The sequence below is a fragment of the Melospiza georgiana genome, chromosome 23 (genome assembly GCF_028018845.1).
Source record: "Melospiza georgiana isolate bMelGeo1 chromosome 23, bMelGeo1.pri, whole genome shotgun sequence".
In the NCBI taxonomy this organism is placed as follows: domain Eukaryota; kingdom Metazoa; phylum Chordata; class Aves; order Passeriformes; family Passerellidae; genus Melospiza; species Melospiza georgiana.
This window is the reverse complement of record NC_080452.1, coordinates 10,592,639-10,664,727: the sequence shown is the minus strand read 5'-3', so window position 1 is coordinate 10,664,727 and position 72,089 is coordinate 10,592,639. Positions and strand designations below refer to the sequence as shown.

At 47.3% G+C, this 72,089-nt stretch overlaps 2 long non-coding RNA genes across 2 annotated transcripts; both read right to left on the bottom strand.

The window, feature by feature from the left end:
* Window positions 1–23,914: 23,914 nt before the first annotated feature.
* LOC131092917 (uncharacterized) lies at window positions 23,915–24,465 on the bottom strand. The gene is made up of 3 exons (XR_009115526.1): window positions 24,226–24,465; window positions 24,087–24,130; window positions 23,915–23,985 (listed from the first exon to the last, which is right to left on the bottom strand). It is a non-coding gene; the product is annotated as an uncharacterized LOC131092917 (long non-coding RNA).
* A 25,321-nt stretch (window positions 24,466–49,786) lies between these two features.
* LOC131092843 (uncharacterized) lies at window positions 49,787–51,064 on the bottom strand. The gene is made up of 3 exons (XR_009115524.1): window positions 50,828–51,064; window positions 50,154–50,217; window positions 49,787–49,861 (listed from the first exon to the last, which is right to left on the bottom strand). It is a non-coding gene; the product is annotated as an uncharacterized LOC131092843 (long non-coding RNA).
* Window positions 51,065–72,089: the final 21,025 nt, after the last annotated feature.

Below are 72,089 nucleotides of genomic sequence, written 5' to 3'. Positions count from 1 at the left end.
CAAAAGAAAATGCTAAACTTAATGATTCAGTCCAAGAACTGCAAAGATGAATGCCCAGGAGCCCTAGAGTCACAATGCTCTAACTCAGCTCACATGCTCACAAGTGCTAATCAGCCATAACGGAACCTTGCAGGGTGCAAGTGTCCATACAGCTGAGAACAAGACCTGAAAAGACCTCTGACAGACTGCTTCTAAAAAGAGATGCAATTCTGATGCCTGTCTGGGCTCCCGGGTGAAGAGTTCCGTGGCACGGCTACCAGGGCAAAGAACGCTGAGATCACGGATGCTAGGAAAGGTTACTGAGAGGCCCCTCATAGTGCTAAGATAAAGAGACATGACATATCCAGACAGACAACACACAAAAGACAAGGGACACAAGACACACCGGGACTGCTCTGCCCTGCTGCCCGCCTCAGCACCGTAACCAAAACTGAGGCTTTGCTTTTGTGAGGCCTAAGGGGCCACATGTTGGCTACCCTCATCTCCAGAGCCAATTCAAACCCCCCACCCTGGGAGTCTGACCTAGCACCCCACTTTCATCCCCTCTGTGGTTCATAGCCCTCTACTTATCTCACAGACATCTGGCGATACTGCTCTGTATCGGGTGCGAAGGAAGGCGGCCTCAGCAGCTGCGGAGTTCCTGCTGCCACCGGGCTGGTGTCTCTCAGACACCTAGATTAAAGAAAACCAACATCAGTGCCTGATCTTGGCACCGCATGGGCCAAAAGCCACAAGTCTGCTACTCACTGTTGTCCTACCAATGGCCGATCGCCTGGAGTCACACACATCACCATGCTGAGACACCGATGCCACCATCACAGAGTACACCTGCATGAAGAGGACAGGAGATGATGTGGGATTGCTCAAAACTGCATGGACCCACGCTCCTCATCCCTACTTGCCCGACTTACCGGAATTCCTCAGTGGATCCAGACACCTACCCAGAAGACAGGGCTGACAAAGTCAGCAAACCCAGTCCTTCATCTGGTGGGGGATGGCAGCTTGACGTGCTCAGAGCGGCTTGACTAAGGCACAAAAACAAGAATGGAGACTTAGACTGGCCCCGGAAAGTGAGACCTCAGCAACAAGGAAGGCTACTGGTCACTGCTCACCTTGCCTTCTTGAACTTGACTGCTGAGATCCAGCTTTGCATCCTAAAAATAAAGACAAAGAACAGACCTGTAACAGGGTCACACTTAGCACACACCCTGCACAGACAACTGTTGACTAACCTGATTTCAGGAACCCCCTCACCCAGAATGGGATGCGCAGCCATGGATGCAATGCACCGGCACCTGAAAGAAAGTAAGAACATAGGTCAAATACCAGGAGGATAACTCAAAATCTGCAAAAACCTTCTATCAACCTAGGAATATCATCTAGAGTCGAAGTACACCCAACATTACAAATTCCAAGTCCGCAGGATTACTCCAATTACACCAGGCTAGGCAACAGGGCAGAGCAGCTCTGGCACAAATGTGTGCAGACACCCGTGACACAGGACAGGCAGGACAGGACAGACAACGGGGACACAACAAGAACAGAAATCTCTTGGCAAGGAAAATGGCTGCAAGGACTGAGAGAATGCAAAAGGAGATGACTGAGTTCAAACTGACGGTCAGCTGATGAGGCTCAGAGAACCCTGGAGGAAGAAGATGCTAACTGAAGGATTTATTCCAAGAACAGCAAAGATCGATGCCTAGGAATCCTATGGTCAGAATCCTCTGCCTGCCCTCACATTCTTACAAGTCCTAATCCACCACAATGGATCCAGGTGGGGCATAGCTGTCCGGACAACTCAGAACAAGACCTGACAAGACACCTGACTGGATGCTTCCAAAGAGAGAACTTTTGACCGGGGAGCTCAGACAGGTATCAGAATTGCATCTATGGCCTGGGTGCCAGGCCAGGGAATGCAGAGATCACAGATGCTAACAAGGATGCCAAGGTTTCTGACAGGCCCCCCTAAGGTAAAAGACATGGCATACACAAACAACACATAATGCACAACAGACAAATGACACGAGACACACCGGGACTGCTCTGCCCTGCGCACTGCAGCACTGGGACCAAAAGTGAGACGTGGCTTTTATGGGGCCTAAGGGGCCACTTCATGAACACCCCCCACCTCCAAATTGGACTCAAATACCCCTCCCAGTAATTCCCAAACCAGCACCATGCCTTCATCCCCTCTGTGGGTCACAGCCCTCTACTTATGTCTCAGACATCCGGGGATGCCAGTCTGTCTCAGGTGCAGACAAAGGCCACCTCGCCAGCTGGGAAGGTCCTGCTGGCAACGGGCTGGTGTCTCTCAGACAGCTAGATTAAAGACAACCAAACATCAGTGCCTGACCTTAGCACGGCATCGGCCAAAACCCCACCGCTCTGCTACTCACCGCGCTCCTAAGAAGGCCCGGCACCTCCTAACCCTGACCCTCTGCCACACCCGGAATGCATCTGCACCTGGAAGAAAGTTAGAACATATGTCAAACACCACCAGGATAACTCAAAAGCAGGAAACACCTTATGTCAATCTAGGAAGAGCATCTAGAGCCCAAGTACAGGCCACATTACAAATTCCAACTCCCCATGGTTTCTCCTATTGCAGCAGGCCAGGCGGCAGGGCAAAAGAGCTCCGGCACAAATATGTGCAGACACCCGTGACACGGAACGTGACAAACAGGGGGACGTGAAACACGACACATCATGCTTGCGGTGAGGGCCTCGAGGGAAGAGGGCAAAAGGGACCCCAAAGACACACCAGGTAACAGGCACAGATGACAACACCAGACACACCGGAGCTGTTCTGCACTGCCCGCCTAAAAGCTGCCATCAAAAGTAGAGTCTCTCCCTTCACTTGTCCTAACATGCCCTTGGACATGATTGCTTCTGCGTCCGCTATTGGTTAAATCTGGCCCAAAAACTCCCAATCTCCTACACTCCCATCTCCAGGCAAAGGCCCCCAACTTATCTTTTGGATGATGAGTGATGGCAATCCACATTGGTCCTGAAATGAGTCTACCTCGGAGGGCCCCTGATAGCCTGTTAGCCTCTTGGTCAGCTACAAGAAAGAAAACCGAAACCAAAGTGTGAGTCCAGAATTATGGGGGACATACCCCAGCCACTCAGCTACTTGCCCATTCCTGAGTGTGCCTGGCTCGCTCAGGCTCCAGCTTCATCCTGATTCCAAGGCTGTGGCCTTCATTAGGGGTGGCACCTGGGTAAGAGAAAGGCAAAGTTAAAAGGCATTGCTGTGAGTGCAGTGGATGACCTTGTGTGCTGCGAGACATGGGAATGCCTCTGCTAGGCTTCTGAACAGCCTTGTGGGGGGGGGCCCTCAAATAAACACCCTTTCTCACCCTGCTGCCTGCAAACCCCCTCCCAAGAACTCCTAACTGGATACCTGATCATCCACCCTCTCCCAGTCACAATCCTCAACTCACCTGAAGCCTCAATCTCAAACATCATCCTTGACACTGGGCAGATCTCTCTTGCGACATGATCGATCCGCTGAAATATTGTTGTTCTTGAGAGCTGAGCAATAACAACCACTTCTCTCCTCTGCTCACCTAGGCTGCTGGTATCCAGATTTATTTCCTAAAAACAAAGACAAAGAACAGTGCTGTAACACAGTCACCATACACACTTCTGCTGCAGAGACAAACGGGGCCTCACCTGCTCGGGGCAACCCCTCAACGGGATGGGGCCCTCTGGCACAGATTTAATCCATCTCAATCTGAAAAAAAAGGTAGGACAAGAGTCAAACTGTTGCAGGATAACTGAGGAGCTCCAGATATCCTATGTCCATCTACAAATCCCACCTGGAGTCCAACTACAGCCCACATTACAAATTCCAAGTCCCCGGGCCCTCTCCTATGGCACCAGGCTGTGCGGCAGGGCAGAGCAGCTGCGGCACATATGTGTGCAGACACCCGTGACACAGGACAGGCAGGACAGGACAGGACAGACAACGGGGACACAACAGGAACAGACATCTCTTGGCAAGGAAAATGGCTGCAAGGACTGAGAGAATGCAAAAGGAGATGACTGAGTTCAAACTGACGGTCAGCTGATGAGGCTCACAGAACCCTGGACGAAGAAGATGCTGACTGAAGGATTTATTCCAAGAACAGCAAAGATCGATGCCTAGGAATCCTATGCTCGGAATCCTCTGCCTGCCCTCACATTCTTACAAGTCCTAATCCACCAAAATGGATCCAGGTGAGGCACAGCTGTCCCTACAGCTCCAAACATGACCTGGCAAGACACCTGACTGGATGCTTCCAAAGAGAGAAGAGAGTCTGATGCCTTTCTGAGCTCCCCAGTCAAAAGTTTTGTGGCCGGGCTGCCAGGCCAGGGAATGCAGTGATCACAGATGCTAACAAGGATGCCAAGGTTTCTGACAGGCCCCCCTAAGGTAAAAGACATGGCATACACAAACAACACATAATGCACAACAGACAAGTGACACGAGACACCCCGGGACTGCTCTGCCCTGCGCTCCTCAGCACTGGGATCAAAAGTGAGACGTGGCTTCTATGGGGCCTAAGGGGCCACTTCATGAACATCCCCACCTCCAAATCGGACTCAAATACCCCTCCCAGTAATTCCCAAACCAGCACCATGCCTTCATCCCCTCTGTGGGTCACAGCCCTCTACTTATCTCTCAGACATCTGGGGATGCCAGTCCGTCTCAGGTGCATAGAAAGGCCACCTCGTCAGGTGGGAAGGTCCTGCTGGCAACGGGCTGGTGTCTCTCAGACAGCTAGATTAAAGACAACCAAACATCAGTGCCTGACCTTGGCACCGCATCGGCCAAAACCCCACCGCTCGGCTACTCACCGCGCTCCTAAGAAGGCCCGGCACCTCCTAACCCTGACCCTCTGCCACACCCGGAATGCAGCTGCATCTGAAAGAAAGTTAGAACATATGTCAAACACCACCAGGATAACTCAAAAGCAGCAAACACCTTATGTAAATCTAGGAAGAGCATCTAGAGCTCAAGTACATCCCACATTACAAATTCCAACTCCCCAGGGTTTGTCCTATTGCAGCAGGCCTGGCGGCAGGGCAAAAGAGCTCCGGCACAAATATGGGCAGACACCCGTGACACGGAACGTGACCAACAGGGGGACGTGAAACACGACACATCATGCTTGCGGTGAGGGCCTCGAGCGGAGAAGGCAAAAGGGACCCCAAAGACACACCAGGTAACAGGCACACGGCACAACACCAGACAGACCGGAGCTGTTCTGCACTGCGCGCCTAAAAGATGCCATTAAAAGTAGAGTCTCTCCCTTCACTTGTCCTAACATGCCCTTGGACAAGATTGCTTTTCCCTCCACTAGTTGTTAAATCTGGCCCAAAAACTCCCAATCTCCTACACTCCCATCTCCAGGCAAAGGCTCCCAACTTATATTTTGGATGATGAGTGATGGCAATCCACGTTGGTCCTGAAATGAGTCTGCCTCGGAGGGCCCCTGATAGCCTGTTAGCCTCTTGGTCAGCTACAAGAAAGAAAACCAAAACAAAACTATGAGTCCAGAATTATGGGGGACATATCCCAGCCAGTCAGCTACTTGCCCTCTCCTGAGTGTGCCTGGCTCCCTCAGGCTCCAGCTTCATCCTGATTCCAAGGCTGTGGCCTGCATTAGGGGCGGTACCTGGGTAAGAGAAAGGCAAAGGTAAATGGCATTGCTGTAAGTACAGTGGATGACCTTGTGTGCTGCGAGACATGGGAATGCCTCTGCTAGGCTTCTGAACAGCCTTGTGTGGGGGGGCCCTCAAATAAACAAATAAACACCCTTTCTCACCCTGCTGCCTGCAAACCCCCTCCCAAGAACTCCTAACTGGATACCTGAGCACCCTCTCTCTCCCAGTCACAACCCTCAACTCACCTGAAGCTTCAATCTCAAACATCATCCTTGACACTGGGCAGATCTCTCTTGCGACATGATCCATCTGCTGAAAAATTGTTGTTCTTGAGAGCTGAGCAATAAGAACCACTTCTCTCCGCTGCTCACCTTGGCTGCTGGTATCCAGATTGACTTCCTAAAAAGAAAGACAAAGAACAGTGCTTTAACACAGTCACCATATACACTTCTGCTGCAGAGACAAATGGGGCCTCACCTGCTCGGGGCAACCCCCTCAACGGGATGGGGCCCTCTGACACATATTCAATCCATCTCAATCTGAAAAAAAAGATAGGACAAGAGTCAAACTGTTGCAGGATAACTGAGGAGCTCCAGATATCCTATGTCCATCTACAAATCCCACCTGGAGTCCAACTACACCCCACATTACACATTCCAAGTCCCCGGGCCCTCTCCTATCGCACCAGGCTATGCGGCAGGGCAGAGCAGCTCCGGCACAAATGTGTGCTGACACCCGTGACGCAGGACAGACAGGACATGACAAACAAAGCACACAACACACAGACAGAAATCTACCGGCAAAGAAAATGGGCGCAAGGACTGATAGAATGCAAAAGGACATGACCGAGTTGAAACTGATGGTGAGCTGATGAAGCTCAGAGAACCCTGGAGGAAGAAGGTAACTGAAGGATTTATTCCAAGAACAGCAAAGGATGCCTAAGAATCCTATGGTCGGAATCCTCTGCCTGCCCTCACATTCTTACAAGTCCTAATCCACCAAAATGGATCCAGGTGGGGCATAGCTGTCCGTACAGCTCAGAACAAGACCTGACAAGACACCTGACTAGATGCTTCCAAAGACAGAAGAGAGTCTGATGCCTGTCTGAGCTCCCCAGTGCAAAGTTCTGTGGCCAGGCTGGCAGGCCAGGGAATGCAGAGATCACAGATGCTAACAAGGATGCCAGGGTTTCTGACAGGCCCCCCTAAGGTAAAAGACATGGCATACACAAACAACACATAATGCACAACAGACAAGTGACATGAGACACACCGGGACTGCTCTGCCCTGCGCTCCTCAGCACTGGGATCAAAAGGTAGACGTGGCTTCTATGGGGCCTAAGGGGCCACTTCATGAACATCCCCACCTCCAAATCGGACTCAAATACCCCTCCCAGTAATTCCCAAACCAGCACCATGCCTTCATCCCCTCTGTGGGTCACAGCCCTCTACTTATCTCTCAGACATCTGGGGATGCCAGTCCGTCTCAGGTGCATAGAAAGGCCACCTCGTCAGGTGGGAAGGTCCTGCTGGCAACGGGCTGGTGTCTCTCAGACAGCTAGATTAAAGACAACCAAACATCAGTGCCTGACCTTGGCACCGCATCGGCCAAAACCCCACCGCTCTGCTACTCACCGCGCTCCTAAGAAGGCCCGGCACCTCCTAACCCTGACCCTCTGCCACACCTGGAATGGAGCTGCACCTGAAAGAAAGTTAGAACATATGTCAAACACCACCAGGGTAACTCACAAGCAGCAAACACCTTATGTAAATCTAGGAAGAGCATCTAGAGCCCAAGTACAGCCCACATGACAAATTCCAGCTCCCCAGGGTTTGTCCTATTGCAGCAGGCTATACGGCAGGGCAGAACAGCTCCGGCACAAATATGTGCAGACACCCGTGACACGGAACGTGACAAACAGGGGAACGGGAAACACGAGACATCATGCTTGTTTTGAGGGCCTCTAAGGGGAGAAGGCAAAAGGCATGCCAAAGACACACTAGGGAAGACGGCACAGTGGACAACATGACGCAGACCGGAGCTGTTCTGCGCTGCCCGCCGGAAAGCTGCCATCAAAAGTAGAGCCTCTCCCTTTAGCTGTCCTAAGAGGCCCTTGGACAAGATTGCTTTCCCCTCTGCTAATTTTTAAATCTGGCCCAAGAACTCCAAATGGGCTACTCTCCCATCTCCAGGTTGTGACCCCCGACTTATCTTTTCAATGATGGGTGATGGGAATCCACGTTGCACCTGAAATAAGTCTGCCTCCGAGGGCCTCGTAATGACCTGCGTGCCTCTCGGTCAGCTACAATAAAGAAAACCAAAACCAAAGTGTGAGTCCAGAGTTATGTGGGCCAAATCCCAGCAAGGCAGCTACTTGCCCTCTCCTGAGTGGGCCTGGCTCCCTCAGGCTCCAGCTTCATCCTGACTCCAAGGCTGCGGCCTTTATTCAGAATGGCAACTGGGTTAAACAAAGGGAATGTCAAATGGCATTCCTGTGACTGCAGTGCATGACCTTGTGTGAGAAAGACATGAAAATGCCCCTGCTATGCTTCTGAAAACCTTGGGTGGGGGAGCCCTCAAATAAACACCCTTTCACACCCTGCTGCCTACAAACCCCCCCCCAAGAACTCCCAACTGGATACCTACTCACCCTCACTTCACCTACTCTCAATTCTCAAATCCCCTGAAGCCCCAATCTCACGCATCTTCTTGGACACAGGGACAATCCCTCTTATGACAGGATTGATCTGCTGAAAAATGTACTGGAGTTGACACACCCTGGAATCTGTGAAAGCTGCCCTCCTACTAAAAACAATGGAAGAAAAAAAAAAAAAAAAAAACAAACACAAGAACAAAACCAGAAACTACAAACATACTTTACCCCCCCTAAACACAAAACTCAAAACCACAAACCTAAATACTCCCTGTATTCCATGGCGTTTTCTTCACTGTATTTCCCAAGCCTCTGTTACTTTAGATGCCCAGAAACACCTGCTGAAAATGAGCTGAGATAAGCTAAAAGAGACTCTTCACTGAAATGAGAGGAGAGCTCTTACCCCAGCAGTTCCCAGGGAGGGAATGAAGGCCCCCAGCCAAGGCTGGGGTTAATATACCCCTGATAGTGCCCGCCTCTTGTTCCCATGATGCCCTGGAAAAGGGAGGGGACTAATCCCACCGGGTATAAAAGCCCTCAGAAGAGCTGCAGCAGTTTGGCTCCTCTGACTCAGATTCAAGAGGAGCAAAGGGCTTGTTAAAGAAGAAAGCTCTTCATTGAAAAAAGAGTGCTTTCCATTTTCACAGCGGCTACTTGCAGCAGAAGAACAGAAAACTGGTAAGACATTAAACTTTTTCTTAAGGTTACATAGATAGATACATTGGGTGATAAGCTGCTGCCTTACATAATTAGTCTTTGGTAATTGCTAAGTAGAACATCATGTAGGACTGAGTAGGGTGGAGAAGAAGGATAATGACATAAATAGTCTAACTCCCATTGGGACTCCTAATTAGGCCTAACTGCATTAGAAATAAAAATGAGAAAAAAAACCTCCTGGGTGGCTTATGTGTTAAGTACACGCCGGGCTCGCTCTTCTCTAAGATACCGGCTCCAAAGGCACGGAAAAAAAGTGGCCAGAAATGAATACTTAAATCCTAAAAATGCTGAAAAAGACACAGCTTCCTTCAAGTGAACCCATAGAAATTAGACAGCGGGGCAGTTAGGTCCACTGAAACTGATAACATGACAAATAAACTGATTCTACCCTATAATTCGTTCTCCGAAAATATTGTGAAACGAAGGGTTCTCCTCAATTTAAATTCCTCAAGCAATGAAAAAACAGAATTTTTTCTGTCAATCAAAACCCTTAACAACGAGGGACAGCTGGGGAAGGTTTGCAGGAGGCACTTACGACTCACAAACTGACCTGACTTTCCGGTGGTGACGGCTTGTGTCTGTGAGACGTCTGGTGCGAGGCACGTTTTTCGGCAAGCGGCCGGCCGCTCTGGTCCGTAGACCTCTGAACGCCGGTGCTGGCCCTTATCCCTAGCAATGACAGCTAACTAACTCAGATTCAAGATGGCGATTTGCAAGAGGCACGTGGCACTACCAAAGTACCTTGAGGTGTCCCTGGTGCCAGCTGGAATCTGGAAGGCATACTTCACAAAACAGAATTTCAGGAGACACCGCACCGCTCCGGGCTACAGGCCCGTGAACGCGAACACCGGCCCTTTCCCCTGGCAAACGAAACTCACCTGCCCGGGTTGGTTCAGAGGAGGCGCTTGGGACTGACTACGCGGCCTGATTTTGCAGAGGTGCCGGTGTGGGCTTGAGAGGCATCCTGTGCCATACAAAATATGAGGAGCCGGCTGGGCACTCGTGGCAGCTGAGTCCTGACCAAAAATGCCACCCCGTTTCCTAGGTAAACAAAACTAACCGTTCCGGGTTCCTGGTGTCCCTTTGCAGAAGGCGCTTGTTATTGTTAATGCAGCCTGAGTGTTCACTGCTGCCGGCTTGGGTCTGCAAGGCATCTGACACAATGCAGAATTTTAGGAGCCAAACAGCCGCTCCAGGCCACGGGCACCCAAACACCAAAGCTGGGTCTTTTCCCTGGAAAGAAAATGCAATAGACTACGTTCCTGATGGCAGATTGCGGGAGCGCCTTAAGACACTCAAACCAGCCTGACCTGCAAGTTGTGCCAGCTTACGACCTGGAAGCATCCTGTGCAATAGGGAATTTCAACAGGCAGCGGAACACGCTGGGCCTGAGGCGCCTGAAAAAAAATGCTGACCCGTTGCCCTGGGAAACGACGCTCAACGGCGCAGGGTCCTGATGGCAGATTCCGGGAGACGCTGGGCGCTGTCAAAGTAGCCTGACTTTGCAGTGGTGGCAGCTAGAGTCCGGGAGGCATCCTCTGCAATGCAGAAGTTCAGCAGGCGATGGGCCTCTCCGGACAACTGGCCCCTCAACACAGAGACCGGCCTTTTCCCCAATCAATCCACACTCACCAGATCACATTCGAGATGGCAGATTACAGAAGCCACTTAGCACTGTGAAACCAGCTAGAGTTGGAACTGATTCCACCTGAGGTCTAGGAGGCACCTGCGCAAGGCAAAAGGTCAGTAGGCAGACAGCCCCTAGGACCTGAACACAATAGGCAGCCCTTTACACAGGGAAGTGTAACTCACCGGCCGAGGTTCCTGATGGCAGACGGCAGGAGACGCGTGCTGAGGAAAAAGCAGCTGGAGTTGGAACTCGTGCCACCTTGGCTCGAAGAGGCATATTTGGCAATACAGAACTTTCAGCAGGCAGCCAGCAACTCCGGGCAAGGCCTCCTGAACACCACTGCCGGCCCTTTCCCAGAAGAAGAAAACTCAGCATCCCAGGTTCCTGATGGAATATTGCTGGAGCCATTTGGGACCCTCAACCGAGACTGACTGTACGGTGGTGGCAGCTTGGGTCTGGGAGCCATCCTGCGCAATGCAGAATTTTAGCCGGCTGATGGCCACGAAGGGCCCCTGGGCCCTGAATGTGAACACCAGCCCTTTTCTCAGGTAAGCGTGACTCAGCTGCCAGGTTCCCGATGGGAGATAGGAGACACGTGCCGAGGCCAAAGCGGCTGGTATTGGGACAGGGGCCAACTGGGTCTGGGAGGCAGATTGGGAAATGCAGAAGTTCAGAAGGCAAACAGCCGGCCACTCCGGGCCAAACGCCCCTGAACACTAATGCTGACCCTTTTCCCAGGTAAAGAAAACCGAGCAACCCGGGTTCCTGATTTCAAATTGCTGGAGGCGCTTAGGAGTCTCAAATCGTCTCGACTCAGCACCTGTGACAACTTGGATCTGGGAGGCATCCTGCGCAATGTGGAATTTCAGGAGCTAGCCGTCCACTAAGGGCCCCCGGCCCCTGAACGGGAACGCCAGCCCATTTCTCAGGGAAGCGTTACTCAACCACCCGGGTTCCTGATGGCAGATGGCAGGAGACACGTGCCGAGGGAAAAGGAGCTGGACTTGGAACTGGTGCCGGCTTGGGTCTGGGAGGCACATTTGGCAATGCAGAATTTCAGCAGGCAGTCAGCCGCTCGAGGCAAGGCCTCCTGAACAACGCCAGCCCTGTCCCAGAAAATGAAAACTCAGCAGCCCAGGTTCCTGATGGAATATTGCTGGAGCTATTTGGGACCCTCAAACCAGCCTGACTTGGCGGCGGTGGCAGCTTGGGTCCGGGAGGGATCCTGTGCGATACAGAATTTCACCAGACAGCCGTCCACAAAGGGCCCCTGCGCCCTGGACACAAATGCCGCCCGTTACCCCAGGTAAGTGTAACTCACCAGCTCGGGTTCTTCATGGAAGATTGCTGGGGACATTCTGAACCTTCAAACCAGCCTGACTTTGCGGTGCAGGGAGCTAGGGTCTGGGAGGCATACTGTGCGTTGCAGAATTTCAGATGGCAGACAGCCAGCCCCTCTGGACCAGAGGCTCCTAAACACTAGTGCTGTCCCTTTTCCCAGGTAAGCAAAACTCAGCCCCCCAGGTTCCTTGTTGCAGATTAGTGGAGGCACTTGGGACTCTCAAATGAGCTCGACGCGAGTGAGGTGGCAACTTTGGTCGGGGAGGCATCCTGAGCGATGCAGAACTTCAGCAGGCAGACGGCCGGCCACTCCGGGCCACGGGATCCTTAAAATTAGTCCTGTCCCTTTTCCCAGATAAGGAAAACTCAGCCACCCAAGTTCCTGGTGGCATATTGTTCGAGGCGCTTGGGACTCTCAAAAAGATCAACTAGGCACAGGTGGCAGCTTGGGGCTGGGACGCATCCAGACCAATGCAGAATTTCAGGACGCAGCAGGCCACTACGGGCCACTAAGGGCCCGGGACACCAATGCTGCCCTTTACACAGGGAAGTGTAACTCAGCAGCTCAGGTTCCTGAAGGAAGATTGCTGGAGCCACTTGAGACTCCCAAACCAGCTTGACTTTGCGGTGGTGGCAGCTGGGGTGCGGGAGGCATCCTGCCCGATGCGGAATTTCACCGGGCGGCCGGCCGCTAAGGGCCCCTGGGCACTGGACAAAAATGCTGCCCATTACGCAGGGAAATGTAACCCAGCCACCCGGGTTCCTGATGGCAGGAGACACGTGCCGAGGACAAAGCAGCTGGAGTTGGAACTGGTGCCGGCTTCGGTCTGGGAGGCACGTTTGGCAAAGCAGAAATATCAGCAGGGAGCCAGCCAATCCAGTCAGGGCCTCCTGAACACAAATGCCAGCCCTGTCCCAGAAGAAGAAAACTCAGCACCCCAAGTTCCTGATGGGAGATTGCTGAAGCCATTTGGGAGCCTCAAAGCCTCCTCACTCTGCAGCGGTGGCAGCTTGGGTCAGGGTGGCATCCTGCGTAATGCAGAAATTTAGCACGCAGCAGGTCACTAAGGGCCCCTGGGCCCTGAAAAAAGATGCTGCCCTTTACACAGGGAAGTGTAACTCACCAGCTTAGGTTCTTGATGGCAGATTTCTGGGGCCATTTGGGACCCTCAAACCAGCCTGACTCTGCGGTGGAGGCACCTTGGTCCGGCAGGCATCCTGCGCAATGCGGAATTTCAGCAGGCAGACAGCCACTCCAGGCAAGACCTCCGGAACACCACTGCCAGCCCTTTCCCAGAAGAAGAAAACTCAACAGCCCAGGTTCCTGATGGCATATTGCTGTAGGAGCTTGGGAGTCTCAAACAAGTTCGACTCAGGTGAGGTGGCTGCCTGGGTCTGGGAGGGATCCTGCGCATTGCAGAATTTCAGAATGCAACCGGCCACTAAAGGCCCCTGGGCCCTGTATACCAATAATGCCCTTTACACAGGGAAGTGGAACTCACCAGCTCCGGTTCCTGATGTCAGATTGGTGGAGCCATTTGGGACCCTCAAACCAGCCTGACTTTTAGGTGGTGGCAGCTTGGGTCTGGGAGGCATCCTGTGCAATGTGAAATTTCAGCAGACATCCGGCCACTCCTGTCCCCAGCCTCCTGAAGACACATGCTGACCCTGTACCCAGGTGAGCAAAACTCAACCCCCAGGTTCCTTGTTGCAGATTGGTGGAGGCGCTTGGGACTCTCAAACCAGCTCGACTCGGCTGAGGTGGCAGTTTGGGTCTGGGAGGCATCCTGCGCAATGTGGAATTTCAGAAGTCAGCCGGCCACTAAGGGCCCCTGGGCCCTGAAAACCAAAGCCGCCCTTTACACAGGGAAGTGTAACTCGCCAGCACAGGTTCCTGATGGCAGATTGCTGGGCCCATTTGGGACCTTCAAACCAGCCTGACTTTGCGGTGGTGGCAGCTTTGGTCGGCGAGGCATCCTGCGCAATCTTAAATTTCAGAAGACAGCCGGCCCCTCCGGTCCCCAGGCTCCTGAACAGTCATGCTGACCCTTTCCCCACGTAAGCAAAAGTCAGCAGCCCAAGTTCCTGGTGGCAGATTGCTCAAGGCGCTTGAGACTCTCAATCGAGCTCAACTCGGCTGTGGCAGCAGCTTGGGTCTGGGAGGCATCCTGCGCAATGTGGAATTTCAGAAGTCAGCCGGCCACTAAGGGCCCCAGGACCCTGAAAATCAAAGCCGCCCTTTACACAGGGAAGTGTAACTCACCAGCTCAGGTTCCTGATGGCAGATTGCTGGGCCCATTTGGGACCTTCAAACCAGCCTGACTTTGCGGTGGCGGCAGCTGGGGTCGGGGAGGCATCCTGCGCACTGCAGAATATGAAGAGCCAGCCGGCCACTAAGGGCCCCTGGGCACTGGAACCAAATGCCGCCCATTACACAGGGAAGTGTAACTCACCAGCACAGGTTCCTGATGGCAGATTGCTGGAGTTACTTTGGACTCTCAAACCAGCCTGACTTTACGGTGGGGGCAGCTTGGGTCTGGGAGGCATCCTGCGCAATGTGGAATTTCAGAAGTCAGCTGGCCACTAAGGGCCCCTGGGCCCTGAAAACCAAAGCTGCCCTTTACACAGGGAAGTGTAACTCACCAGCTCAGGTTCTTGATGGCAGATTGCTGGAGGCACTTGGGACCCTCAAACCAGCCTGACTTTGCGGTGGTGGCAGCTTTGGTCGGGGAGGCATCCTGCGCAATCTTAAATTTCAGAAGACAGCCGGCCCCTCTGGTCCCCAGGCTCCTGAACACTAATGCTGACCCTTTCCCCAGGTAAGCAAAAGTCAGGTGCCCAAGTTCCTGGTGGCATATTCCTCGAGGCGCTTGGGACTCTCAATCGAGCTCAACTCGGCTGTGGCAGCAGCTTGGGTCTGGGAGGCATCCTGCGCAATGAAGAACTTCAGCAGGCTGACGGCCGGCCACTCCAGACCACAGGCCCCTGATCATTAGGGCTGACCCTTTCCCCACGTAAGCAAAAGTCAGCAGTCCAAGTTCCTGGTGGCAGATTGCTCAAGGCGCTTGGGACTCTCAAATGAGCTTGACTCAGGTGAGGTGGCAGCTTGGGTCTGGGAGGCATCCTGCATAATGTGGAATTTTAGAAGTCAGCCGGCCACTAAGGGCCCCTGGGCCCTGAAAACCAAAGCCGCCCTTTACACAGGGAAGTGTAACTCACCAGCTCAGGTTCCTGATGGCAGATTGCTGGGCCCATTTGGGACCTTCAAACCAGCCTGACTTTGCGGTGGTGGCAGCTGAGGTCGGGGAGGCATCCTGCGCACTGCAGAATATGAAGAGCCAGCCGGCCACTAAGGGCCCCTCGGCCCTGAAAACCAAAGCCGCCCATTACACAGGGAAGTGTAACTCACCAGCACAGGTTCCTGATGGCAGATTGCTGGAGTTACTTGGGACTCTCAAACCAGCCTGACTTTACAGTGGGGGAAGCTTGGGTCTGGGAGGCATCCTGCACAATCTTAAATTTCAGAAGACAGCCGGCCACTCTGGTCCCCAGGCTCCTGAACAGTAATGCTGACACTTCCCCCAGATAAGCAAAACTCAGATGCCCAGGTTCCTTGTTGCAGATTGCTGGTGGTGCTTGGACTCTCAAACGAGCTCGACTCGGCTTAGGTGGCAGCTTACGTCTGGGAGGCATCCTGCGCAATGCGGAATTTCAGAAGGCACACAGACAGCCACTCCGGGCCACAGGCTCCTGAAAACTAATGATGACCCTTTCCCCAGGAAAGCAAAAGTCAGCAGCCCAAGTTCCTGGTGGCATATTCCTCGAGGCGCTTGGGACTCTCAAACAAGCTCGACTCAGCTGAGGTGGCAGCTTGGATCCGGGAGGCATCCTGCGCACTGGAGAACTTCAGCAGGCAGACGGCCAGCCACTCAGACCACAGGCCCCTGATCATTAGGGCTGACCCTTTCCCCACGTAAGCAAAAGTCAGCAGCCCAAGTTCCTGGTGGCAGATTGCTCAAGGCGCTTGGGACCCTCAAATGAGCTTGACTCAGGTGAGGTGGCAGCTTGGCTCTGGGAGGAATCCTGCGCCATGTGAAATTTCAGCAGGCAGCCGGCCCCTCCAGGCCGCAGGTTCCTGAAAACTAATGCTGCCCCTTACCCAGGTAAGAAAATCTCAGCCCCCCATGTTCCTAGTTGCAGATTGGTGGAGGCGCTTGGGACTCTCAAACGAGCTCGACTCGGCTGAGGTGGCAGCTTGGCTCTGAGAGGCAGCCTGCGCAATGCAGAATTTCAGCAGACAGCCTGTCACTAAGGGCCCCTGAGTCCTCAACACCAATGCTGCCCTTTACACAGGTAAGTGTAACTCACCAGCTCAGGTTCCTGATGGCAGATTGCTGGACACATTTGGGGGCCCTCAAAGCAGCCTGACTCTCCAGTGCTGGCAGCTTGGGTCTGGGAGGCATACTGCGCAATGCAGAATTTCAGCAGGCAGACGGCTGGCCACTCCGGGCCACAGGCTCCTGAACACTAGTCCTGTCTCTTTTCTCAGGTAAGCCAAACTCAGCCGCCCAGGTTCCTTGTTGCAGATTGCTGGTGGTACTTGGGACTCTCAAATGAGCTCGATTTGGCTGAGGTGGCAGCTTACATCTAGGAGGCATCCTGTGCAAGGCAGAATATCAGAAGTCACACAGACAGCCACTCCGGGCCACCGGCTCTCTAAAACTAATGCTGACCCTTTGCCCAGGTAAGCAAAACTCAGCCCCCCAGGTTCCCTGTTGCAGATTGATGGAGCTGCTTGGGACTCTCAAACGAGCTCGTCTCAGGTGAGGTGGCAGCTTGGGTCTGGGAGGCATCCAGGTGTTCCCCCCGACCCTGTGAGAAGCTCTCGCAGTCCTTCCATGAGACAGTGCCGGGAGCGGCCCATAAACCCCTCCACTCAGCAGCTCCATGCAAAAGGGAGCTGAGGCAAAGCCTCCCCCTAAAACAGCCTCGCCCCGGCAGGAGCCACCCCCTCATCATCCTCACACTCACACCTGGGCTGCTCCCAGCCCCCATCATATATTTTTCATATTTATATTCACATGTATATTTAGAATTTATATTACTGTATAATAAAAATTATATTATATATTGCATCTCTTCATGTTACTTACATAGATTTCTATTTCTATTTCTATTCATAGTTTGCTATTATATAATAAATATATAGAGATATAAAGATATATTTCTGTATGTCGATTTACATTTCTATAGTACTTATATTATTTAAAATAAAACCCCTGCCTCTAACGACATAAAAAGCTAAGACACCCCTTTCTTTAAAACACATTTAAAATTTTAAAAATAATTTTGTTTGTCATAATTCTATTCACATCTATATTTGTAATTTTCATTTGTTATATTTATAGATATATATATTGGAGAGAATACCTTTTTATATAATAATAGATACATTCTTTTGACACAATATATTTCTTTTACTTATATAAATATATATTAAATATTTATTGATATCGACATATATCTGATATATTTGCATTTCTAGTTTTATATTTTTTATGAAATCTCCAGCCCATACCCCAATAAAAGCCAAACAATCCCCAATTCATTTAAACTGTATTTAGACATAAATCCTGTCACAGCTGCGTTGCTCAGCAGTGCCCCAAGCTAATCTGACACTTGTTCATCTCCTGGACCTGAATCTGAACCCGCTCACCTTGATCGCACCTGGCAGAACCATTTTCGTACGTTTTTCTGGCATGTCTTGTTTTTGTTTTTTTTTTGTCTTGAGTTTTTGTGCCCTTTATTGCCTCTCTTTCTTGCCTTGTTTCTTGGGGCTTTTACTCCCTTTTTCCTTGATTTTTTTCTGGCATTTCTTGGGGTTTTTTCTTCGTTTCTTCTTGCCCATTTTGGTGTTTATTCTGGTTTTTCCTTGCCCCCCTTGGGGGTTTTTTTTCAGTTTGTTTTTTTTTTTTTTCTTCCCCATCTTGGTTTTTTGTTGTGATTTTGTTTCTTGCCCCTCTTGGGGTTTTTCTCTGGTCTGTTTTCAGGGATTTTTCTTGCCCATCTTGGTTTTCTTCTGTGGGTTTGTTTTTTGTTGTTTTTTTTTTTCTTTTCTTTTTCTTTTTTTCCCCCCTAGGTTTCTCCTTGCCCTCCTTGTTTTTGGTTTTTTTTGTCTGTCTTCCTTCCTTCCTTCTTTCTTCCTTTCAGTTCCTTTCCTTATTTTCTTTTTTTCTTTCTCTTCCTTTCTTTCTTTCTTTCCCTGTATTTCTAATCTTGGTTTTCATTTCTAGCTTTAGAATAAAAAAGCAGCAGTAGAAACTTTCAGGCTATCTGGGATTAAAAAAACTCCAAAATGAAAATGATTTAAAGAAAACTATTTATTTCCTGGGAACCTGAAATTTTCTACTGCTGCACGTGACATAGAGCGTTTATTCCTTCTTATAGATAGTTGATATTTCATACTTACTTTATACAGCGCTCCCTGCTGTGTGCACCGGCGCGCTGCAGGCACAGCGCCCCCTGCTGTCTGCACAGGCGCACTGCAGGCACAGCGGTGCGGCGACGTTCAGTTCTGTTTAATGAAACTCGGCTAGGTTCAGCTTGGTTCGGCTCTTGGTCTAAACTCATTTAAGTTCGGCTCTTCGGAAAAATTTGCACAGTAACGCTTTACGGCGTCTTTACGACAGTCGCGCTTTACGGCACCTTTTACGACAGTCGCGCTTTACGGCATTCTTTACGACAGTCGTGCTTTACGGCGTCTTTACGACAGTCGCGCTTTACGGCACCTTTTACGACAGTCGCGCTTTACGGCAGTCTTTACGACAGTCGTGCTTTACGGCAGTCTTTTACGACAGTCGTGCTTTACGACGTCTTTTACGACAGTCGCGCTTTACGGCACCTTTTACGACAGTCGCGCTTTACGACGTCTTTTACGACAGTCGCGCTTTACGGCACCTTTTACGACAGTCGTGCTTTACGGCACCTTTTACGACAGTCGTGCTTTACGACGTCTTTTACGACAGTCGTGCTTTACGGCACCTTTACGACAGTCGGGCTTTACGACGTCTTTTACGACAGTCGCGCTTTACGACGTCTTTACGACAGTCGTGCTTTACGGCACCTTTTACGACAGTCGGGCTTTACGACGTCTTTTACGACAGTCGCGCTTTACGACGTCTTTTACGACAGTCGCGCTTTACGGCACCTTTTACGACAGTCGCGCTTTACGACGTCTTTTACGACAGTCGCGCTTTACGGCACCTTTTACGACAGTCGTGCTTTACGGCACCTTTTACGACAGTCGTGCTTTACGACGTCTTTTACGACAGTCGTGCTTTACGGCACCTTTACGACAGTCGGGCTTTACGACGTCTTTTACGACAGTCGCGCTTTACGACGTCTTTACGACAGTCGTGCTTTACGGCACCTTTTACGACAGTCGGGCTTTACGACGTCTTTTACGACAGTCGCGCTTTACGACGTCTTTACGACAGTCGTGCTTTACGGCACCTTTTACGACAGTCGGGCTTTACGACGTCTTTTACGACAGTCGCGCTTTACGACGTCTTTTACGACAGTCGCGCTTTACGGCACCTTTTACGACAGTCGCGCTTTACGACGTCTTTTACGACAGTCGCGCTTTACGGCACCTTTTACGACAGTCGTGCTTTACGGCACCTTTTACGACAGTCGCGCTTTACGACGTCTTTTACGACAGTCGCGCTTTACGGCACCTTTTACGACAGTCGCGCTTTACGACGTCTTTTACGACAGTCGCGCTTTACGGCACCTTTTACGACAGTCGCGCTTTACGGCACCTTTTACGACAGTCGCGCTTTAAGGCACCTTTTACGACAGTCGCGCTTTACGACGTCTTTTACGACAGTCGCGCTTTACGGCACCTTTTACGACAGTCGCGCTTTACGACGTCTTTTACGACAGTCGCGCTTTACGGCACCTTTTTACGACAGTCGCGCTTTACGACGTCTTTTACGACAGTCGCGCTTTACGGCACCTTTTACGACAGTCGTGATTTACGACGTCTTTTACGACAGTCGCGCTTTACGACGTCTTTTACGACAGTCGCGCTTTACGGCACTTTTTACGACAGTCGCGCTTTACGGCATCTTTTACGACAGTCGCGCTTTACGGCACCTTTTACGACAGTCGCGCTTTACGACGTCTTTTACGACAGTCGCGCTTTACGGCACCTTTTACGACAGTCGCGCTTTACGACGTCTTTTACGACAGTCGCGCTTTACGGCATCTTTTACGACAGTCGCGCTTTACGACGTCTTTTACGACAGTCGCGCTTTACGGCACCTTTTACGACAGTCGCGCTTTACGACGTCTTTTACGACAGTCGCGCTTTACGGCAGTCTTTACGACAGTCGCGCTTTACGGCACCTTTTACGACAGTCGCGCTTTACGACGTCTTTTACGACAGTCGCGCTTTACGGCACCTTTTACGACAGTCGCGCTTTACGGCACCTTTTACGACAGTCGCGCTTTACGACGTCTTTTACGACAGTCGCGCTTTACGGCACCTTTTACGACAGTCGTGATTTACGACGTCTTTTACGACAGTCGCGCTTTACGACGTCTTTACGACAGTCGTGCTTTACGACGTCTTTTACGACAGTCGCGCTTTACGGCACCTTTTACGACAGTCGCGCTTTACGACGTCTTTTACGACAGTCGTGCTTTACGGCACCTTTTACGACAGTCGCGCTTTACGACGTCTTTTACGACAGTCGCGCTTTACGACGTCTTTTACGACAGTCGCGCTTTACGGCACCTTTTACGACAGTCGCGCTTTACGACGTCTTTTACGACAGTCGCGCTTTACGGCACCTTTTACGACAGTCGCGCTTTACGACCTCTTTACGACAGTCGTGCTTTACGACGTCTTTTACGACAGTCGCGCTTTACGACGTCTTTTACGACAGTCGCGCTTTACGACGTCTTTACGACAGTCGTGCTTTACGGCACCTTTTACGACAGTCGCGCTTTACGGCACCTTTTACGACAGTCGTGCTTTACGGCACCTTTTACGACAGTCGTGCTTTACGACGTCTTTTACGACAGTCGCGCTTTACGACGTCTTTTACGACAGTCGTGCTTTACGGCACCTTTTACGACCGTTTTTTTCTTCCCAATTTGGAGTTTTTCCTGGGGTTTTTTTGCCAGTCTTGCGGGGTTTTTTCCAGATTTATTCTTGCCCATCTTGAATTTTTTTTCTGGGTTTTTTTCTGGGTTTTTTCTTGCCCATCTTGGTGGTTTTTTTCCCTTTTTTTTTTTCCTTTTTTTTTTTTTTTCCTTGGTTTTTTCAGGTTTTTTTCTGGTCCATCTTGCTTTTTTTCTTGCCCATCTTGGGGGGATTTTCTGTGATTTTTCTGGGTTTTTTGAGGATCTTCTCCTTGCTCATCTTGGTTTTTTTTTTTTTGCGTTTTTTTCCTGCCAGTCTGGGGTTTTTGTTCTTGGTTTTTTTCTGGGTTTTTCCTTGCCCATCTTGGGATTTTTTTTCCGTTTTTTTTCCTGGTTTATTTTTCCTGGTTTTTCCTGCGTTTTTTCTGGTCCATCTTGTGGGGGTTTTTTGGGATTCTTCTTGCCCATCTTGAGGTTTTTTTCCTGGTTTTCTGTGGGTGTTTTCTGCCGTTTTTCTTGCCCATCTTGGGGTTTTTTTCTGGGTATTCTCGCCCATGTTTGGTTTTTTTCCTTGGTTTTTTCTGGGCTTTTCTTGCCCATCTTGGTTTTTTTTTCCTGGTTTTTTCTTGCCCATCTTGGGGTTTTTAGCTTTTTTTCCCGGGTTTGCTCTTGCCCCTCTTGAGATTTTTTCCCTGGGATTGTTCTGGGTTTTTTCTTGATTTTTTTCTTCCCCATCTTGCAGTTTTTTTCCTGGATTTTTGTGGGGTTTCTTTGTTGCCCATTTTGGGGTTTTTTCTGCTTTTTTCTGGGTTTTTCTTGCCCATCTTGGGTTTTTTTACTGGGTTTTTTGGGCCTTTTCTAGCCTATCTTGGAGTATTTTTCTGGGTTTTTACTTGGCCGGGACCAAAAAAAAAAAAGCAGCCAGGGTGGAAGGCAGCTGGGGATTTTTTATTCTCAATTTAACAATGAGTTGCAAAACCTGAAAAGCAAAAGTCATATACACAAGGTTAAATCCAGTCAGCATGCGCTCACACACGCAGAGACGAGCAGACAGACACAGCCACGTGCTCTCACACACACTCCTTCTTACACGCTCACTGTGGCCCTTCTCTGAGATGCTGAAGAAGGTGCTTTGACACATCTTCTGGCTGCCGCTCCTTGAGCTAAATGGCAGATCCTGGGGAAATCAGCAGCCTCGGCGACCTGTGAGACAACAGGAAGGGTCAACAAGTGGCTATCTGACAGCTAGGACTTGTACCCACTCTGGACTGATGAATTTTCTACCCAAAATCCCACAAAAGACAGATGAACAGTAAAGTTGTTATAACTGTTCTACCTAACTGTGACTATGTGCCAGGGCAGGGCAGCTCCGATCATAAGTGGTACAGTCTACACACAATATAAGCTGACGCATACAGTGCAAGTGTACACAGAGTGTAAGTACACACAATATAAGGCGACATGCTTACATGCAGTGTAAGTACAGACAATATAAGGCGATGCACTTACATTGCATGTACCTATGCTGGCTTATACTGTACGTACTTATACTGTATGTAAGTACATACAATATAAGCCAACATAGGAACATACAATATAAACCACGACTTAAGAAAACTCTCTGGAAGATTACTTATTGAGCCCTGTATCCTTTGAGAAGATGGAACCTATAGAACTACTGCAGTCACGTGAGGAGGGTGTAAGATGCTCCCTCTAGAAGTTCAAGAAAATGGAAAAAAACCCACTACCAAAGCTGATAGTGAGAAGGAAGATGGATGAGAACATCTTGTCCCTGTGAGACATTCCTGTCTCAAAGAGTAAAAATGTAAAGATGCTGGAATAAGGGATATCCGGCAAGGAATGTGAGTAGAACATGGCACAGAAGAGAGCCGATAAAGCATTGAGATGTAACAAAGGCCTATGCCGTGGAAGACAATGGACACACACACCATAACACAGACACAGATGACATAACACAGAGACAAGTTGCAACTGCTTGGCACTTTCCCTTTAGGGACCCGAGAGTCCTAGCACAAGACGAGCCAGAGGCCAATGAGGCCAAGGGAAAGGAAGCCCTATGACAACGGCACGTGATGATGAAATGCAACTCATTAAAGGAAGTTAGGGCCAAAGCAGTTAGGAGGATGCTCGAGAGGCTCAGCAAGCCTAGAGAAGGAAGCGGACTGCCAGGTGACTGCGGCTACAGCTCCGGACCTGAAGGCAAGCTCCACGGGGGAAAGAGCCGTGACGACTTCAAGTCGAGGAAGGCAGATGACGCAAAGTTCACGAGAATGTGGAGATGGGTAGGAACTGCCCTGCCCGGCAAAGGCTCTGGTGAGGCTGAGGAGAAACCCTCTCCCTTTACTTCCAGGGAGCCTGTCCCACTACAGACCTCTCCGCTAAGCTGACATCAGATTGCCTCCTGTGATAGTAAAGGCTTTTCCCCTTCTCCCAACCACTGGCCCCGACACTTAGCTTTTGGAAGACAAGCAGACAAAATCCATCCTCGGTCGGACGTGGACGTTGAGACGTTCTCAATGTGTGCGCTTCGGTGCTGCCGCTTCCAAGCTGTGGCTACAAGCCTGCCCAGGGTACCTAAGGCAAAACAGAAAACGTGACTATTGCCCTCAAAAACAGTAATCCCCGGGACTCCTTCGCACCCCTGCCCCAGCTCACCTCAAGTCTTGATTTGACTCCAGAGGCCGCCTGGAAGATACCTGCAAAAAGAAAATGTACACACTTAGCATGCTGCTGCATAACGCTCACCTAGGAATCAGCCCGCCTAAACTCCGAGTCACCTGCCCTCCTCTCTTCCCCGGCATGCCTAGGGCAGCGACAGCACCTGCAAAGAAACAAAGCAGAAAAGCATGCTGAGATACTGTGAAAACACAACCTCCCAACCCTGACAAGTATGCCACACTGCTACCTTAAGCTTGAACCCACCTGGCATGGGCATGCTGGGCTAGGATAGATGGCAAGCAGTCCATCTAAAATAAAAAGAGGAATAATACATACCTAGAGCTGCACCAGAAACTGAGACCTCAGCAATAACAACTGTTTCGGTACCCTACTGAATGCTCACCTTGCCCACTCAGCCTTGACAGCTGCTCTCTGCCTTGACTTCCTAAAAATAAAGACAAAGAGCAGAGCTGCAGCAGCCACAATTTATGCTTCCTCTGCAGAGACAAACAGTGACTGACCTTCACAGGGGAATCCCCTCACCCAGAATGGGGGGCTCTGCCCTGGATTTATCCTTCTGCAACTAAAAGAAAGTTAGGATGAAAGTGAAAGGGCTGCAGGATAACTTATGGGCTCCACGTATCCTGTGTCCATCTACAAATCCCATCTAGAATCCAACTACACATTACAAATTCCAAGTCCCCGAGACTTCTCATATTGCAGCAGGGCAGAACAGCAGCTCCAGCACAAATGTGTGCAGACACCCGTGACACAGGACAGACAAGACGTGACAAACACTGGGGACACAACAGGAACGGAAATCTCTTAGCAAGGAAAATGGCTGCAAGGACTGAGAGAATGCAAAAGAAGAAGAGTTGAAGCTGATGGCGAGCTGATGAGGCTCAGAGAACCCTGGAGGAAGAAGATGCAAACAGAATGATTTATTCCAAAAACTGCAAAGATGGATGCCCGAGAATCCTACAGTCAGAATCCTCTCCCTAACCTCACATCCTTACAAGTCCTACTCTGCTATAATGGATCATTGCGCAGCATGGCTGTCCGTACAGCTCAGAACAAGACATGACAAGACATTTGACTGGACGCTTCTAAAGAGAGATGCATTTCTGATGCCTGTGTGAGCTCCCCAGTCAAAAGATCTATGGCATGGGTGCCAGGGCGAGGAACGCTGAGATCACGGATGCTAGGAAAGGTTTCTGAGAGGCCCCTCACAGGGCTAAGATAAGAGACATGAGATATCCAGGAAAACACACAATACACAAGTGACACAAGATACACCAGGACTGCTCTGCCCTGCTGCGCACCTCAGCACTGTGACCAAAAGGGAGACTTTGCTTTTATGGGGCCTAAGGGGCAACATCTTGGCTAACCTCATTGCCAGAGCCAACTCAGACCCCCACCTCAGGGAGTCCTGACAAAGCACCCCACGTTCATCCCCTCTGAGGGTTGCAGCCCTCTGCTTATCTCTCAGACATCAGGGGATGCCTGTGTCAGGTGCAAAGAAAGGCCACCTCGTCACCTGGTAAGGTCCTGCTGGCACCGGGCTGGTGTCCCTCAGACAGCTAGATTAAAGAGAACCAAACATCAGTGCCTGACCTTGGCACCGCATCGGCCAAAACCCCACCAGTCTGCTACTCACCATGCTCCTAGGAATGCCCAGCACCTCCTAACCCTGACCCTCTGCCATGGATGCAATGCATCCACACCTGAAAGAAAGTTAGAACATATGTCACACACCTCCACAATAACTTTAACTTTCAAGCTGGAAACACCTTATGTAAACCTAGGAATAGCACCTAGTGCCCAAGTAGAGCCCACATTCAAATTTCAACTCCCCAGGCTTGTCCCATTGCAGCACGCCATGCGGCAGGGCAGAACAGCTCCGGCACAAATACCTGCAGACACCCGTGACACAGAACGTGACAAACAGGGGGACACCAAACACAACACATCATGCTTGTGGTGAGGGCCTCGAGGGAAGAGGGCAAAAGGGACCCCAAAGACACACTAGGGAACACAGCACACCAGACAACAGGACACAGACCGGAGCTGTTCTGCACTGCCCGCCTGAAAGCTGCCATCAAAAGAAGAGCCTCTCCCTTTAGCTGTCCTAACAGGCCCTTGGAGAAGAATGCTTTTCCCTCTGCTGCTTTTTAACTCTGCCCCAAGAACTCCCAACCTGCTACACTCCCATCTCCAGGCCATGGCCCCCAACTTATCTTTTGGATGATTGGTGAGGGGAATCCACGCTGCACCTGAAATGAGTCTGCCTCGGAGGGCTCTGTGATGGCCTGTTAGCCTCCCGGTCAGCTACAATAAAGAAAACCAAAACCAAAGTATGAGTTCAGACTTATGTGGGCCAAATCCCAGCAAGGCAGCTACTTGCCCTTTCCTGAGCGTGCCTGGCTCCCTCAGGCTCCAGCTTCATCCTGATTCCAAGGATGTGGCCTTCCATAGGAGTGGCACCTGGGTTAGAGAAAGGCAAAGTTAAATGGCATTGCTGTGAGTGCAGTGGATGACCTTGTGTGCTCTAAGACATGGCAATGCCTCTGCTAGGCTTCTGAACAGCCTTGTGTTGGGGGGGCCCTCAAATAAACAAATAAACACCCTTTCTCACCCTGCTGCCTGCAAACCCCCTCCCAAGAACTCCTTACTGGATACCTGATCACCCTCCCTCTCCCAGTCACCATCCTCAACTCACCTGAAGCCTCAATCCCAAACATCATCCTTGACACTGGGCAGATCCCTCTTGTGACACAATGAATCTGCTGAAAAATTGTTGTGCTTCAGAGCTGAGCAATAACAACCACTTCTCTCTGCTGCTCACCTTGGCTGCTGGTATCCAGAGTTACTTCCTAAAAAGAAAGACAAAGAACAGAGCTGTAACACAGTCACCATACACACTTCTGCTGCAGAGACAAATGGGGCCTCACCTGCTCGGGGCAATCCCCTCACCCGGGATGGGGCCCCCTGGCACAGATTTAATCCATCTGATTCTGGAAAAAAAGTTAGGACAAGAGTCACACTGTTGCAGGATAACTGAAGAGCTCCAGATATGATGTGTCCATCTACAAATCCCATCTAGAGTCCAACTACACCCCACATTACAAATGCCAAGTCCCCAGGACTTCTCCTATTGCACCAGGCTGTGCGGCAGGGCAGAGCAGCCCCGGCACAAATGTGTGCAGACACCCGTGACACAGGACAGGCAGGACAGGACAGGACAGACAACGGGGACACAACAGGAACAGACATCTCTTGGCAAGGAAAATGGCTGCAAGGACTGAGAGAATGCAAAAGGAGATGACTGAGTTCAAACTGACGGTCAGCTGATGAGGCTCAGAAAACCCTGGAGGAAGAAGATGCTAATTGAATGCAGTTATTGGAATAAATCAAAGATGGATGCCTAGGAATCCTACAGTCAAAACCCTCTACCTATCCTCGTAATATTACAAGTCCTAATCCACCATAATGGATCCAGGTGGGGCATAGCTGTCCGGACAGCTCAGAACAAGACCTGACAAGACACCTGACTGGATGCTTCCAAAGACAGAAGAGAGTCTGATGCCTGTCTGAGCTCCCCAGTCAAAAGTTCAATGGCCCGGGTGCCAGGCCAAGGAATGCAGAGATCACAGATGCTAACAAGGATGCCAAGGTTTCTGACAGGCCCCCCTAAGGTAAAAGGCATACAAAAACAACACATAATGCACAACAGACAAAGGACACGAGACACACCGGGACTGCTCTGCCCTGCACACCTCAGCACTGCGATCAAAAGTGAGACTTTGCTTTTATGGGGCCTAAGGGGCCACTTCATGAACACCACCCACCTCCAAATTGGACTCAAAAACGCCTCCCGGTCATTCCCAAACCAGCACCATGCCTTCATCCCCTCTGTGGGTCACAGCCCTCTACTTATCTCTCAGACATCTGGGGATGCCGGTCCCTGTCAGGTGCAAAGAAAGGCCACCTCGTCAGCTGGGAAGGTCCTGCTGGCACTGGGCTGGTGTCTCTCAGACAGCTAGATTAAAGAGAACCAAACATCAGTGCCTGACCTTGGCACCGCATCGGCCAAAACCCCACCACTCTGCTACTCACCGCGCTCCTAAGAAGGCCCGGCACCTCCTAACCCTGACCCTCTGCCACACGTGGAATGCATCTGCACCTGAAAGAAAGTTAGAACTTATGTCAAACAAAACCAGGGTAACTCACAAGCTGCAAACACCTTATGTCAATCTAGGAACAGCATCCAGAGCCCAAGTACACCCCACATTACAAATTCCCACTCCCTATGGTTTGTCCTACTGCAGCAGGCCATGGGCAGGGCAGAACAGCTCCGGCACAAATGTGTGTACACACCCGTGACAGAGAACGTGACAAACAGGGGGGACAAGAAACACGACACATCATGCTTGTGGTGAGGGTCTCGAGGGGAGAAGGCAAAAGGGACCCCAAAGACACACCAGGTAACACGGCACACGAGACAACACCAGACAGACCAGAGCTGTTCTGCACTGCCCGCCTGACATCTGCCATCAAAAGTAGAGCCTCTCCCTTTACCTGTCCTAAGAGGCCCTTGGAGAAGATTGCTTTTCCCACTGCCAATTTTTAAATCTGGCGCAAGAACTCCCAACCTGATACTCTCCCATCTCCAGGCCGTGGCCCCCGACTTATCTTTTGGATGATCGGCGATGTGGATCCACGTTGCACCTGAAATGAGTCTGCCTCGGAGGGCTCTGTGATGGCCTGTGAGCCTCTCGGTCAGCTGCAATAAAGAAAACCAAAACCAAAGTATGAGTTCAGACTTATGTGGGCCAAATCCCACACAGGCAGCTACTTGCCCTTTCCTGAGTGTGCCTGGCTCCCTCAGGCTCCAGCTTCATCCTGATTCCAAGGCGGTGGCCTTTATTAGGAGTGGCACCTGGGTTAGAGAAAGGCAAAGTTAAATGGCATTGCTGTGACTGCAGTGGATGACCTTGTGTGCTGTAAGACATGGCAATGCCTCTGCTAGGCTTCTGAACAGCCTTGTGGGGGGGGGAGCCCTCAAATAAACAAATAAACACCCTTTCTCACCCTGCTGCCTGCAAACCCCCTCCCAAGAACTCCTAACTGGATACCTGAACACCCTCCCTCTCCCAGTCACAATCCTCAATCACCTGAAGCCTCAATCTCAAACATCATCCTTGACACTGGGCAGATCCCTCTTGTGACACGATCAATCTGCTGAAAAATTGTTGTGCTTCAGAGCTGAGCAATAACAACCACTTCTCTCCGCTGCCCACCTTGGCTGCTGGAATCCAGATTTATTTCCTAAAAAGAAAGACAAAGAACAGAGCTGTAACACAGTCACCATACACACTTCTGCTGCAGAGACAAATGGGGCCTCACCTGCTCGGGGCAATCCCCTCACCCGGGATGGGGCCCCCTGGCACAGATTTAATCCATCTGATTCTGGAAAAAAAGTTAGGACAAGAGTCACACTGTTGCAGGATAACTGAAGAGCTCCAGATATGATGTGTCCATCTACAAATCCCATCTAGAGTCCAACTACACCCCACATTACAAATGCCAAGTCCCCAGGACTTCTCCTATTGCACCAGGCTGTGCGGCAGGGCAGAGCAGCCCCGGCACAAATGTGTGCAGACACCCGTGACACAGGACAGGCAGGACAGGACAGGACAGACAACGGGGACACAACAGGAACAGACATCTCTTGGCAAGGAAAATGGCTGCAAGGACTGAGAGAATGCAAAAGGAGATGACTGAGTTCAAACTGACGGTCAGCTGATGAGGCTCAGAGAACCCTGGAGGAAGAAGATGCTAACTGAAGGATTTATTCCAAGAACAGCAAAGATCGATGCCTAGGAATCCTATGGTCAGAATCCTCTGCCTGCCCTCACATTCTTACAAGTCCTAATCCACCATAATGGATCCAGGTGGGGCATAGCTGTCCGGACAGCTCAGAACAAGACCTGACAAGACACCTGACTGGATGCTTCCAAAGACAGAAGAGAGTCTGATGCCTGTCTGAGCTCCCCAGTCAAAAGTTCTGTCGCCCGGGTGCCAGGCCAAGGAATGCAGAGATCACAGATGCTAACAAGGATGCCAAGGTTTCTGACAGGCCCCCCTAAGGTAAAAGGCATACAAAAACAACACATAATGCACAACAGACAAAGGACACGAGACACACCGGGACTGCTCTGCCCTGCACACCTCAGCACTGCGATCAAAAGTGAGACTTTGCTTTTATGGGGCCTAAGGGGCCACTTCATGAACACCACCCACCTCCAAATTGGACTCAAAAACGCCTCCCGGTCATTCCCAAACCAGCACCATGCCTTCATCCCCTCTGTGGGTCACAGCCCTCTACTTATCTCTCAGACATCTGGGGATGCCGGTCCCTGTCAGGTGCAAAGAAAGGCCACCTCGTCAGCTGGGAAGGTCCTGCTGGCACTGGGCTGGTGTCTCTCAGACAGCTAGATTAAAGAGAACCAAACATCAGTGCCTGACCTTGGCACCGCATCGGCCAAAACCCCACCACTCTGCTACTCACCGCGCTCCTAAGAAGGCCCGGCACCTCCTAACCCTGACCCTCTGCCACACGTGGAATGCATCTGCACCTGAAAGAAAGTTAGAACTTATGTCAAACAAAATCAGGGTAACTCACAAGCTGCAAACACCTTATGTCAATCTAGGAAGAGCATCTAGAGCCCAAGTACAGCCCACATTACAAATTTCAACTCCCCAAGGCTTGTCCTACTGCAGCAGGCCATGGGCAGGGCAGAACAGTCCGGCACAAATACCCGCAGACACCCGTGACACAGAACGTGACAAACAGGGGGACATGAAACACGACACATCATGCTTGTGGTGAGGGCCTCGAGGGAAGAGGGCAAAAGGGACCCCAAAGACACACTAGGGAACACGGCACAGACTGGAGCTGTTCTGCACTGCCCACCTGAAAGCTGCCATCAAAAGTAGAGCCTCTCCCTTTACCTGTCCTAAGAGGCCCTTGGAGAAGATTGCTTTTCCCACTGCCAATTTTTAAATCTGGCGCAAGAACTCCCAACCTGATACTCTCCCATCTCCAGGCCGTGGCCCCCGACTTATCTTTTGGATGATCGGCGATGTGGATCCACGTTGCACCTGAAATGAGTCTGCCTCGGAGGGCTCTGTGATGGCCTGTGAGCCTCTTGGTCAGCTACAATAAAGTAAACCAAAACCAAAGTGTGAGTCCAGAGTTATGCGGGCCAAATCCCTGCAAGGCAGCTACTTGCCCTTTCCTGAGTGTGCCTGGCTCCCTCAGGCTCCAGCTTCATCCTGATTCCAAGGCTGTGGCCTTTATTAGGAGTGGCACCTGGGTTAGAGAAAGGCAAAGTTAAATGGCATTGCTTTGACTCCAGTGGATGACCTTGTGTGCTTTAAGACATGGCAATGCCTCTGCTAGGCTTCTGAACAGCCTTGTGGGGGGGGGGAGCCCTCAAATAAACAAATAAACACCCTTTCTCACCCTGCTGCCTGCAAACCCCCTCCCAAGAACTCCTAACTGGATACCTGAACACCCTCCCTCTCCCAGTCACAATCCTCAATCACCTGAAGCCTCAATCTCAAACATCATCCTTGACACTGGGCAGATCCCTCTTGTGACACGATCAATCTGCTGAAAAATTGTTGTGCTTCAGAGCTGAGCAATAACAACCACTTCTCTCCGCTGCCCACCTTGGCTGCTGGAATCCAGATTTATTTCCTAAAAAGAAAGACAAAGAACAGAGCTGTAACACAGTCACCATACACACTTCTGCTGCAGAGACAAATGGGGCCTCACCTGCTCGGGGCAATCCCCTCACCCGGGATGGGGCCCCCTGGCACAGATTTAATCCATCTGATTCTGGAAAAAAAGTTAGGACAAGAGTCACACTGTTGCAGGATAACTGAAGAGCTCCAGATATGATGTGTCCATCTACAAATCCCATCTAGAGTCCAACTACACCCCACATTACAAATGCCAAGTCCCCAGGACTTCTCCTATTGCACCAGGCTGTGCGGCAGGGCAGAGCAGCCCCGGCACAAATGTGTGCAGACACCCGTGACGCAGGACAGGACAGGACAGACAACGGGGACACAACAGGAACAGACATCTCTTGGCAAGGAAAATGGCTGCAAGGACTGAGAGAATGCAAAAGGAGATGACTGAGTTCAAACTGACGGTCAGCTGATGAGGCTCAGAGAACCCTGGAGGAAGAAGATGCTAACTGAAGGATTTATTCCAAGAACAGCAAAGATCGATGCCTAGGAATCCTATGGTCAGAATCCTCTGCCTGCCCTCACATTCTTACAAGTCCTAATCCACCATAATGGATCCAGGTGGGGCATAGCTGTCCGGACAGCTCAGAACAAGACCTGACAAGACACCTGACTGGATGCTTCCAAAGACAGAAGAGAGTCTGATGCCTGTCTGAGCTCCCCAGTCAAAAGTTCAATGGCCCGGGTGCCAGGCCAAGGAATGCAGAGATCACAGATGCTAACAAGGATGCCAAGGTTTCTGACAGGCCCCCCTAAGGTAAAAGGCATACAAAAACAACACATAATGCACAACAGACAAAGGACACGAGACACACCGGGACTGCTCTGCCCTGCACACCTCAGCACTGCGATCAAAAGTGAGACTTTGCTTTTATGGGGCCTAAGGGGCCACTTCATGAACACCACCCACCTCCAAATTGGACTCAAAAACGCCTCCCGGTCATTCCCAAACCAGCACCATGCCTTCATCCCCTCTGTGGGTCACAGCCCTCTACTTATCTCTCAGACATCTGGGGATGCCGGTCCCTGTCAGGTGCAAAGAAAGGCCACCTCGTCAGCTGGGAAGGTCCTGCTGGCACTGGGCTGGTGTCTCTCAGACAGCTAGATTAAAGAGAACCAAACATCAGTGCCTGACCTTGGCACCGCATCGGCCAAAACCCCACCACTCTGCTACTCACCGCGCTCCTAAGAAGGCCCGGCACCTCCTAACCCTGACCCTCTGCCACACGTGGAATGCATCTGCACCTGAAAGAAAGTTAGAACTTATGTCAAACAAAACCAGGGTAACTCACAAGCTGCAAACACCTTATGTCAATCTAGGAAGAGCATCTAGAGCCCAAGTACAGCCCACATTACAAATTTCAACTCCCCAAGGCTTGTCCTACTGCAGCAGGCCATGGGCAGGGCAGAACAGTCCGGCACAAATACCCGCAGACACCCGTGACACAGAACGTGACAAACAGGGGGACATGAAACACGACACATCATGCTTGTGGTGAGGGCCTCGAGGGAAGAGGGCAAAAGGGACGCCAAAGACACACTAGGGAACACGGCACAGACTGGAGCTGTTCTGCACTGCCCACCTGAAAGCTGCCATCAAAAGTAGAGCCTCTCCCTTTACCTGTCCTAAGAGGCCCTTGGAGAAGATTGCTTTTCCCACTGCCAATTTTTAAATCTGGCGCAAGAACTCCCAACCTGATACTCTCCCATCTCCAGGCCGTGGCCCCCGACTTATCTTTTGGATGATCGGCGATGTGGATCCACGTTGCACCTGAAATGAGTCTGCCTCGGAGGGCTCTGTGATGGCCTGTGAGCCTCTTGGTCAGCTACAATAAAGTAAACCAAAACCAAAGTGTGAGTCCAGAGTTATGCGGGCCAAATCCCTGCAAGGCAGCTACTTGCCCTTTCCTGAGTGTGCCTGGCTCCCTCAGGCTCCAGCTTCATCCTGATTCCAAGGCTGTGGCCTTTATTAGGAGTGGCACCTGGGTTAGAGAAAGGCAAAGTTAAATGGCATTGCTGTGACTGCAGTGGAGGACCTTGTGTGCTGTAAGACATGGGAATGCCTCTGCTAGGCTTCTGAACAGCCTTGTGGGGGGGGGCCCTCAAATAAACAAATAAACACCCTTTCTCACCCTGCTGCCTGCAAACCCCCTCCCAAGAACTCCTAACTGGATACCTGAACACCCTCCCTCTCCCAGTCACAATCCTCAATCACCTGAAGCCTCAATCTCAAACATCATCCTTGACACTGGGCAGATCCCTCTTGTGACACGATCAATCTGCTGAAAAATTGTTGTGCTTCAGAGCTGAGCAATAACAACCACTTCTCTCCGCTGCCCACCTTGGCTGCTGGAATCCAGATTTATTTCCTAAAAAGAAAGACAAAGAACAGAGCTGTAACACAGTCACCATACACACTTCTGCTGCAGAGACAAATGGGGCCTCACCTGCTCGGGGCAATCCCCTCACCCGGGATGGGGCCCCCTGGCACAGATTTAATCCATCTGATTCTGGAAAAAAAGTTAGGACAAGAGTCACACTGTTGCAGGATAACTGAAGAGCTCCAGATATGATGTGTCCATCTACAAATCCCATCTAGAGTCCAACTACACCCCACATTACAAATGCCAAGTCCCCAGGACTTCTCCTATTGCACCAGGCTGTGCGGCAGGGCAGAGCAGCCCCGGCACAAATGTGTGCAGACACCCGTGACACAGGACAGGCAGGACAGGACAGGACAGACAACGGGGACACAACAGGAACAGACATCTCTTGGCAAGGAAAATGGCTGCAAGGACTGAGAGAATGCAAAAGGAGATGACTGAGTTCAAACTGACGGTCAGCTGATGAGGCTCAGAGAACCCTGGAGGAAGAAGATGCTAACTGAAGGATTTATTCCAAGAACAGCAAAGATCGATGCCTAGGAATCCTATGGTCAGAATCCTCTGCCTGCCCTCACATTCTTACAAGTCCTAATCCACCATAATGGATCCAGGTGGGGCATAGCTGTCCGGACAGCTCAGAACAAGACCTGACAAGACACCTGACTGGATGCTTCCAAAGACAGAAGAGAGTCTGATGCCTGTCTGAGCTCCCCAGTCAAAAGTTCAATGGCCCGGGTGCCAGGCCAAGGAATGCAGAGATCACAGATGCTAACAAGGATGCCAAGGTTTCTGACAGGCCCCCCTAAGGTAAAAGACATGGCATACACAAACAACACATAATGCACAACAGACAAAGGACACGAGACACCCCGGGACTGCTCTGCCCTGCACACCTCAGCACTGCGATCAAAAGTGAGACGTGGCTTTTATGGGGCCTAAGGGGCCACTTCATGAACACCACCCACCTCCAAATTGGACTCAAAAACGCCTCCCGGTCATTCCCAAACCAGCACCATGCCTTCATCCCCTCTGTGGGTCACAGCCCTCTACTTATCTCTCAGACATCTGGGGATGCTGGTCCCTGTCAGGTGCAAAGAAAGGCCACCTCGTCAGCTGGGAAGGTCCTGCTGGCACCGGGCTGGTGTCTCTCAGACAGCTAGATTAAAGCGAACCAAACATCAGTGCCTGACCTTGGCACCGCATCGGCCAAAACCCCACCACTCTGCTACTCACCGCGCTCCTAAGAAGGCCCGGCACCTCCTAACCCTGACCCTCTGCCACACGTGGAATGCATCTGCACCTGAAAGAAAGTTAGAACTTATGTCAAACAAAACCAGGGTAACTCACAAGCTGCAAACACCTTATGTCAATCTAGGAAGAGCATCTAGAGCCCAAGTACAGCCCACATTACAAATTTCAACTCCCCAAGGCTTGTCCTACTGCAGCAGGCCATGGGCAGGGCAGAACAGCTCCGGCACAAATACCCGCAGACACCCGTGACACAGAACGTGACAAACAGGGGGACATGAAACACGATACATCATGCTTGTGGTGAGGGCCTCGAGGGAAGAGGGCAAAAGGGACCCCAAAGACACACTAGGGAACACGGCACACACCGGAGCTGTTCTGCACTGCCCGCCTGACATCTGCCATCAAAAGTAGAGCCTCTCCCTTTACCTGTCCTAAGAGGCCCTTGGAGAAGATTGCTTTTCCCACTGCCAATTTTTAAATCTGGCGCAAGAACTCCCAACCTGATACTCTCCCATCTCCAGGCCGTGGCCCCCGACTTATCTTTTGGATGATCGGCGATGTGGATCCACGTTGCACCTGAAATGAGTCTGCCTCGGAGGGCTCTGTGATGGCCTGTGAGCCTCTTGGTCAGCTACAATAAAGAAAACCAAAACCAAAGTGTGAGTCCAGAGTTATGTGGGCCAAATCCCACACAGGCCCTTTCCTGAGTGTGCCTGGCTCCTTCAGGCTCCAGCTTCATCCTGATTCCAAGGCGGTGGCCTTCCTTAGGAGTGGCACCTGGGTTAGAGAAAGGCAAAGTTAAATGGCATTCCTGTGAGTGCAGTGGAGGACCTTGTGTGCTGTAAGACATGGGAATGCCTCTGCTAGGCTTCTGAACAGCCTTGTGGGGGGGGGCCCTCAAATAAACAAATAAACACCCTTTCTCACCCTGCTGCCTGCAAACCCCCTCCCAAGAACTCCTAAACTGGATACCTACTCACCCTCCCTCTCCCAGTCACAATCCTCAACTCACCTGAAGCCTCAATCTCAAACATCATCCTTGACACTGGGCAGATCTCTCTTGTGACACGATGAATCTCCTGAAAAATTGTTGTGCTTGAGAGCTGAGCAATAACAACCACTCCTCCCCGCTGCCCACCTTGACTGCTGGCATCCAGATTGACCTCCTAAAAAGAAAGACAAAGAACAGAGCTGTAACACAGCCACCATACACACTTCTGCTGCAGAGACAAATGGGCCTCACCTGCTCGGGGCAATCCCCTCACCCGGGATGGGGCCCTCTGGCACAGATTTAATCCATCTCAATCTGAAAAAAAAGGTAGGACAAGAGTCACACTGTTGCAGGATAACTGAGGAGCTCCAGATATGATGTGTCCATCGACAAATCCCATCTAGAGTCCAACTACACCCCACATTACAAATTCCAAGTCCCCAGGACTTCTCCTATCGCACCAGGCTGTGTGGCAGGGCAGAGCAGCTCCGGCACATACGTGTGCTGACACCCGTGACACAGGACAGACAGGACAGGACAGACAACGGGAACACAACAGGAACAGAAATCTCTTGGCAAGGAAAATGGCTGCAAGGACTGAGAGAATGCAAAGGGAGATGACCGAGCTGAGACCGATGGTGAGCTGATGAGGCTCAGAAAACCCTGGAGGAAGAAGATGCTAATTGAATGCAGTTATTGGAATAAATCAAAGATGGATGCCTAGGAATCCTATGGTCAGAATCCTCTGCCTGCCCTCACATTCTTACAAGTCCTAATCCACCATAATGGATCCAGGTGGGGCATAGCTGTCCGGACAGCTCAGAACAAGACCTGACAAGACACCTGACTGGATGCTTCCAAAGACAGAAGAGAGTCTGATGCCTGTCTGAGCTCCCCAGTCAAAAGTTCAATGGCCCGGGTGCCAGGCCAAGGAATGCAGAGATCACAGATGCTAACAAGGATGCCAAGGTTTCTGACAGGCCCCCCTAAGGTAAAAGACATGGCATACACAAACAACACATAATGCACAACAGACAAAGGACACGAGACACCCCGGGACTGCTCTGCCCTGCACACCTCAGCACTGCGATCAAAAGTGAGACGTGGCTTTTATGGGGCCTAAGGGGCCACTTCATGAACACCACCCACCTCCAAATTGGACTCAAAAACGCCTCCCGGTCATTCCCAAACCAGCACCATGCCTTCATCCCCTCTGTGGGTCACAGCCCTCTACTTATCTCTCAGACATCTGGGGATGCCGGTCCCTGTCACGTGCAAAGAAAGGCCACCTCGTCAGCTGGGAAGGTCCTGCTGGCACCGGGCTGGTGTCTCTCAGACAGCTAGATTAAAGCGAACCAAACATCAGTGCCTGACCTTGGCACCGCATCGGCCAAAACCCCACCACTCTGCTACTCACCGCGCTCCTAAGAAGGCCCGGCACCTCCTAACCCTGACCCTCTGCCACACGTGGAATGCATCTGCACCTGAAAGAAAGTTAGAACTTATGTCAAACAAAACCAGGGTAACTCACAAGCTGCAAACACCTTATGTCAATCTAGGAAGAGCATCTAGAGCCCAAGTACAGCCCACATTACAAATTTCAACTCCCCAAGGCTTGTCCTACTGCAGCAGGCCATGGGCAGGGCAGAACAGCTCCGGCACAAATACCCGCAGACACCCGTGACACAGAACGTGACAAACAGGGGGACATGAAACACGATACATCATGCTTGTGGTGAGGGCCTCGAGGGAAGAGGGCAAAAGGGACCCCAAAGACACACTAGGGAACACGGCACACACCGGAGCTGTTCTGCACTGCCCGCCTGACATCTGCCATCAAAAGTAGAGCCTCTCCCTTTACCTGTCCTAAGAGGCCCTTGGAGAAGATTGCTTTTCCCACTGCCAATTTTTAAATCTGGCGCAAGAACTCCCAACCTGATACTCTCCCATCTCCAGGCCGTGGCCCCCGACTTATCTTTTGGATGATCGGCGATGTGGATCCACGTTGCACCTGAAATGAGTCTGCCTCGGAGGGCTCTGTGATGGCCTGTGAGCCTCTTGGTCAGCTACAATAAAGAAAACCAAAACCAAAGTGTGAGTCCAGAGTTATGTGGGCCAAATCCCACACAGGCCCTTTCCTGAGTGTGCCTGGCTCCTTCAGGCTCCAGCTTCATCCTGATTCCAAGGCGGTGGCCTTCCTTAGGAGTGGCACCTGGGTTAGAGAAAGGCAAAGTTAAATGGCATTCCTGTGAGTGCAGTGGAGGACCTTGTGTGCTGTAAGACATGGGAATGCCTCTGCTAGGCTTCTGAACAGCCTTGTGGGGGGGGGCCCTCAAATAAACAAATAAACACCCTTTCTCACCCTGCTGCCTGCAAACCCCCTCCCAAGAACTCCTAAACTGGATACCTACTCACCCTCCCTCTCCCAGTCACAATCCTCAACTCACCTGAAGCCTCAATCTCAAACATCATCCTTGACACTGGGCAGATCTCTCTTGTGACACGATGAATCTCCTGAAAAATTGTTGTGCTTGAGAGCTGAGCAATAACAACCACTCCTCCCCGCTGCCCACCTTGACTGCTGGCATCCAGATTGACCTCCTAAAAAGAAAGACAAAGAACAGAGCTGTAAGACAGCCACCATACACACTTCTGCTGCAGAGACAAATGGGCCTCACCTGCTCGGGGCAATCCCCTCACCCGGGATGGGGCCCTCTGGCACAGATTTAATCCATCTCAATCTGAAAAAAAAGGTAGGACAAGAGTCACACTGTTGCAGGATAACTGAGGAGCTCCAGATATGATGTGTCCATCGACAAATCCCATCTAGAGTCCAACTACACCCCACATTACAAATTCCAAGTCCCCAGGACTTCTCCTATCGCACCAGGCTGTGTGGCAGGGCAGAGCAGCTCCGGCACATACGTGTGCTGACACCCGTGACACAGGACAGACAGGACAGGACAGACAACGGGAACACAACAGGAACAGAAATCTCTTGGCAAGGAAAATGGCTGCAAGGACTGAGAGAATGCAAAGGGAGATGACCGAGCTGAGACCGATGGTGAGCTGATGAGGCTCAGAAAACCCTGGAGGAAGAAGATGCTAATTGAATACAGTTATTGGAATAAATCAAAGATGGATGCCTAGGATTCCTATGGTCAGAATCCTCTGCCTGCCCTCACATTCTTACAAGTCCTAATCCACCATAATGGATCCAGGTGGGGCATAGCTGTCCGGACAGCTCAGAACAAGACCTGACAAGACACCTGACTGGATGCTTCCAAAGACAGAAGAGAGTCTGATGCCTGTCTGAGCTCCCCAGTCAAAAGTTCTGTCGCCCGGGTGCCAGGTCAAGGAATGCAGAGATCACAGATGCTAACAAGGATGCCAAGGTTTCTGACAGGCCCCCCTAAGGTAAAAGACATGGCATACACAAACAACACATAATGCACAACAGACAAAGGACACGAGACACCCCGGGACTGCTCTGCCCTGCACACCTCAGCACTGCGATCAAAAGTGAGACGTGGCTTTTATGGGGCTTAAGGGGCCACCTCATGAACACCCCCCACCTCCAAATTGGACTCAAAAACGCCTCCCGGTCATTCCCAAACCAGCACCATGCCTTCATCCCCTCTGTGGGTCACAGCCCTCTACTTATCTCTCAGACATCTGGGGATGCCGGTCCCTGTCAGGTGCAAAGAAAGGCCACCTCGTCAGCTGGGAAGGTCCTGCTGGCACCGGGCTGGTGTCTCTCAGACAGCTAGATTAAAGCGAACCAAACATCAGTGCCTGACCTTGGCACCGCATCGGCCAAAACCCCACCACTCTGCTACTCACCGCGCTCCTAAGAAGGCCCGGCACCTCCTAACCCTGACCCTCTGCCACACGTGGAATGCATCTGCACCTGAAAGAAAGTTAGAACTTATGTCAAACAAAACCAGGGTAACTCACAAGCTGCAAACACCTTATGTCAATCTAGGAAGAGCATCTAGAGCCCAAGTACAGCCCACATTACAAATTTCAACTCCCCAAGGCTTGTCCTACTGCAGCAGGCCATGGGCAGGGCAGAACAGTCCGGCACAAATACCCGCAGACACCCGTGACACAGAACGTGACAAACAGGGGGACATGAAACACGATACATCATGCTTGTGGTGAGGGCCTCGAGGGAAGAGGGCAAAAGGGACCCCAAAGACACACTAGGGAACACGGCACACACCGGAGCTGTTCTGCACTGCCCGCCTGACATCTGCCATCAAAAGTAGAGCCTCTCCCTTTACCTGTCCTAAGAGGCCCTTGGAGAAGATTGCTTTTCCCACTGCCAATTTTTAAATCTGGCGCAAGAACTCCCAACCTGATACTCTCCCATCTCCAGGCCGTGGCCCCCGACTTATCTTTTGGATGATCGGCGATGTGGATCCACGTTGCACCTGAAATGAGCCTGCCTCGGAGGGCTCTGTGATGGCCTGTGAGCCTCTTGGTCAGCTGCAATAAAGAAAACCAAAACCAAAGTGTGAGTCCAGAGTTATGTGGGCCAAATCCCACACAGGCCCTTTCCTGAGTGTGCCTGGCTCCTTCAGGCTCCAGCTTCATCCTGATTCCAAGGCTGTGGCCTTCCTTAGGAGTGGCACCTGGGTTAGAGAAAGGCAAAGTTAAATGGCATTCCTGTGAGTGCAGTGGAGGACCTTGTGTGCTGTAAGACATGGGAATGCCTCTGCTAGGCTTCTGAACAGCCTTGTGGGGGGGGGCCCTCAAATAAACAAATAAACACCCTTTCTCACCCTGCTGCCTGCAAACCCCCTCCCAAGAACTCCTAAACTGGATACCTACTCACCCTCCCTCTCCCAGTCACAATCCTCAACTCACCTGAAGCCTCAATCTCAAACATCATCCTTGACACTGGGCAGATCTCTCTTGTGACACGATGAATCTCCTGAAAAATTGTTGTGCTTGAGAGCTGAGCAATAACAACCACTCCTCCCCGCTGCCCACCTTGACTGCTGGCATCCAGATTGACCTCCTAAAAAGAAAGACAAAGAACAGAGCTGTAACACAGCCACCATACACACTTCTGCTGCAGAGACAAATGGGCCTCACCTGCTCGGGGCAATCCCCTCACCCGGGATGGGGCCCTCTGGCACAGATTTAATCCATCTCAATCTGAAAAAAAAGGTAGGACAAGAGTCACACTGTTGCAGGATAACTGAGGAGCTCCAGATATGATGTGTCCATCGACAAATCCCATCTAGAGTCCAACTACACCCCACATTACAAATTCCAAGTCCCCAGGACTTCTCCTATCGCACCAGGCTGTGTGGCAGGGCAGAGCAGCTCCGGCACATACGTGTGCTGACACCCGTGACACAGGACAGACAGGACAGGACAGACAACGGGAACACAACAGGAACAGAAATCTCTTGGCAAGGAAAATGGCTGCAAGGACTGAGAGAATGCAAAGGGAGATGACCGAGCTGAGACCGATGGTGAGCTGATGAGGCTCAGAAAACCCTGGAGGAAGAAGATGCTAATTGAATGCAGTTATTGGAATAAATCAAAGATGGATGCCTAGGAAACCTACAGTCAAAACCCTCTACCTATCCTCGTAATATTACAAGTCCTAATCCACCATAAGGGATCCAGGTGGGGCATAGCTGTCCGGACAGCTCAGAACAAGACCTGACAAGACACCTGACTGGATGCTTCCAAAGACAGAAGAGAGTCTGATGCATGTCTGAGCTCCCGAGTCAAAAGTTCTGTCGCCCGGGTGCCAGGCCAAGGAATGCAGAGATCACAGATGCTAACAAGGATGCCAAGGTTTCTGACAGGCCCCCCTAAGATAAAGATATGGGATACACAAAAAACACATAATGCACAACAGACAAAGGACACGAGACACCCCGGGACTGCTCTGCCCTGCACACCTCAGCACTGCGATCAAAAGTGAGACGTGGCTTTTATGGGGCTTAAGGGGCCACCTCATGAACACCCCCCACCTCCAAATTGGACTCAAAAACCCCTCCCAGTCATTCCCAAACCAGCACCATGCCTTCATCCCCTCTGTGGGTCACAGCCCTCTACTTATCTCTCAGACATCTGGGGATGCCGGTCCCTGTCAGGTGCAAAGAAAGGCCACCTCGTCAGCTGGGAAGGTCCTGCTGGCACCGGGCTGGTGTCTCTCAGACAGCTAGATTAAAAAGAACCAAACATCAGTGCCTGATCTTGGCACCGCTTCGGCCAAAACCCCACCACTCTGCTACTCACCGCACTCCTAAGAAGGCCCGGCACCTCCTAACCCTGACCCTCTGCCACACATGGAATGCATCTGCACCTGAAAGAAAGTTAGAACTTATGTCAAACACCACCAGGGTAACTCACAAGCTGCAAACACCTTATGTCAATCTAGGAACAGCATCTAGAGCCCAAGTACAGCCCACATGACAAATTTCAACTCCCCAAGGCTTGTCCTACTGCAGCAGGCCATGGGCAGGGCAGAACAGCTCCGGCACAAATACCCGCAGACACCCGTGACACAGAACGTGACAAACAGGGGGACATGAAACACGATACATCATGCTTGTGGTGAGGGCCTCGAGGGAAGAGGGCAAAAGGGACCCCAAAGACACACTAGGGAACACAGCACACCGGACAACACGACGAACACCGGAGCTGTTCTGCACTGCCCGCCTGACATCTGCCATCAAAAGTAGAGCCTCTCCCTTTACCTGTCCTAAGAGGCCCTTGGAGAAGATTGCTTTCTCCTCTGCTCATTTTTAAATCTGTCCCAGGGATTCCCAACCTGCTACTCCACCATCTCCAGGCCGTGGCCCCAAACTTATCTTTTGGATGATCAGTGAGGGGAATCCACGTTGCACATGAAATGAGTCTGCCTCGGAGAGCTCTGTGATGGCCTGTGAGCCTCTCGGTCACCTCCAATAAAGAAAACCAAAACCAAAGTGTGAGTCCAGAGTTATGTGGGCCAAATCCCAGCAAGGCAGCTACTTGCCCTTTCCTGAGCGTGCCTGGCTCCTTCAGGCTCCAGTTTCATCCTGATTCCAAGGCTGTGGCCTTCATTAGGGGTGGCACCTGGGTTAGAGAAAGGCAAAGTTAAATGGCATTGCTGTGAGTACAGTGGATGACCTTGTGTGCTGCAAGACATGGGAATGCCTCTGCTAGGCTTCTGAACAGCCTTGTGGGGGGGGCGGGGGGCCTCAAATAAACAAATAAACACCCTTTCTCACCCTGCTGCCTGCAAACCCCCTCCCAATAACTCCTAAACTGGATACCTGAACACTCTCCCTCTCCCAGTCACAATCCTCAACTCATCAGAAGCCTGAGTCTCAAACATCATCTTGGACACTGGGCAGATCCCTCTGAAGACATGATGAATCTCCTGAGAATCTGTTGTGCTTGACACAGCTTGGAATTTCAGGGAGTCTCACTCCTCCATTAAAGAAAAAAGAAACAAAAAAAAAAAACAATAACAACAACAACAAAAAAAAAAAAACTAAACCAGAAAACAAAAATAAAAAAACCCAAAACACCTAAATCCCCACAAAAAAAAAAAAATACAGAAACTACCAAAAAATCAAAGAAAGCAATGAAAACCAACCAAAAACCCCAAAAAGAAAACCTAAGAAACAAAAAATTCCACCAAAAAAAAATCCAACCAAAAAAAAAAAAACAGTGCAAAACCAAAAATTTCAAAGGCACTTTACCACCCCTAAACACAAAACCCAAAATCACAAACCTAAATATTCCCTGTGTTCTATGCTGTTTTCTTCACAGAATCTTCCAAGCCTCTGTGCTTTAGATGCCCAGAAACACCTGCTGAAAATAAGCTGAGACGAGCTGAAAGAGCCTCTTCCCTGAAATGAGAGGAGAGCTCTTACCCCAGCACATCCCCGAGAGGGAATGAAGCCCCTCAGCCACGGCTGGGGTTAATATACCCCTGATGGTGCCCGCCTCTCGTTCCCATGGCACCCAGGAAAAGGGAGGGGGCGAATCCCACCAAGCCCTCAGAGCAGCTGCAGCTGTTTAGCTCCTCTGACTCACATTCAAGGGCAGTAAAGGGCTTGTTATAGAAGAAAACTCTTCAGAAAAGTAACCGTGCTTTCTTTTTTGCAACAACTACTTGGAGCAGAAGAACAGAAAACTGGCAAGATATAAAACTTTGTGGTAAGGTTACATAGCTGGATAAATTGGGTGATTGGGTAATTTGCTGTTACCTTACATAATTATTCTGTGTTTAACAAAAGCCATCTAATAAATTCACACCCAAAACTCCAGCAGCCCAGCTGGCCCTACCAAATCTCTATGTTTATGCATACAGTAAACAAAACCAAAATCCCAGTAATACCTATGAGAACTCTGTGAAAGAAACCTATTGAAATTGATCCTACCTCAAATACAAAACAACCCATCCAAAGTTAGCTTCACTCAAAAAACAATTTACACAGAGTTAATAATACCAAGAAATAAAACAACACACCATATATCACCAATGAATATAACAGTGAAGAAAAAAAAACACTTTTTTTTTGTTTTTTAAACTAACTTCTTTTATTAGCTAGAACAAAAGATTTTGCCAGGACTGTAACAACAACTTCTCCTTCTGAAATGTCCCTTCTTCTTCCCAAATTCCTTACAACTTCTGAATTTACATCCAAGCAAAAAGCAAAATTCGTGCACTTGTGCATTCGATGCTCCTGTCAGATTCTCTGTTTCCCTCCACATCTTCTTACACTTTCAGTCTTCACGCTGTCCTGCCGTGATGAGTTTGACGGAAGAATTGGTAAACGTTAAGAGAGGATTTCCCTGCCTCCCTCCCCAGAGCTGGTTTCCTTAGCGCATTTCACTCAATCCCAAGCCGGCAACGATGCACGCTCACCTCAAGGCTCACAGCTGCTCGGCTAAACTCGGCTCTAGTCGGCTAAACTCGGCCATTGTCATCTGCATTCGGCTGGACTCGACCCTTCGGCACGGCTCGGCTCCCTTCGGCCGGACTCGGAGCTGTTCTGTGCGCTCGGGGCGCCTCGGCTCGCTTCGGCCGAACTCGGAGCCGATCAGTGCGCTCAGCGCGGCTCGGCTCGCTTCGGCAGAACTCGGAGCCGATCAGTGCGCTCAGCGCGGCTCGGCTCGCTTCGGCAGAACTCGGAGCCGCTCTGTGCGCTCGGCGCGGCTCGCCTCGCTTCGGCCGAACTCGGAGCCGCTCTCTGCGCTCGGGGCGCCTCGGCTCACTTCGGCAGAACTCGGAGCCGCTCTGTGCGCTCGGCGCGGCTCGCCTCGCTTCGGCCGAACTCGGAGCCGCTCTGTACGATCGGCGCGGCTCGGCTCGCCTCGCTTCGGCCGAACTCGGAGCCGCTCTGTGCGCTCGGTGCGGCTCGGCTCGCCTCGCTTCGGCCGAACTCGGAGCCGCTCTGTGCGCTCGGCGCGGCTCGGCTCGCCTCGCTTCGGCCGAACTCGGAGCCGCTCAGTGCGCTCAGCGCGGCTCGGCTTCATTCGGCCGAACTCGGAGCCGCTCTCTGCGCTCGGCAAGGCTCGGCTTCATTCGGCCGAACTCGGAGCCGCTCTCTGCGCTCGGCGCGGCCCGGCTCGCTTCGGCCCAACTCGGAGCCGCTCTGTACGTTCGGCGCGGCTCGGCTCGGCTCGGCTCCCTGACGGCGGGCAAGCGGCGCCGCCTCACGTTAAACTCGCCCGGCTCGGGGCTCTCCTGCTGCCGCGTCCCGCGGGCGGCCCGGCCATCGCACGGACACGATCGGGAGCGCGGCGTTGCACAGGAGCTCATTGGGCTGTGACCGCACTCGCGCTAATTAGCGCGCACGAGAGCAGCGGGCTCGGTTCGGCTGAGCTCGGCTCGGTTCACGCAGCCTCGCAAGCCTGGCCTCGGTTCGCTCGAGGCCGTCAGACTCCGCCGGTCTCGCCTTGGTTCGGCTGAGCTCGTTCCATGAGGCCGGAGGAGGCGTCGTTCGCTCGTGTTTTTTACAAATATCTTTCCATATTGACTGTATATTTCTATATTTAGTTTTATACTTCTATAATACTTCCATTATTTCAAATAAAAACCCCGTCTCTAACCAAATAAATAAAAAAAACCCTTCTTTTAAAGGATATTGAAATATTTTTTATTTATACTTTGTATAATTATACATTCATATTTTAATTTATCGTTTCTTTGGATGTATTACATTAATAATGATATATTATATATATAAAATTTTAAAATAGATTTAAATTATTATTTAAATTATGTATAATATCTACTGCTACAACTAATTTTTTCTTATATTTTTAATTTTTATATTTATCTGTATGTATTTATTATATATTTCTAAACTTAGATTTCTACCTTTATATTATTTGTATTTATAATTTTTACTATCAAAACCCTGCCTATTGACCAATAAAGAAAACCCGCTTTATTTAAGTATTTTAAAAATATTTTCATGCTTATAATTGTCATATTTATATTTATAATTTGTTCATTATTAGATGAGAACACACCTGCTCCTGCACCCCAGTGGGGCTCCTTCTCCTTGGGACCTTGGGGTGCCCCAACGGCATCAGAGCCCCGAGTCTTCACCCCCTTCTCCTCTATTTAGAAACTACACTACAACTTTTTTCTGGAAACAAAGACATTACCTAAATCCTCTCCCCGTGTCCCAGACAGATGGATATTCAGTTATTAGTTGGCTGGGCAGCAGTTTCTTAAATATAATGATAAACAAGATGTGAACATTTTAGCTACAAGCAAATAGGCAAATCTGAACAAGGTACTGATGGCCAGCCACTGAAGTTATTTTGAAGGAATTTTTTAAACAATAAAATACTGATACCACAAAAATAAAGCAAAAAGCTAACTACTGGCTAAGAAAAAATTAACTTTTGACAGCAACAACATTCTAACCACACAGGCTTTTTCCCGATGTCATACCTTATAACTACCTCTCTTGGGAATTCTCATCATGTATCCCAAAAGGAATAAATACCTTAGAGCGTCCTAAAGCAAAACGTAGCACACATGAGCTCCTCACACTCCCGGGAGGCCAGCACAGCGTGCACTGAGTCTGCAATGAATTCTGCTCAGTGAGGGTCTGCAAACAAAGGTTCAACTGATGAATTTAACTGATTTTAAAGGGAGGTTTTCTAAGCACTGAGGCACAACAAAGAACAAGAAACAACAATTCTTAAAAAAATCTGCAAGTTTTATTTAGCATATATGCGACTGATTTCCACGCTGTTGCTTCTCACTTTGATTCGTCTGTAGGTTCAGGAAGATGACAATGCACACTCTGCCTTCCGTGAGCCCCCCACAGCAGCTGAGCGCTGCTCCGTGTGCTCAGATCATCAGGAACTGGATTACACGTGCCCGGATGGACTGGAACTGCTCTGCTGCAGATTCAGGAGACGACGGCAGAGAGGGGCTGGCCGAGGCGTCGTCCCAATTCCATTTCTGTGTGACGAGAAGCGGTTTGTTCCCAACAGCTGCAACAATCCCCAGCTCCCTTCCGTGGTGAGTACCGATGGCACACAAATGGCAGCCTGAGGAAATCGTGTTCTGGGCTCTAAGTGGGTGGGACAGGGTCTGATTTTTTGTTTTGTACTTGTATGATGATTAGTACAGCAGGGCTCTGATGGATGACATGGCAACACAGAACTAAAAACTCCTCGATAGGATTACATCGACTTCTAGGAAAAGACAAAAGCTTAGGACCCTTCTGAAATCTACTTTTAATCCAAAGCACGGGGATTGTCAGCATGCTGCACCTTCCAGCTTTTCAAAGCAGCTTACCTCTGAAGACCAGGAAACATTGATTTCTACAGAAACAATGGGCAACTCCCAGGCTAATCTCAGCACTACTGTTTAATAGGGGACCTGCCAGCGTGCCAGTCCAGCTTCAAGTGTGCTTTACTTCAGTCTAACATCCTCACACAATTCTTCTCACACCTTCCAACCCTGACATCTTATTTTCCCCTAAAGCTTCTCTTCATTAGCAATTTCCAAGTAACATGGTATTTTTACAACATTCAAAAATGTCATGCTGGACTGTGCTAGAGAGTACTCTGCAAATATAAGCTTAGCAAAGTTTGAATTGACTTGTCCAGAGAAAAAACCTACAAGTGAACACCTACACCTGCCTACAAAGAGCTAACAAGCCCCCGGCAGCTGCCAGCATCAAAGCACAGCGGATGTTTCTAATACAGGGTAAGGATAACAATATCACCTTCTGTTCTCTCCAGCTTCTTTTCCCTGCAGTCATATTTTGCTTCTTATGATTTTTTTAGTCTCTGTATCTTCTTGGACAGCACCGAGACCGACGACAAGGATACGAGAGTCTTTCCCTGCCATAGGGAGAGAACCAGGAAAACAGTTAAAATAAGAACAGGGCAGTTTGAAATTCATACTTGCAACGAGAAGCAGCACCTAACTAACAGAACAAAAGTAAACAAAGCACGACACCTCCCTGGGGACAGAAGACTTATAAACACTCCAGGATTTACAATTCTAGCGACCATCCCCTTCAGGACAGCAGCCAAGTGTCCCATGGGGTGGTGCTGCACCAAAGAACCATCTGAGAGTGCCCAAAGAGTGAAATGCACAATATTTTGCAAAGACAAAAAATCTTGCAAAATAACAAAAATACAATAGATGTAAACTACAGGGCAAGAGTACAAGTGTTACCTTTGGCAGCTGGAACCATCCAGGTGAGCACCTGATAACTGGATCCTCGCCAGAGTTTGAACCCTTCAGGACACAGAAGGGTTTTCCCCAGAAACTTCACAGACTGAGTTTTGACAGAAGCACGCTCGCCGGATCCTCAGAAACGTCACCCATTCTCCAGGCGTCTGGAGAGAACTGCAAACGGCTCTCACGTAGTTGGAGCTGGTTCTGTAAGGTCTCAGGGTGAATTTCACCAGATGCAACCAAATTGGGCCACTCCCAGTGGGACAGAAGGAACCCAAAGCTTGGGTAAGCAGAGCTGCAGCAAATACTGAGGAAACAAACATAACAGCGTAAAAAATAATAAACCATCCTTTTTTTTTTCTCTTGCTTTTGTTTTTTCTTTTCTTAGTCAGATCAGCATAGCAATTAAAGAGAAGGTGAAAAACTCACCATTACTGAACATTTCATCATCGGTAAGCTGAGCATCCTTAGCACAGAGGACTCCAGAGTTAAAATTCACCGATCCCTGGGAAATAAAGCCAAATATCGTATCGTAAACAATCAAACAGCAGACATAAAAATTTGTTTCCTCTCAGGACTTTCAGGTATGTATGTATCTTTGCATTACACATTAGAACATACACTTTATACCATCACCTAATACATAATAATTTACCTTTAAATTTTGATAGTATAGCATGAATTTTTAACTTAAACTGGTGATCTATCATTATTAAGTTGGTGCATAAAGTTATTTCTGCTGTCACGTTCAAAAAAACATTAATTTTTTTTAACTGTAATGAGCAATTGATTTCGAAGTCATCACAAGCCCATCAAAATACAAAGCTGGGTTCACCGGACGGGTCTGTGAGCTAGAAGAAGTTAGGCTTGTACTTCCCTCTTGTTCTTCCAGAACCAATAAATCCTGTCAACAAAACCAGGATCTTTAGCCTGCTGCTGTGAAAGATTCTACAAGGATGATGGTTTGATTTGTGTTTAGAAGTTTTGATTTGAAATGGCCAGTCCAATGGATAAAGACAGTTTAAGTAGTATTACATTACTATTATTATTATTTCTATTATTATTTTTGCTACTACTACTACTATTATTATCACCTGCTACTGGAAGAAACAAACCAGTAGCACCTATACTTAATTACTTTTATTTCCAGGAAATAATAAAGAAAAAGAACCAAACCAAAAAAAGTCACTTCCTACCTTTTATATCAAGGGATGAAAAATTTCTCTTGGGCTCTTCTCCAATTTATCAAGACTCATAGCACTGAAAGGCAAACAAAACAGTGCTTTATAGAAGGCCAAGTGCACGTTTCAAGGCTGAACCACCAACTGATTGCAGTGACAGTAGTTACAAAATGAATCCTTCCAAGGGCCTCTCTTAAATGGAATGTTCTGTGGAACTGCCATTTCTTTCCCAAAACACTAACTTCCAACACTTCCTAAACTTATTTTGCATTTTAAAAATAGAAATTAGTAAGACTCTGTGTGGAGGTCAGGTTTATTTCCTTCTAACGCACAGAGCTCTGTTCCATCACCCTTCCCTATGGCTCTACACTGAATCATGGTGAGCTTTTTAGGAGGGCTCAATAATCAATTCTATTTCTCTCTTTTCCTAGTTCTCTCTCTTCTTCAATAATTCAAGGCAAGTCAAATGAAAAATGACAAGTTCAGCATCAGAGTCACACTTTTTCCCTTTGTCTGGTCAAGAACAGGCTCTAAATCCACTTATTGCTGCCTTCAACGATTCAGACTTGCAAAACCATTCTTACATGTTTTACAGGTTTATCATAAAACCCACAGAACGCAAGCTCTGAATTACAGGAAAAGGTACACAGGCAAATATCTAAAGGGATCACTTAATTTTAAATACATACCTTGATAGAGAGCGCACTGAGAACCTTTCCGTGGGACTCTAAGGGACGCATGCTTTCTGAGCACCCTGTAAACAAGAAAAGCTACGATATGCTACAGGACATCCCCACTTTTTCCACATATTCAAATAGGATTTTTAATAAAAACAGTTCAGTTACAAAAGAAGGAAGAAAGCCAAGCTAATTTTACTCAGCTGTATTTACTGCCGATTTAGAGAAAAATGCCGGGCCGCGTCGCCCGTTGCGTCACACGCCGCGCCGGCAGCAGGGCCTGGCGGGAGCTGGAGTCTCGGGCTGACAGCCACTCATGTGCCGCGTCAGCCGTTGCGTCACACGCCGCGCCGGCAGCACGGCCTGCCGGGAGCTGTAGTCTCGGGCTGACAGCCACGGCTCCGTCCCCCGCCACCGGGAGTTGCAGTCCTTCCCGGGCATCAAATGGATCCTTCGCCCCCGGGCAGGGAAGGACCTGAGGCAGCACCGCTCCTCCCGAATGCCCTCTCTTTTTCCCTCCAACTCTTTTTCTTTTTTTAACTCTGTTTTTCACCCCTTTCCCTTCCCTTCCCTTCTGCTCTCCTGCTTTCTTTCCTTTCCTTTTTTTTTTCCCCCCCTTTTTTTTCCCTTTCCCTTTCTTTTTCTTGTATTTCTAATCTTGGTTTTCCTTTCTAGCTTTAGAATAAAAAAGCAGCAGTAGTAACTTTCAGGCTACCTGGGAGTAAAAAAAATCCCAAAACTATAATGACTGAAAGAAAACTATTTATTCCCTGGGAGCCTGAAATTTTCTACTGCTGCACATGACACAGAGCTTTTTATTCCTTCTTATATATAGTTGATATTTTATACTCACTTTATACACCGCCCCCTGCCGTCTGCACCGGCGCTGTGCAGGCAGAGCGCTGCGGCGTCGTTCGGTTCTGTTTAAATAAACTCGGCTAAATTAGGCTTGGTTCGGCTTAGGTCTAAAATCGTTTCGGTTCGGCTTTTCGTCTAAATTCGGCTTTTCCGGCTCTTCGGCAGAACTTCGGCCCGGTTGGGCTAAAGTCGGTCATATTCGGCTCTTTGCCTAAATGCGGCCAATGTCGGCTACACTCGGTACCGGTTACACTCGGCTATCATCGGCTCTTCGTCTCAAGTCGGCCGTGTTCGGCTACAGTCGGTTCTTCGGGGAAACTCGGCTGTGTTCGGCTACACTCGGCTCTTCGTCTCAAGTCGGCTGTTGTCGGCTACACTCGTCTCTTCGGCTCAACTCGGCTATTTTCGGCTACACTGGGCTCTTCGGTTAAACTCGGCTGTTGTCGGCTAAACTCGTCTCTTCGGGGAAACTCGGCTATTTTCGGCTGCACTGGGCTCTTCGGTTAAACTCGGCTGTTTCCGGCCACACTCGGCTCTTCGGGGAAACTCGGCTGTTTTCGCCCACACTCGGCTCTTCGGCTCTTCGGAACTATTCGGCCCGGCTCGGCTCCCTCGGGGCGGGAAGGCGGCCGTGAGAGGACCCCGGCACAGCGAGGCGTTTACCCAGATGCCTCTCACAAACCCGCCGAAACACGCCCGCCCGCGGCGCCGCTGAGACCACAGCATGTGTCGGGTACACTTGAAACGCCATAGAAAATACCACCGGGGCCGCGCCGGGGTCGGTATTCCATGCAGGCAGTGCAGTTACACCCACCCCGGTCCTCCACTTCCCCGCCCTTTTCGCCGCCCTGCTGAGAAGGTCAATTAAAAGTCCGCGACATCCGCGACGCGCCACTCCCAAGGTGGCGGCCTCTCGGTGCAGGGCTGCAGTACCGCGCTCTGCCCACGAGATGGCAGCACTGCCGCCCGCCCCGGCCGGGGGCGCAGCGCGCCTCGGGGCTGCGGCAGCGAAGGCGGCAAAAGAGAACAGGGGCGACCCCCGCCGAAAACTGCTCTGAAATAAACGCCCCAAAACAACCGGGAAGAGGAAAAATAAACTTCTGCCTCTAATCTAATAGGATAAAACAAAACAAAACCCCAACAATTTCTTTAAAATACAAAATTAAATATTTTATAAATTGTTTTTTTCATATTCATATTCACATTTCTATTTAATAATGTATATTGTTCTACACTGTCCATTTATACATTTGTTTTTATGAATACATTTCTATTCCATATTGCATATATCCCTAAAACTTAAATTTATTTTTATATTTTTATACATATTTTTACATAGTAAGTATATATTTCTGTTAGGATTTTTACTTCTCTAACACTCACAGTACTCAAAATAAAACCCCTGCCTCTACCCCATACATGGCAAATAAAACCCCCTTTCATTTCAACTGTATTTAAATTTTTTTTAAAAATATTTTTCAAATTTATATTTAAAATGTTTACTGATGTATGATCGATTTTGCATTTATATTTAGCGATTTATTTATAAATTTATATTCTATGTTACATGTGTTCCTATTACTTATATTTTTATATACTTTTACTCATATCTTTATATATTTATTATATCTTTCTGTGTTAGGATTTTTACATCTGTAACACATTATTTAAAATAAAACCCCTCATTAAAGCCAAAAAGAACCTCAGTCTTCTCAACGGTATTTAAATATTTTTTAAAATTCTATTTTCCAGGTTCATATTCACTTTTACATTTAAAATGCATACTAATGTATACTCTTATTTGTATTCTCCATTCCATCTCTTCCTATTATTTATATTTACTTATATTTTGTGTTTATATATATATTTATATCTTGATTTTATATCTCAATATTTAGAAATATATAACAATAATATCTACATTCATATTATTTAAAATAAAAACCCTGCCTCTAACCCAATAATAAAAAAGACCCAAGCCCTTTCTTTTAAAAAATATTTAAATAGCTTTTATCCTTATGTCTGATTTTTATATTCCTATTTGTATTTATAATAATGTATGTTAATGTCTATTGCTTACTTATACATTTATCTTTAGCAATGTCAAGTTATGAATAAATTTACATTCTATATTACATCTGATGCGAGTAGTTATTTATATATTTTTATACATATTTTTATACATTGATTAAATATTTCTGCGTCAAGATTTTTACTTCTCTAACACTTATAATATTCAAAATAAAACCCCTGCCTCTACTTAAATAAAAGCCAAAACATTCCCTTTCTTTTAAACTATATTTACATATTTTTATATTTATATTCTCGTATAATGTTATTTATATGCTATACTACAACTCTTCATATTACTTACATATATTTATATATAAATTTATAGTCATGCTTTAGCAATTTCTCTTTATATATTTATTATATATTCCTATCTTAAGATCCACATTTCTATATTCCTTATATTATTTAAAATAAAACTCCTGCCTCTAACCAAATAAAAACCAAGGACACCCCTTTATTTGAACCAGATTTAAAATGCAGGAAGTAAATTTATTTTTCAAAATTATAGTGATATTTATATGGATATTTTTATTTATTTTATTCATAGATATATATATATTAGAGAGAACCTTCTAACATAATAATAGATATATATTTTCTGTATTGTATATTTCTTTTACTCATATTTATTTAAATTAAATATTTATAGAGATTTGTATTTGTATATATATTTGTATATCTGAATTGATATTTTATTTCTGTCATTTATTTAAAAACCCCAGCCTATAACCTAATAACACCCCCAATTTATTTTAACTCTATTTAAATATTTTTATATTTACAATCTATATTTATTTATCTTTGTGTGTATATATATAAATATAATAGACTATCATTTATCTATGTGATAATATGTTACAATTATATACCATGTATTATAGTTTTATGTATGTATCTGTTATCTATATTTATGTTTACCACTCTAATTTTAGATTTATTTTTAAATGTATATTTATTTCTATTTTCATCTCTATATTAAACCATAGAAGTTCATTAGCCCAACACACCAGAGCCACAACAATACTGTACCTTTGTCAGCACCGGCACGCAGCACACGCCCATCCCATCGCAGCACAGCAAAACAAAACCTGTTTCTATTACTAACGGAACAAACATCCCACAACGTCATTGAACCCTAATAAAAACTCAAATAAACCTAACTGTAAATAAATGTTAAATCCCACTATAAAGTGGCCCAAAACCTCCGCACATGCTCATCATAAACTTCCTCCTAAAATGATATCTCAAAAACCCCAAAAAACTCAAACACACCTTGAAAATGACACAACTGCTAATAAAAACTAACACCCAATAAAAATTAAATCAAACCAACTCACTAGACTCAAAACTGCACAACTGACCCTAAACATTACTAAAAAAAGTCCCCAAAGCTCTACCTTTATGCTAATGCACAAATAATAACCTATGATCTACCAAAGTTATTTGAAAAAATTAAAAAAAATAATTAAAACCATGAAAATAAAAAACCTAAACTATTAAAATACTAAAAAATATCACTACCTAAATTAAAAAACATATTGCCTATAAAAACCCACCATATAAATGCTCCTGTCCCAAAAAATAAAAATAAAAAAAACTATCCAACCAGAAAGAAATCAGAACTTAGGAACACCAAAACCATAATGTCCAAAAGGTCACACCACATCCCTTATCATACACCAACTACAAACAAGATAAAACAATACAATGAATTCTTAAAAACCACCTTAAAACCACTACACTGAAAAACATTTCAAAAATTAAAAACTGCATTTAACAAAAGCCATCTAATAAATTCACACCCAAAACTCCAGCAGCCCAGCTGGCCCTACCAAAGCTCTAGGTTCATACATACAGTAAACAAAACCAAAGTCCCAGTAATACCCATCAGAAATCTATGAAAGAACCCTACTGAAATTAATCCTGCCTCAAATACAAACCAACCCATCCAGAAAGTCAGCTTCACTCAAAAAACAATTTACACAGAGTTAATAATACCAAGAAATAAAACAACACACCATATACCATCAATGCATATCATAGTGAAGGAAAAAAAAAACACTACATTTTTTCCTTTTTGTTTTTTAAACTAACTTCTTTTATTAGCTAGAACAAAAGCTTTTGCCAGGACTGTAGCAACAACAACAACTTCTTTTTCTTCTTCTCCTTCTGAAATGTCCCTTCTCACTCCCAAATTCCTTTCAACTCCTGAGTTTACATCCAAGCAAAAAGCAAAATTCGTGCACTCGTGCGTTCGCTGCTCCTGTCAGATTCTCTGTTTCCCTCCACATCTTCTTACACTTTCAGTCCTCACGCTGTCCCGCCGTGATGAGTCTGACAGAAGAATTGGCACATGTTAACAGAGCATTTCCCTCCCTCCCTCCCTCCCTCTGCTTTCCTCAGCGCATTTCAATCCATCCCAGGCCTGCAGTGATGCACGCTCACCCCAAAGCTCACAGCAAGCATGCAGCAGCTCAGGCTCACTCGGCTCCAGGGCCCAGAGCCTGCAGGCCCTGCAGCTGCCACACGGATGGACCTGGTTCCCTCCCCGGGTGCCCAGAGGGAAACCTGAGGGCAGGCGTCCACCTCGAGGGTGCACCCGGAGCCCCGGGCAGGGATGGAGTCGCCGGCTGCTCTCTGGGGACGACACCCTCCCTGCAGGCCACACTGCCTCGTCCTCTCCCTCCCTGGGGGACAGGCACCTCCAGGGTCTGTGACCAGCCCCCTTCCGTCAGCATCCAGGGGCTCTGTCAGAGCCAGAGGGCTCAATTCGTGGTGAGTACCGATGGCACGCAAATGGCAGCCCGAGGAAATCGTGTTCTGGGCTCTAAGTGCTTGGGACAGGGTCTGATTTTTTGTTTTGTACTTGTATGATGATTAGTACAGCAGGGCTCTGATGGATGACATGGCAACACAGAACTAAAAACTCCTCGACAGGATTACATCGACTTCCAGGAAAAGACAAAAGCCTAGGACCCTTCTGAAATCTACTTTTAATCCAAAGCACGGGGATTGTCAGCATGCTGCACCTTCCAGCTTTTCAAAGCAGCTTCCCTCTGAAGACCAGGAAACATTGATTTCTACAGAAACAATGGGCAACCCCCAGGCTAATCTCAGCACTACTGTTTAATAGGGGACCTGCCAGCGTGCCAGTCCAGCTTCAAGTGTGCTTTACTTCAGTCTAACATCCCCACACAATTCTTCTCACATCTCCCAACCCTGACATCTTATTTTCCCCTAAAGCTTCTCTTCATTAGCAATTTCCAAGTAACATGGTATTTTTACAACATTCAAAAATGTCATGCTGGACTGTGCTAGAGAGTAATCTGCAAATATAAGCTTAGCAAAGTTTGAATTGACTTGAACAGAGAAAAAACCTACAAGTGAACACCTACACCTGCCTACAAAGAGCTAACAAGCCCCCGGCAGCTGCCAGCATCAAAGCACAGCGGATGTTTCTAATACAGGGTAAGGATAACAATATCACCTTCTGTTCTCTCCAGCTTCTTTCCCCTGCAGTCATATTTTGCTTCTTATGATTTTTTTAGTCTCTGTATCTTCTTGGACAGCACCGAGCCCGACGACAAGGATACGAGAGTCTTTCCCTGCCGGACAGAGAGAACCAGGAAAACAGTTAAAAAAAGAACAGGGCAGTTTGAAATTCATACTTGCAACGAGAAGCAGCACCTAACCAACAGAACAAAAGTAAACCAAGCATGATACCTCCCTGGGGACAGAAGACTTATAAACTCTCCAGGATTCACAATTCTAGCGACCAACCCCTTCAGGACAGCAGCCAAGTGTCCCATGGGGTGGTGCTGCACCAAAGAACCATCTGAGAGGTTCCAAAGAGTGAAATGCACAATATTTTGCAAAGACAAAAAATCCTGCAAAATAACAAAAATACAATAGATGTAAACTACAGGGCAAGAGTACAAGTGTTACCTTTGGCAGCTGGAACCATCCAGGTGAGCACGTGATAACTGGATCCTCGCCAGAGTTTGAACCCTTCAGGACACAGAAGGGTTTTCCCCAGAAATTTCACAGACTGAGTTTTGACAGAAGCACGCTCGCCGGATCCTCAGAAACGTCGCCCATTCTCCAGGCGTCTGGAGAGAACTGCAAATGGCTCTCACGTAGTTGGAGCTGGTTCTGTAAGGTCTCAGGGTGAATTTCACCAGATGCAACTGAATTGGGCAACTCCCAGTGAGACAGAAGGAACCCAAAGCTTGTTTTACCCAAACCTTGGGTAAGCACAGCTCCAGCAAATACTGAGGAAACAGACATAACAGGGTAAAAATAATAAAACTATTGCTTTTTCTTTAATCTTGCCTTTTTTTTTTTTTTATTCAGATGAGCAAAACAATGAAGGAGAAGGTGAAAAACTCACCATTACTGAACATTTCATCATCTGTAAGCTGAGCATCCTTAGCATAGAGGACTCCAGAGTTAAAATTCACTGATCCCTGGGAAATAAAACCAAATATATGACAAACAGTCAAACAGAAGGCGTAAAAATTTGTTTCCTCTACGGACTTTCAAGTACGTATCTTTGTATATATCCTACACATTACAACATACACTTTACACCATCTCCTAATATATAATAATTTACCTTTAAACTTTGATAGTATAGTGTGGAGAAATGGCTCCATGACAGAGGTCACGCAGACATTCGCTCGTTAGCCGACCAGGAGCTGGGAAAGTACCGAACACAGGTATTTTTGAGTTTTGCACCTGCAAGATAGCGTGTGCCTGGGCCTAGCTGGGTAGGATAACAAGTAGACAGAGAGACGTGGGAAATAGGGAATGTAGGCCCAAAGGAATGAGGAAGAGTTGATGGTATAGTTTAACCAATAGATCGCTTGGCTTACAGAATATTCATAAGCTTATTATGTGCTGTATAAGTGTCTGATACTCTCTGCAATAAACATAGCTTGCTGATCTCATATTGAGTGTCCGAGTCTTCCCTCACCCAAGAGTATAGCATAAAATTATTAACTAAAAATGGTGATCTATTATTATTAAGTTGTGCTTAAAGTTATTTTTGCTGTCATGTTCAAAACAATTTTTTTTTTTTTTACTGTAATGAATGAGCAATTGATCTCAAAGTCATCACAAGCCCATCAAAAAAACAAAGCTCTATTCACCGGGCAGGTCTGTGAGCTAGAGGGTAGTTAGGCTTGTACTTACCTCTTGCTCTTCATGAACCAATAAATCCTGTAAACAAAACCAGGATCTTTAGCCCACTCCTATTAAAGATTCTACAAGGATGATGGTTTGATTTGTGTTTAGAAGTTTAGATTTAAAATGGCCAGTTCAATGGATAAATAAAGACAATTTAAGTAGTATTACTTTACTCTTATTATTATTATTATTGGTATTAGTATTATCAGCTACTGGAAGAAATAAACCAGTAGTATCTATACTTAATTACTTCTATTTCCAGAAAACAATAAAGAAAAAGAACCAAACCAAAAAAAGTCACTTCCTAACTTTTGTATCTCAGGATGATGAATTTCTCTTGGGCACTTCTCCAATTTATCAAGACTCATAGCACTGAAAGGCAAACAAAACAGTGCTTTATAGAAGGCCAAGTGCACGTTTCAAGGCTGAACCACCAACTGACTGCAGTGACAGCAGTTACAACATGAATCAGTCCAAGGGCCTCTCTTAAATGGAATGGAATGTTTTGTGGAACTGCCATTTCTTTCCCAAAATACTAACTTCCAACACTTCCTAAACTTATTTTGCATTTTAAAAACAGAAATTAGTAAGACTCTGTGTGGACATCAGGTTTATTTCCTTCTAATGCACAGAGCTCTGTTCCATCATCCTTCACTTTGGCTCTACACAGAATCATGGTGAGCTTTTTAGGAGTGCTCAATAATCAATTCTATTTCTTTTCCTAGTTCTCTCTCTTCTTCAATAATTCAAGGCAAGTCAAATGAAAAATGACAAGTTCAGCATCAGAGTCACACTTTTCCCCTTTGTCTGCTCAAGAACAGGCTTTAAATCCACTTATTGCTGCCTTCAACGATTCAGACTTGCAAAACCATTCTTACATGTTTTACAGGTTTATCATAAAACCCACAGAACACAAGCTCTGAATTACAGGAAAAGGTACACAGGCAAATACCTATACTGATTACTTATTTGAAAACACATACCTTAATTCAGATTTCACCCAGAATGTTTCTGTGGGACACTAAGGGAGACATATTTTGTGAGTACCCTGTAAACGAGAAAAGCTAGCATAGATTACAGGACATACCCACTTTTTCTGCATATTCAAATAGAATTATTAATAAAAACAATTAAGTTTAAAAAGAAGGAAGATAACCAAGGTAATTTTACTCAGCTATATTTACTCCCGATTTAGAGAAAAAAAAAAAGGCCCGGGTGCTGCAAAGAAAAAAAAAGTGAACCACAAACGCTTACAGTAGAATTTTAAAACAATCACTTGGATAAAAGAATCTTATGGAACGTGAAGTAGAAAAAAAGTGAAACCACTATCAGACCTGCCTATTTTCTCACCAGTGTACAAGAAAATCCTAAAAGCAGTATGAAGTCACTGCCTAAAACCGGTCATGGGACGTAACCAAGAACAATTTAGGCATTTGCTAATCTAGACAGAAACCTTTTCTGGATGCAAGTGTCAAATCACAAGTTTTGTCTCTCAGAAGCTCGACAATGCTGGAAAGCATTTTCCCCGGGGCTCGGGAGGGCAGGGGCGGAAGGGGGGGTGACTTTGCAGCTCGCACCTGTGCCATCCGAAGCACACAGCCCGCCTGCTCCCCGCCCTGGGCATTCTCCCGGCCATCTCTGGCTTTACCGCCCAGCGCCGCTCCATCCGCTGTCACGGCACAAAGAGCCACGAGCACTAACGCAGGCAGCAGCCCCGTCATGCCGGCGATACCGCAGCGCTCCCTGCTCGCAGCGCCCAACACGCGGCGGAGCCGCCTCCTCCCGCAGCACCGGCAGCAGCCCGAGGGAGACGGCTGCAGCTCGGGGGCTCCTCCGGCGCCTCCGCCAGCCCGAGGGCAGCCGCCCCACCGGGACCGCGGGAGCGCCCGGCGCCGCTCGCCCGGGGCGGCTCCTGCAGCTCCCGGCCCGCGGCAGCAAAGCACCGCCTCGCCCTCCGGCATCGGCGTGCGGAAGCGCCCCCGCCCCCGGCACCGCTGAGGGAGGCCGAGGAACCGGGCGGACGCTCATTCCGCGCTGCTCAGCACCGGGCGGGCGGCCAGACGGAGGCTGCGCCCCTCCAGCGTCGCCGTCCCGCGCGGGAGAGGCGCCGGCAGCTGCCCGCGCACAGCCCCGCGCGACCGCCTGGCACGCCAGCCACTCATGTGCCGCGTCGGCCGTTGCGTCACACGCCGCGCCAGCAGCACGGCCTGCCGGGAGTTGTAGTCTCGGGCTGACAGCCACAGCTCCGTCCCCCGGGAGCCACCGGCAGCTGCAGTCCCTCCTGGGCATCAAACGGGTCCTTCGCCCCACGGCGGGGAAGCACATGAGGCAGCACCGCTCCTCCCCAATGCCCTCTCTTTTTCCCTCCAACTCTTTTTACTTTTTTCACTCGGTTTTTTTTTTTCACCACTTCCCTTCCTTCTTGCTCTCCTGCTTCCTTTCCTTTCCTTTCCTTTCCTTTCCTTTCCTTTCCTTTCCTTTCCTTTCCTTTCCTTTCCTTTCCTTTCCTTTCCTTTTCCCTTCCCCTTTCTTGTATTTCTAATCTTGGTTTACCTTTCCATCTTTAGAATAAAAAAGCAGCAGTTCTGTGTCACGTACAGCAGTAGAAACTTTCAGGCTACCCGGGAGTAAAAAAAAAAACTCCAAAACGAAAATGATTTAAAGAAAACTATTTATTCCCTGGGAGCCTGAAATTTTCTACTGCTGCACGTGACACAGAGCTTTTATTCCTTCTTATAGATAGTTGATATTTTATATAAATTTATAGTTTATATTGATGCATTATATTAATAACTATATATAATATGCACCTTGTTCAAAAAATATACGGGAATTATTTTTTAAATTATTTTCCATATCTACTGCTACAACTTATTTTTCCTTATATTTCTAATTTTTATATAAATCTTTAATGTGTTTATGATATATTTCTATGCTTGTATTTCTACCTTTATATTATTTGTATTTGTAATTTTTACACGAAAACCCCTGCTTTGGCAAAGAAAAAACAAAACCATCCATTATTTTAAACTACCTAAATTTTTTTATATTTATATTTATCATAATATACAACACATGATAGATATAGATAGATAGATACATATATCACATCCATATTTATATCTATTTTATATCCATTTCCTATAATATATTTAATAAAATATATGCAGTATTACGTGTATTATATACTTTACAATTCATGTTATTTTACATTTACAATTTATTATTAATTTTTTATATATCTGCATATAGTTGCAATACATTTATATATTTGTATTTTTGTTTGGGTTGTATTTACATTTATATTCTCTATTCATATATCTATAAACATACACAATACTCTATTAAAATTAGAGTAACTTATTGTAACATATAATGACTTATGTTACATGTTAAATTTTAAAAATTGACTGAATATATAAAAATAAAATTGGCCCATTCCCATTGCTACACATCTATTTCTTTTGTTTCAATATAGTTAGAGTCATAATTGCATATTTAAAATCCAATTCCTAAATGAAATGACAGAACAAACAGCATCAAATTCCCACCAATATCTTCCAAAAACATCAAGAGACCTCCAACAGCCAAACAAGTGTCAGCAAAAAAACAAAGAACACTCTTTTCAATAACAATTCTCATCACGACAGAAAAATGGAACCAAAATAAAAGAAAATCCTCTAGAAACACACACAGCAAATTACAAAAAGTACTAAAAAAATGTCAAACCAATCTACTAAACTCAAGCCAGTGCCACTCACCCTGAACGACGTTACTAAAAAAAATAAAAAACAACAAAATTCTACCTCTACACTAACTCAAAGAATAAACAATCCTCTGTAAAAATAACTTTAAAACCTGAACTAATTAACAAAATGGGAAAACATCTCAACCACTAAAAACTAAGAAATTAACTACCCAAATAAATAAATACCTTAAAAACCCACCATATAAATACCCACGTTCCCAAAAAAAACCCTGATAAACAATACGCAAATACATTAAAAGACAACAACAACAACAAAAAAGGAAAATAAAGAAACCAACAACAAGAATAATACCAAAAACCAGATAAATCTGCAACAAAAAAATTATTCCCCACTGAATAAACCCATAGTGCCTCAAGCTATCAAAATGAAAATACCACCTAGAAACAAACACAAAGACTAAAGACAAACGTAACCATAAACAATGTCCCCCAAATTACCCGTAACCATAAAACATACACTACAATCAAACAAACCAAACAAATAAAAGCCCTGGAAGACGATAAACACACATGCAATTATAAAGATTAAAAACCCGCTGCTATGAACGACAGGACGCTACCCCAAGCCCCCCAAAACAAACATTACACACTCACGCTAATAAAAGCCACCGCAACAGAATTAAAATGCGAACCGCTGCTTCGCGCTACGACCCGTAAAAACCACTGCGCGCCCTTCTAAAAATAACACCCCGCCAAAAAAAATATATATCCGACTACAAAACCCAATCCGAAACGAACCTTTATCATCCCTACCGGCACCGAGAACCGTGCCGCTCAGGAAGAACACCGTGTCCCTTAGCGGACAGCCGCTGCAAACCGAACCCAGCGATGCAATCAACGCCTCCAAAGCGCCTCCGAGCCACGGCACCGCCGAACTTGGAGCGGCCGAACCCCGCGCTCGCTGCCGGCCCCGGACGGAGCGCGGCTCCCGGCAGGAAAGCGGCTCCTGCGGCGGCTGCTCCGGCACGCGGGGCCGGCGCCGTCCCGGGGAGCCCCGCCCGCTGCCCCTGCCCGGCGGGGCCGGCACCGGGCCCGGGGCTACCGGCGGCGCCCGAGCCCCGCGCCGGGAGCGGACGGAGCGGCCGGCACCGCCCGGGCCGGCGCAGCAGCGCCCGCGCCGCCTCTGCCGCCCTTGGCCGGCCCGGCCCGGCTCCGCTCGGCTCCGCACGGCTCGCACCGGCGCGGCTCCGCCACTGCCGCCCTTGGCCGGCCCGGCCGCGCCGAATCCCCCGTGCGCCCCGGCAGCTGCCCGGGCCGTGCCAGCAGCGCTCCCGAGCGGGAACGTTCCGCGCCGGGCCGCGGGCACGGGGAGCGCCCTCCAATGCAGCGGCACAGCCCCATTGCAGCCCTGCAAACGCTGCCGGAGCTGCGGCTTCCCGCAAGCCAGCCCTGAAACCGCAGACGGGGCGCACCTCACTTCAACAAGGGCAAAGAAATGTGTTCTCCCCTAAAATTTCACCCCCTACGACAGCAGAAAAGAAGGGGTGCTCCCCAAATGAAAGCCTTCGACTGATGGGAAAGGGCGATTTCGACCTCCATTCAAACCCTTCAAAAGGAGGGACACCAGGGCTGCCGCCTCCATTTAAACCCGAGGGTGGTGCAAATGGGGTGGCTGCCTTCAAATCAAACCCATAATACCACAAGAATACTTTTCCCATTCCCCTTAGAATAGAACGCAGGGATTCCCTGTCACCCCCGGGATACCCCTAACAGCCTGGAAAAGGCAGCTTTTCCTGCAATCAACACCCTTAAAACCACAAGTGAAGAGGGATCCCCTCAGGTCAAACGCAGACAATAAAAGAAGAGGAGCTGCTTCCTTCTCCTTAATCCCTTTTGTCCTCACAAGCTCCACTTTTGTTCCTGGGGATCCGGGGAGGGACTGGCAAGATGAAATTGCAAAGGGGAAGGACAAAATTCCCCGCTCCAAACCCACACGGGCTCACCTGTTCGGCTGCTGCTCCCCGGCACAAAGATTCGTCCCTCGGCGCCTCCTTTAAGCGATGCTCCACGTACCCAAGCGCGGATCCAGGTGTTGCCCCCGACCCTGTGGGAAGCTCCCGCAGTCCTTCCATGAGACAGCGCCGGGAGCCGCCCATAAACCCCTCCACTCAGCAGCTCCATGCAAAAGGGAGCTGAGGCAAAGCCTCCCCCTAAAACAGCCTCGCCCCGGCAGGAGCCGGCCCCTCATCATCCTCACACTCACACCTGGGCTGCTCGGAACCCCCTTCATCCTCACAGGTCACACCTGGGCTGCTCCGAGCCCCCATCATCCTCACAGCTCACACCTGGGCTGCTCCGAGCCCCCATCACCCTCACACTCACACCTGGGCTGCTCCGAGCCCCCATCATATATTTTTCATATTTATAGTCGCATGTATATTTAGAATTTATATTACTGTATAATAAAAATTATATTATATATTGCATCTCTTCATGTTACTTACATAGGTTTCTATTTCTATTCATCGTTTGGTATTATATCTTTATATCTCTATATATTTATTATATATTTCTGTATGTCGATTTACATTTCTATAGTACTTATATTATTTAAAATAAAACCCCTGCCTCTAACGAAATAAAAAGCAAAGACAACCCTTTCTTTAAAACACATTTAAAATTTTAAAAATAATTTTGTTTGTCATAATTTTATTCACATCTATATTTGTAATTTTCATTTGTTATATTTATAGATATTATATATATTGGAGAGAATACCTTTTTATATAATAATAGATATATTCTTTTGACACAATAGATTTTTTTTACTTATATTTATATGTATTAAATATTTATTGATATCGACATATATATATGATAAATTTGGATTTCTAGTTTTATATTTTTTATGAAATCTCCAGCCTATACCCCAATAAAAGCCAAACTATCCCCAATTTATTTAAACTATATTTAAACATAAATCGTGTCACAGCTGCATTGCACAGCAGTGCCCCAAGCTAATCTGACACTTGTTCATCTCCTGGACCTGAATCTGAACCCGCTCACCTTGATCGCACCTGGCAGAACCATTTTCGTACCTTTTTCTGGCATGTCTTGTTTTTGTTTTTTTTTGTCTTGAGTTTTTGTGGCCTTTATTGCCTCTCTTTCTTGCCTTGTTTTTTGGGGCTTTTACTCCCTTTTTCCTTGATTTTTTTCTGGCACTTCTTGGGGTTTTTTCTTCGTTTCTTCTTGCCCATCTTGTTGGGTTTTTTTGGTTTTTCCTTGCCCCCCTTGGGGTTTTTTTTTCAGGTGTTTTGTTTTTTTTTTTTTTTTTTTTTTCCTTGGATTTTCTTGGCCTTCTTTTTTTTTCTTTTCTGGATTTTTTCTTCCCCATCTTGGTTTTTAGTTCTGATTTTATTTCTTGCCCATTTTGGGGTTTTTCTCTGGTCTGTTTTCAGGGATTTTTCTTGCCCATCTTGGGTACTTTTCTGTTTTGTTTTGTTTTTTTTTTTTTTGTTTTTCTCTGCCTTTCTTACGGTTTTTTCTGGTTTATTTTTTTTCTGGGATTTTTCTCGCCCATCTTGGGGGTTTATTCTGGGCTTTTTCATGCCCATCTTGGGGTTTTCTTCTGCGTTTTTTTCTTGCCCATCTTGTTCTTGTTTTTCGTTTTTTTTTCTTTTTCTTTTTTCTTTTTTTTTTTTTTTTTTGTCTTTATTTTGTTTTATTCCTGTTTTTATTTCTGTGGTATTTCTGGGATTTTTCTTGCTCATCTTGGATTTTTCGGGGAGGGGGGTTTCTCACCCATCCCGAGGTTTTTTTTTTTTTTATGTGGGTTTGTTTTTTTGGGTTTTTTTTTGTTTTGTTTTTTTGGGTTTTTTTTGGTTTTTTTTTTTCCCGTAGGTTTCTCCTTGCCCTCTTGGTTTTTGGGTTTTTTGTCTGTCTTCCTTCCTTCCTTCCTGTCCTTCCTTCTTTCTTCCTTTCATTTCCTTTCCTTATTTTCTTTTTTTATTTTTCTTTCTTTCTTTCCCTGCATTTCTAATCTTGGTTTTCCTTTCTAGCTTTAGAATAAAAAAGCAGCAGTAGTAACTTTCAGGCTACCCGGGAGTAAAAAAAACTCCAAAACGAAAATGATTTAAAGAAAACGATTTATTCCCTGGGAGCCTGAAATTTTCTACTGCTGCACATGACATAGAGCTTTTATTCCCTCTTATAGATAGTTGATATTTTATACTTTATACAGCGCCCCCTGCCGTCTGCACAGGCGCACTGCATGCAGAGCGCTGCGGCGTCGTTCGGTTCTGTTTAATGAAACTCGGCTGAATTCGGCTTGCTTCGGCTCTTGGTCTAAACTCGTTTCAGTTCGGCTCTTCGGCTAAATTTGGTCGTATTCGGCACGTTGTCTAAATGCGGCTCAAGTCGGCTACACTCGGCTATCGGTTCCAGTCGGCTATCATCGGCTCTTGGTGTAAACTCGGCTGTTTTCGGCCGCAGTGGGCTCTTCGGTTCAAGTCGGCTGTTTTCGGCCGCAGTCGGCTCTTCGGGGAAACTCGGCTGTTCCCGGCCGCAGTCGGCTCTTCGGGGAAACTCGGCTGTTTTCGCCCACACTCGGCTCTTCGGGGAAACTCGGCTGTTTTCGCCCACACTCGGCTCTTCGGCTCTTCGGAACTATTCGGCCCGGCTCGGCTCCCTCAGGGCGGGAAAGCGGCCGTGAGAGGACCCCGGCACAGCGAGGCGTTTACCCAGATGCCTCTCACAAACCCGCCGAAATACGCCCGCCCGCGGCGCCCCTGAGCCCACAGCATGTCTCGAGTACACATGAAACGCCACAGAAAAATCCGTCGGGGCCGCCATGACGTCGGTATTCCGTGCAGGCAGTGCAGTTACACCCACCCGGTCCTCCACTTCCCCGCCCTTTTCGCCGCCCTGCTGAGAAGGTCAACCAAAACTCCGCGACATCGCCCACGCGCCACACCCAAGGTGGCGGCCTCTCGGTGCACGGCTGCAGTACCGCGCTCTGCCCACAAGGCGGCAGCACTGCCGCCCGCCCCAGCCGGGGGCGCAGCGCGCCTCGGGGCTGCGGCAGCGAAGGCGGCAAAAAAGAACAGGGGCGATCCCCGCCGAAAACTGCTCTGAAATAAATGCCCCAAAACCGGGAAGAGGGGAAAAAAACTTCTGCCTCTAGCCTAATAGGATAAAAGACAAAACAAAACAAAACAAAACACAACACAAAAAAAAAAAAAAAAAAAAAAAAACCAAAGAAAAAAAAAACCCCAACAATTTCTTTAAAAAAATATTTAAATATTTTTAAAATATTTTTTCATATTGATATTCACATTTCTATTTACAATGTATATTGATGTACACTGTCCATTTACACATTTCTTTTTATAAATACATTTCTATTCGATATTGCATATATCCCTACAACTTAAATTTATTTGTATATTTTTATAAATATTTTTACATAGTAAGTATATATTTCTGTTACGATTTTTACTTCTGTAACACTTGGATTATTTAAAATAAAACCTTTGCCTCCATCCACATTAAAGCCAAAAAGAACCCCTTTCTTCAAAACTGTATTTAAATATTTTTTTAAATTCTATTTTTCAGGTTCATATTCACATTTACATTTAAAATGTATACTTATGTATACTGTTATTTGTATTCTTCATTACATCTCTTCCTATTATTTGTATTTATTTATATTTTGTGTTTATATATATATTTATATCTTGATTGTATATCTCAATATTTAGAAATATATAACAATAATATCTACATTCATATTATTTAAAATAAAAACCCTGCCTCTAACACAAGAAGAATAAAAAAAAACCCAACCCTTTGTTTTAAACAATATTTAAATAGATTTTATCCTCATGTTCAATTTTTATATTCATATTTGTATTTATAATGTATATTAATGTCTATTGCTTACTTATACATTTATCTTTACCAATGTCAATTTATTAATAAATTTATATTCTATATTACATCCGATGCGAGTAGGTATTTATATCTTTTATATATTTTTATTCATATTTTTTATATTGATTAAATATTTCTGCGTCAAGATTTTTACTTCTGGAACACTTATATTATTCAAAATAAAAACCCTGCCTCTACTTAAATAAAAGCCAAAACATTCCCTTTCTCTTAAACTATATTTACATATTTTTATATTTATATTCCCATTTATAATTTATATTGGCATATAATGTTATTTATATTCTATACTACAACTCTTCATATTACTTACATATATTTATATTTAAATTTATAGTCATAGTTTAGCAATTTCTCTTTATATATTTACTATATATTTCTATCTTAAGATCCACATTTCTATATTACTTATATTATTTAAAATAAAACTCCTGCCTCTAACCAAATAAAAACCAAGGATACCCCATTATTTGAACCAGATTTAAAATTTAGGAAGTAAATTTATTTTTCAAAATTATAATGATATTTATATGGATATTTTTATTTATTTTATTCATAGATATTATATATATTAGAGACAATACCTTCTAATATAATCATAGATATATATTTTCCGTATTATATATATTTTTACTTATATTTATTTAAATTAAATATGTATAGATATTTGTATTTCTATATATATTTGTATATCTGAATTTATATTTTATTTCTATCATTTATTTAAAATTCCCAGCCTATAACCTAAAAAAAACCCCCAATTTACTTTAACTCTATTTAAATATTTTTATATCTACAATCTATATTTATCTTTGTGTATATATATATATATATATAAAATAGACTATCATTTATCTATATGATAATATGTTACAATTATATACTATGTATTTTAGTTTTATGTATGTATCTGTTATCTATATTTATGTTTACCACTCTAATTTTAGATTTATTTTTAAATGTATATTTATTTCTGTTTTCATCTCTATATTAAACCATGTCAGTTCATTAACCCGACACACCAGAGCCACAACAATACTGTACCTTTGTCAGCACCGGCACGCAGCACACGCCCATCCCATCGCAGCACAGCAAAACAAAACCTGTTTCTATTACTAACGGAACAAACATCCCACAACGTCATTGAACCCTAATAAAAACTCAAATAAACCTAACTGTAAATAAATGTTAAATCCCACTATAAAGTGGCCCAAAACCTCCGCACATGCTCATCATAAACTTCCTCCTAAAATGATATCTCAAAAACCCCAAAAAACTCAAACACACCTTGAAAATGACACAACTGCTAATAAAAACTAACACCCAATAAAAATTAAATCAAACCAACTCACTAGACTCAAAACTGCACAACTGACCCTAAACATTACTAAAAAAAGTCCCCAAAGCTCTACCTTTATGCTAATGCACAAATAATAACCTATGATCTACCAAAGTTATTTGAAAAAATTAAAAAAAATAATTAAAACCATGAAAATAAAAAACCTAAACTATTAAAATACTAAAAAATATCACTACCTAAATTAAAAAACATATTGCCTATAAAAACCCACCATATAAATGCTCCTGTCCCAAAAAATAAAAATAAAAAAAACTATCCAACCAGAAAGAAATCAGAACTTAGGAACACCAAAACCATAATGTCCAAAAGGTCACACCACATCCCTTATCATACACCAACTACAAACAAGATAAAACAATACAATGAATTCTTAAAAACCACCTTAAAACCACTACACTGAAAAACATTTCAAAAATTAAAAACTGCATTTAACAAAAGCCATCTAATAAATTCACACCCAAAACTCCAGCAGCCCAGCTGGCCCTACCAAAGCTCTAGGTTCATACATACAGTAAACAAAACCAAAGTCCCAGTAATACCCATCAGAAATCTATGAAAGAACCCTACTGAAATTAATCCTGCCTCAAATACAAACCAACCCATCCAGAAAGTCAGCTTCACTCAAAAAACAATTTACACAGAGTTAATAATACCAAGAAATAAAACAACACACCATATACCATCAATGCATATCATAGTGAAGGAAAAAAAAAAAACACTACATTTTTTCCTTTTTGTTTTTTAAACTAACTTCTTTTATTAGCTAGAACAAAAGCTTTTGCCAGGACTGTAGCAACAACAACAACTTCTTTTTCTTCTTCTCCTTCTGAAATGTCCCTTCTCACTCCCAAATTCCTTTCAACTCCTGAGTTTACATCCAAGCAAAAAGCAAAATTCGTGCACTCGTGCGTTCGCTGCTCCTGTCAGATTCTCTGTTTCCCTCCACATCTTCTTACACTTTCAGTCCTCACGCTGTCCCGCCGTGATGAGTCTGACAGAAGAATTGGCACATGTTAACAGAGCATTTCCCTCCCTCCCTCCCTCCCTCTGCTTTCCTCAGCGCATTTCAATCCATCCCAGGCCTGCAGTGATGCACGCTCACCCCAAAGCTCACAGCAAGCATGCAGCAGCTCAGGCTCACTCGGCTCCAGGGCCCAGAGCCTGCAGGCCCTGCAGCTGCCACACGGATGGACCTGGTTCCCTCCCCGGGTGCCCAGAGGGAAACCTGAGGGCAGGCGTCCACCTCGAGGGTGCACCCGGAGCCCCGGGCAGGGATGGAGTCGCCGGCTGCTCTCTGGGGACGACACCCTCCCTGCAGGCCACACTGCCTCGTCCTCTCCCTCCCTGGGGGACAGGCACCTCCAGGGTCTGTGACCAGCCCCCTTCCGTCAGCATCCAGGGGCTCTGTCAGAGCCAGAGGGCTCAATTCGTGGTGAGTACTGATGGCACGCAAATGGCAGCCCGAGGAAATCGTGTTCTGGGCTCTAAGTGCTTGGGACAGGGTCTGATTTTTTGTTTTGTACTTGTATGATGATTAGTACAGCAGGGCTCTGATGGATGACATGGCAACACAGAACTAAAAACTCCTCGACAGGATTACATCGACTTCCAGGAAAAGACAAAAGCCTAGGACCCTTCTGAAATCTACTTTTAATCCAAAGCACGGGGATTGTCAGCATGCTGCACCTTCCAGCTTTTCAAAGCAGCTTCCCTCTGAAGACCAGGAAACATTGATTTCTACAGAAACAATGGGCAACCCCCAGGCTAATCTCAGCACTACTGTTTAATAGGGGACCTGCCAGCGTGCCAGTCCAGCTTCAAGTGTGCTTTACTTCAGTCTAACATCCCCACACAATTCTTCTCACATCTCCCAACCCTGACATCTTATTTTCCCCTAAAGCTTCTCTTCATTAGCAATTTCCAAGTAACATGGTATTTTTACAACATTCAAAAATGTCATGCTGGACTGTGCTAGAGAGTAATCTGCAAATATAAGCTTAGCAAAGTTTGAATTGACTTGAACAGAGAAAAAACCTACAAGTGAACACCTACACCTGCCTACAAAGAGCTAACAAGCCCCCGGCAGCTGCCAGCATCAAAGCACAGCGGATGTTTCTAATACAGGGTAAGGATAACAA